We start from the raw sequence: 70,979 nt of genomic DNA, 5'->3' as shown, positions 1-70,979 counted from the left end.
CACAGTTGGCACTTGCAGTCTGGCTCTTGGCTTATACTAATTTCTGGAAAACTGTATCTAACTCTTCTCACTATGTAAATTATGGTAACATTAGGTTAATGAGGAGGCATACACCTAATGGCATTCTAACATATTTTCTAAATTGCATTGTGTTTTAGGGAGGCTCTACCAGGGAATAATCTGTCTCCCAGGCTTGAACCTGTACAGTTTATCCTGGTTTCCTGAAGAATAAAAGTTTGCAGGAGTGTATCTCTACCATTCTTTCCTTCTGTTTGAATTTCTTTGACACAGTAGAAGTTTCAAAGACCTCAAATTCCCATACATTTTGCAAAAATAAGAAAAGATCAGAGAGACTCTATTAGTGCTTTGACCCAGAATAAAGAGTGGAGCATAAACTCATCCTTGATTACACATCAAAGCATATACTTGGGAGGGCAGCTGGAAGACATAAGTCCACAGAATCACCATCTCCTTTTGATGTGCTACTCACAAAATGACATGTTATTCTTCCCTATAAATGCAAAGACAAAGGGACAGAAAGTGAACATCACAGGTGGTTCTCACACTGGTGTAATTTCCTAACTTGAGTCATTTTTTGAGTCATTGAGGGTCATGGCAATACCCTCAAATTGTTAGAATGGAATCTTGGAAGAATCTGTGCTGCTTTTTAGATCTAGATGATTCTGTTATCATTTTCTGTTTTACAGTTCATTTTAACGAGAAATTACAGACCTTTTAGAATTAGAAATTAGAATACCTATGATTCTGTATTTATATTGTTATAAATATCCACAGAAAGAACTCTTCAGGATAATTAATTTGTTTGTGTAAGGCCAAATAATGATCTCCATGTTCCTAATGAAAAATAGCCTACCTAGTGAGTGGTTACAGTCAAGCCAGCTAGATAATTTTGGAACAAAATTGCCTATCACCTATAAGTAATAGAGAAATCTTAAAATCAATTCATCAAAAAATGTATCCAAACAAAGAGCACGAGAAAAGCCATGTACCAGAAATAGATGTGATAGGCTACCAGAAGACTGGAAAAGGGGCCACCTGTATCAAATCATTCTTAGTTTTGATTCGTTTTTATTAGTATTCAGATCTTTTCAATCATAGGTTTGTGAGTCATGAAATAACAGGATGAACATGCCCACACTATATGCAAGCCAAAATAGGTTATTTCTCTATAGCCATACATGTTCTTCTTAGCTCATTTCACCTCTTCTTCCTACACTAATTGTCTTTATCAAGTCTTTCTTAAAGTCTCTGTTCTTTGGCATTTTTTTCAAGTAATAAGAGTCCAGGGTTTCCATACCAATTAGCAATTCAGTCAAATCCATCTAACTTCTTTTCACTTTTGGTTTTCTTTCTCTTCTCAATTTCATCTGCTTTTGATTACCTGAAACAACCCAGTTTAACTTGAAGATCTTTTTTCTTACTATTAATGCAATGGCTCATTAAATTAATCTCTGCTTAAAATTCATGTCCTTCTCTCTCACCTCTCAGAGACAACCACTGACAAGGAGACACTCTGATGTGTATTTGCTAGCTGCTGAAGGTCATATTCTGAAAAACCCATTTCCTTCCACAAAAGTCAAAAGACTCAGGTTGAATGGATTATCCATTCCCCTTCATTTATAGTTTGTTGATTCAGGTTTAAGGTGGTTTTTTTTTGGTTTTGTTTGTTTTGTTTTGTTTTTAATCAATAGAGACTTAGAAATGCTTGCTGGAGTTCAGTGTTTGTTATTCAAACTGTGCACGCCAATGTGTCATGACAAAGCAGCTGTGCTCTGAAAATGATGGCATTTCTACCCTCCTGGACTGGAAAAGGAAACTCCTGTCCAGGCTCTAAAGATCTCCAGTGACATTAAAAGAGATTTTCATGAAGTGGAAGGCAAACACTATTAAAAGCTGTAATTTTTGCTCTTAAGAAATTATGCATATTTAACAGGATGTCTTTGAACTCATGCCACCTAAGTAGAAAAACAAACAGCTTTTTTGAGAATTTGAGGATTATTTTACACGAGAATTTAATTTGTTTAAATGGAAATGAATATGGATGAGGATATTTGAATAGGTTCCGTGTGTTCCTCAGTCACAATTGCCAAGCAGGGACTAATCTTGGTGATTAGTAAGGGTAGTGATAAAAATATGCTTGTACCCTGTATGCCTCCTGATTGGCAGTTTATCGCTCTTAGAGGACCAGATGTCAAAAGCCATATGCTAATATTCAGCACAGAACAATTCTTTGGTTTATGCTCTGAAATGCACCAACGGCAGCACTGTTGAACAGTGAGCTAACAACAGTCCTGAAAAACAATAGCACGTTCAGGAGACAGGAGCATTTGCTGCAGCAGTTGGCAGAGAGGGAGCGAGGGATTGAGGGGATGCTCTGGGCTCTGCTGCCAACTCCCATGATCCTATGACAATGATCAGGGAAGGGCAGATGCAGTATTTTACCTAAACTGCGCTTTATATTATTTAGACTAGAAACTATTTTCCCTTTGTAGAGTACCTGGCACAATGTGGTGCCCACCACATTACTGGAGATGCAGCAATGAAGTTATTAAATCAGAATACAAGAGAAAAGTGCATTGTGCACAAAGTGCATTAAAAAAAAAAAAAAAAAAAGAAAAAGAAAAACTGCAGATATCATCTACTTTAATTTTCTTGTGTTTATATAGGATTTCAGTCCATGATCTTCTTGAGATGAGAAAGTTTATTTTTTACTGAAATGGTGAGTTTAGAATACAAAATTAACAGGGGAAATTTTTTCTATTAACAGGAGCCTTTAAAGATAGTGCAAGTGATGACCCGGGGGAGGGGGGGGGAATGGGGGGAGGGGAAATACAACCTTGAATAAGTTAATTTATACAGAGGCAAAGCCAGTTTCTGCCTTCAGTTAAACCTGGCCAAAGTCAAAGTAACACAAGGTATGGCTGAAGGCAGTATTAGGCTCTGTTTATTCCAGTACCATTCCAGTGGTACCTCTCCAGCACCATGTGCCCAAGATATTTATTATAACAGTTAGTGGTAATGTTTAGCCATAAGGCCAAGGAGAAAAGTGCCAAAGCCATCAGCTTTCCACCTGATCAGAAAAATGGGGTAGCCAAGGGGGCTTCTCTTCCTACAAGAGAGGCAGTAGCAACCCAGAGAAGTAATGAGATTTCTTGTCTGCAGCCCCATCAGCCATTACCAACAATAAGCAAACCCATCAAGATGTTATTGAAGGCATTGGTGTTCTGCAACATGCCGCTACAGTTTCCTTAGGGTTATCCTAATGTTTCAAGTCCTGGTTTCTGAAGAAAAAACTTTTCCCTTTCAAAGATCAGCTGGGCTGAACTGCATTCACTGTGGCTGTTCTTAAAGGCTGTTATCCTAATTTTATATCCCATTTTCTTGTACAGAGACTAAGATGAGCACAATTTTGTGCCTGCATAATTTCATCTGCAATTGCATCTACTGCTATATCATAAATGAGAATTATCTCTTTGATTTGTCTCCATTCCAGGCTCTCTTTGATGCAAGGCAAGAATAAAAGCCCTACACAAAAGATCACTGGAGTTCTTTTAAGGCAAATACATGGATTTCTGTTATCTTGGAAGAAGCTTCAATTTCAAACTTGTTTTGGGCACTTGCTTTTGGGGAGTTGGTCTGGAACACATTTAAATTGCAAGAGAAGATACAGAGTTATTGTCCTGCTCTTGTACCAGTGTTGTACATCTGGAGTGAGCTTTCCCTTCACACTAGGACTTTACAGCGTTCTCTGCTTCATTCTTCTTCCTTCTACTAGGTACCCCTGCACTGAAGAAAACTGTTAACATGCTCTGGGGGAAGGGGTTATTAATCCAGTTCTTTTGCTATCTCCCTCCCTCTTGCTTTTTTCAAAGCAGAAATACGGTGAGATCATATGTTTCTCTATAACATTCCTCTCATTTGTACCATTTTATTAAATTACTTTGATGGCTTGTGTAATCCCACACTAATTAAGGACGGCTTAATAGACCATCACATCTCCATTAGCTTCACCTTGTGTTACTCTTGGAGGGTGTGTCACACACAGGGAAGACTTAAAGGAAGAAGCTTGATGAGGGAAAACAAGCTCTAGGAGGAAAATGGTCCTGTACTTCTGTCAGAGACAGTAGCATTAGAGGACTTGGATGTACTTGGATGATCGCAGTCCTTAGTATGTGGATTTTGCCTTTTTGATTATTATTTTTGGTTTTGTTTTAGTTATGTTGGGAGATGATGTAGGAAGAATGTGTTGGAAGGATGTGGGCAAGAAGTATCGATCAGTATGGTGGTGCTTTTTGTGTTGTGGTGCTTGGGAAAAATACAAAGAATGAAACGTTGAAATATCTTTCAGGACTTTGAACCTGGGCTGGTTTGGGGCCTGACAGCTGAGAAATGCAGGCAGAGTTAGAATCCAGATCTTGTGCTAGACTATTGATGTGTACCCTGTAACACTTCAGCTTTAATGTACATGTTGAGAGCTTGTTTAATATTCTACTAAAAGCTTTGAGAAGGTGAATCTTCAGTAAGCATGAAAAGATTTGCTTACTGTCTCAGGCTGGTGAGCAGGATGTGCTCTCACTTGGTCCAGCATGTTTGTAGGGACTGTTTCTGTTCTGCTTGAATCCTCCCAGTGTTTTTCAGCCTAGTAGTCTTATTAACTGCTTTTCTAATACTATAACTCCACCAATTGTTTTGGTTCTGGCTGTAATATTGACTCAATGAGTGGTGTTCCACAGTCCTGGTTTTTAAGGATAGTAGTTAAAGAGTTGATTGAAAATACTAACATAATTGGTTTGTTTATGGACAACGAGACTTCAAAATGATTCAGTCTAAAAGTTTTCTTCCATGAAGTAGAACTACTCGCAGTTTGCTCTTGTTTTATGAGAGGGGAAAAAATAATTGTCCCACGTCAAAACTTCATAATGCTTTCTCTGTGATATAGACAAGAAACATTGAAGCTTTCTCCTAATGTGTTACTACTAGTCCCTTAAAATTATTTATGTTTATGAGAAGCTCTGTATAGCTAGTAAAAGTCAGACTCTTTACAATGCTGTCTGGGTCAATAACCCTAATTCAGGCTGGTACAAGAACAAAGGTAACTTTGTCAAAGATGCAGTACATGAAAGCTCTGACTTGTGAATGGAGCCACTTGGGTTTTGTCCTGGAAATGGTTACCACAGCATGACTTCATCGCTCATTATGCATTAATATCACAAGAATACAAGTGCTGTTAACTTTTCTTCTGAGCAGTCTTCAAAACCAGAACCCTAGTTATATCCCTTAATGCAGTTCTGTGGGGTGTAATTGTCATGGCCTGTGCAAAAGATACGGGGAAATGAGTTATTAAACAAAAAGAAAAAATATAGCAAATTCTCTTTAACTAGGGTAGTTATAGAAAGTAAACACCCCGTGAGTTTTAATTCATGCAACAAATACTTATTTTAAAAATCAAGGTAATTTTTGAGAAATTCTCTTATTCAAGGCAATTTGCTCAGTGCTTACTCTCACCACCATCCACATGTTCCAGTATTTCACTATGGAAAGGCTCTTCTGAAAACTTGGCATGCCTGGAATCTGATCAAGTGATCAAAAATCAATAACTTAAAAGGTCCAAATGCATTGCATCTCATTTGGCCTGGTCCCTGTGTGTTATGTGAAAAGTTGCTTAAAATCTTGCTGCAAATCATAACTGATTTGCCCTTCTAAGCACATGGATATCTATAAGAATCTAGTTGAAAATCATGAGCTGGCAAGCATCTAAATGTTTGAAGGATTCCTGAATTTATCCTACTACTAGGTTGGATGAAGCTTTTTAAAGATGTAGGAATATAGTTATGATTATAACTTTACACAGAGCTAATTATCTCTAGAGATGTTAATTAATTTCTGCCTGCTAAAAATCACTTGACTTTGAACTTAACAAGGATGAAACTTCCCTTTCATTTGTCACAAGGGTATATGTTCTGCAGCGTTAACACTAGTATAATAGATATGTTTTATGTTTTTATACTCTAAGAGGTTATCTAATTTTAAAACATCTAGTGCCTCCAAACATGATGATTCTTGGGAAAGAGTCTCTCAGGTTTGGGTCACTGAATGTTACCAAGCAATGCAGACACAAGAAGTCATGTCCCAGTAAGCCCTTAGTTTGCAAATCTTTCAAGTCCCTTTCTTATGTCTGAGTTACCTTGTTAGCAAGTGCATTTGGTTGAGGGAGGATAGTACTTTCTAAGGGGTTATCCAGGGTCCATTTGTTAAGCTGACTTAGAATGACCCTGGCTGAGACTTTCTATATTTACTTGAAACCCCATTCTTTATCCTGGCTCAACTCCCAGCTAAACTCAAAGCCTACTTCACAATCAGAGAAAGGCTGGCTTGCATCACTTTGGGGGACCCAAAAGAGATTATTATTTGGGAGCTGGGGAAGCTGTGTGTGCTACAAGAGTCATGGGTTGGAACACCTCCAGCTGCTCCAGAGACGCATTGGGCTGTAGTGAGCTGCCCAGGCTTCTGGCTATGTAAAGTGGCAGCAAATGAAGTCAAATGATTGGGGCAGGAGAAAACTGAGATTTGTGTGATTTCATAAACACAGCTTTTGCTGTTGGAAACAGTATGCTGGTATTTTGAGTGATGCCTACTCAGGGTAAAACTGAGAACATGGCTGGATATTGCTGGACTTGCTTTCCAAAGAGATTGTTCTGAAAAAATCAACATTGGCCAGACAAGTTGTGGTCTCATCTTTCTCCTGACATCCTGCTGACATCTCTACCTTAAGGCCTTGTTTCCTGATCTCACCTTGGCCTACTTTTTCCTGTCACAGGGGACAGGCAGGTGGAAGTTCAGAGTTTATTTTCTTTTTAAATACAGTACATGAAGAAACTGATGGCTTCTGTGGCCAAGAGTGGCTTCTCTCCAGGCCAGAGGCCTAAATCTCTGTTTGCACTGTACGTGGCCCAAGTCCTAACCTTTAAGAAATGGCCAACAGCTCAAAATATGGACACAGAAATAGCTTGTTTGTGCTCTGTGAGAAAGGTTTGGTGGGATGCTCAGGTGCAGGCAGGAGCTATGTGTGACAGGTAGAGAGCTGGCTTTTGTGGATGTCTTCTAGGTGTTTTCTTCTCACCAAGTATTCTGTAGGGAGCCTTGGCAAACCTGGACAGTACTTCAGTCCCTATCTTCTTCTACATATTTAGCTTTAAATGTGTCAGAGACCCAAATCTTTTCTAATTTTCTTGGTTTATTTTGCTGAATTTATTCTTGTAATCTGTGTATCCTAATTATAATAGTAATTTAAATTAAAAAAAAAAAAATGAGGAAAGGGGAGTCAGTTTATCTATTGGCTCACTTATTCTGATTTCCTCACATTGTCAGCAGGGGCAATAATTTTGCAAGCATAGCTCTTACAAGGCTAGAGGAAAGTTAGAAACATAGCTGTATCACCAGAGCTCAGCTGAATTGCTTGTGTTAAAACTGAGCTTTTCTAAGTGGACTCTGGAAATTAGCCCAATGCTCTTGCAAGGTGTTGTGAATCATCACACTATGGCCTTAATTTACTAGTGTAAGTACTTCTCATCTCTCAAGTCCTGCAGAGCTGCCTCTATGGCAATTCCTGCAGCTTTTGGGGAGTCAGAGTTGACACTGGAGCCAGAGCAGTCTTCTCTTCCCGAGTTCTTCTTCCCTCATAAGGGCAGAGTCAGAAGCCAGCTAGACGAGGGTTTAAATTTTGTTGCTTACTGATGCCAGATGATTCTCTAGCTCCAGCTAGGCTGTTTCCTTCTTCCCTGCAGTGGGAAGTGCTTGAAGTTGAAGCACTCGCACATTAGGTGGTGCTAAACTCTAATAAATGCATGCTAAGTGATTACTATTAAAGTGATTTTTTTCCTATCCTACCTGGTGTACGTGGCAAGGCCCTCACTCATCTTCAGGTTGCTTGTACTGCTCTGATGCACTGATAGCCAGTTCAGAGGCTTGCCAGTTTGCAGTTGAGCTTGCCATCAGATACTGCTTCATTAAAAAAGTTTCCTCTCTAGGTATTCTTCTAAAATTACAGCCAATATTACCAAAATTAGAAAACTGATTTTCATGTTTTGGAACATGCCTACCCTCAGGGCTGCTCACAGGGTTGGGAATAGTTAGTTATATGGGGTAGGGGATGTCATCTTCAATTTGTCAGAGCCTGACATTGGTCTTCTCCTTTCCTAGAAAAGGTGGTCCTTCTGGCTGCTTCACTTACTAAACTGTCACGAGTTGTAACTAGAATTGACCTTGAACTTAAGCCCCAGCCAGGCAAAGTTTTCCTAACCCAGATACAGGATTGAGGGGTTAGTCTTACAGATGGCTCCTATAATTTCCGAAGTAGAATGTAATTACAACCTTCTTGTGCCTATTTAAGTCATTACAAGGTTGAAAAAGTAGACTTGGTTCCTAATTAAAAGTTTGGAATGGATAAGGGTGGTGGGGTGTGAAACCCTATTTAATGAACAGGAATATGAAGATTGTTGAGTTGTTGGTCACAGGGAATTCTAGTTCAAAAAGCTGCTACTGAGCAAAATTTGCAACTTTCATCCACAAAACTATTCTGTATTGACAGTTTCAAACAATCTACTTAGCTATCAGAGATGACTTAGAACTGCAATGGGGGCAGGTAACTCTCAGAAACTACCTTCCACTTTTAAGTAATTTCTCCGCTACTTCTCTTATAGGCATTGAATGGGACCTGAAAGTAATGCTGTCGTGTCCCTTGAGTAACAAAATCCTGTGTCTTCTTACTTTAAACTTCCCCTAGACATTATTTGAATAAACCACCATTCCACACGTAACAGAGTCTAACGGTAAGTTTTCTACCTCCTGCATAAGCAAAATGGATGTTCTGTCTGGCTCTGAAAGTAGCAAGAAAAAGTCCAAAGGCAATGTCTCTTGTTTGGCTCAAGCATGGCACTCATAGAAGATCTATTCTAATATCTGTGCTAGATGAGGAAGACTTTTGGAAGAGGTTGTAGTTGCTGTCATGTTTACATGACTAAGGGGTACATGCTTGAACTCTCCTAAGTAAAACAACAGTGAACTGCCAGGAGGAGACCTGGTAGAGATAGAGACCATTCTGCAGAGCCTGAAGAGGGGAAGATATCCATGAGTCTCCCCACATTGAGCACCGTTTTTTCATGCTTCATGCAAACCTGAACAAGATCATGAGTGCATGACAGGTAGTGGGACACAGTGATGGCTGGCATGGAGCACACTGTACTTGCAGCCACCACTGTTTTAACAGCAAACTCTGACAGAGTTTGTTTCTGATAGAAGATTCACAGAAAGACTCCTTTGAGTTCTGTTGCATGCTTTGAGTTAGGAGATCAAGACCTTACAGGATAATCGTAGAGAGCATTAGAAATGAAGGCACATAAAATAGCTGAAGAGACACTTTGAAACAAGCTGCCAAATAATGAATAATCACAGGGAATTTAAATGAGACCCATAGTACAGCCTTTTGTTTCTCAGGCAAGCTACCTCTTGGACTTTTTTCTTCCTCTGAGAACAAAAGGCAGAATCAATAAGCCAGTCAATGAGACTACTGGAAACCACTTTGAAGTTTGTGATGAAAGAGAATTTTTCTTCCTGTTTGAATTGCAGATTCCTTAGCACAAAACATGGCTGGTTCACTTCCACCTCACCAAATCCAACTGACGCATCTAAGCTCCCATCCCACCCTACTGCCCAACCCTTCAGAGTGCCGTTCCACTGAGCAAGTTCAATCAGTTGTAGTCTATATTGCAGACATTGCTTTTAAAATAGGAATTGGATCTGTTTCACTGTCCTAGCTCTCACAAAGCTTTGCTGTGGCCATTTTAAAAGCTTTATATTTTATCAGGGGAGAGGGGAAGGAAGGGGTGGATAAAGCTCTTCAGCTTTTAGGTCTTTGATTTTAGTTTTTGTCAGGCATCAAGAAAGGCGCAATAGCATTATAATCATTAGTGGTAAAGTAAATGTAAAGCCACATGTAAATTATAGCTTGATAGCCTCAAATAGCCAATGAGTTATCAGTTAGAAACTGCTAGGGGTAGAAAAAGCATGATTCCTAAATACGAAAAAGTCTGCTGGGAACCGTACCAGTCTTATATTTAGCTTTTTAACTATATAACAGGATAGGGATGGATCTCTTTTGGCTTTATAGCTCATACCTGGGTGAAAGTACCACTTTGCATCTGCTAGCAAGGGAAAGTTTGCCCCCTGCTTCATGGTGCAGTTTCTCTTCAGCAATTTCAGAACTGTTCAGTGGCATAGCATCAGTGAAATACCTAGTTTATGGTTATCTATGACAGATTATATTTTAATTTACAAAGGGCAACTTTTTTCCTTCTTTGCTGTCATTAAGAGATATTACCAGAGATATGGGTCTTTACTAGTGTGGAGTTACAGAATATGAGATTGTCCCTGACCAGGGCAGCTCTCACTCCAAGTAGTCAAGACAGGGATATCTTCTGTGCTCAGCATGTTTGCAGTAGCTGCCTGTTTAATTCATGGTGAGGCTCTTTCATATAGTCACTAATTCATATTTTCAAATATGAAAATCACCCATTCAAAGATGGGTGCCTGAGACATTAGGATATTAAGCTTCTGGTTAGAGTAGAAATTGGTGGAGCACAATTTAGGTAAACTTTCTTACCCTCAAAAAAATATCTTGCTAACACTGGGTAGTCTATAACAACTTCTTGCATCTTGCTGCACAATCATTCACCCCTCAACCCGACAGGGTCTGCTTTCTATCTGCAATGGTTTGTGTGCTGATTTAGTGGGGCCTGGGAGACCCAGCCACATTCCACCTGGCAATTCTCTGAGGAAAGGAAGAATGACGAGCCTTGGTGCTTTATCCTACTTATGGTAAGTAAAATAGACCCAGGATGAACAGCACTTCAGAAAGACCTAAGAGAAGACATCTCCACCTTTCATCAGCCTCTCCCAGATGGACATCAAATGAACCAGGTATGCTCCAGGCTTCAATAGAAGACCCTTAGTGTCCCTTGCATTGCTTCATTGTTCATGGATATCTAATATCAACATTTGTGAAAGAAGTTCATCCAACAGAAGTGCTATGCTACTGTAAGGTGCCTTAAATACTCAGGTTCCCTCTCAACTGGGTAAAGCAGCAGAAATTCATCTTCAAGTGGGGGGTGATGAAGAAAAGGTTAACCAGCTGACTGCAAAACAATTCACTTAACTGAAGGCAGAGAGGCACACTGCATTTTTTATGGTCTGGGAGAGAAAAGTGTACAGTATGTGACATTAATGCAGAATAAATGTTTCATGAGTTGGCCTTCTAATGGATACATCCCTGAGAAGGGATTGGCGTGGCAGTGACAGCCCCAGTGCCTGCAGGAACATGCCATGAAGTCTCTGATAGCTGGCACAGTTCTGTCAGAACCTAGTTTTTTATTTTCGTTTTTTCATTGAACTTCCATAGATATTTGATAAATAAAACTGTGGCCTCTTCATAGCAGAAAGGTGGAGTGCATCTGGCAGACAATGCATTGACAGATATTTCTCCTGTGAAGAAAGATTGAGAGAGCTGGGCTGTTCAGCTTGAAGAGAAGGCTCTGGAGTGACCTTATTGCAGCTTTTCTATACTTTAAGGGGGCTTATAAAAAAGATGGAGAGCAACTTTTTGCTAGTGCAGACAAGGACAGGACAAGTGGTAATGGTTTGAAACTAAAAGAGGTGAGATTTAGGTTAGACATTAGGGAGAAATTCTTCACTTGGAGGGTGGTGAGGCACTGGAACAGGTTGCCCACAGGAGTTGTGGATGCCCCATCCCTGAAAGTGTTCAAGGCCAGGTTGGATGAGGCTTTCAACAACCTGGTCTAGTGGAAGGTGTCCCTGCCCAAGAAAAGTGGGGGTTGGAATTAAGGTCCCAAACTGTTCTGTGATTCTATGATATTGGAGCTTGACAGTACTGGTGATGGAACCTCTGAAGTCTCTGAGCCTGCCTGTCCTGTATTTGTGAACACATGAATAATTGAATGTGTTCAGACTATGGTTTTATTTCTAGTAGCATTGCAGCAAATGCCCTATGTGCTACAGAGATTTCCCTCTGAAAACCATTGTTTGCAACCTAATTTTAAAATGGTTAGCAGAGTTTGAAAACATGATAATAGCATTGGGAAAACTCTTTGTGGCAGAGAGGAGAAAAATCTTTGTTTTCATCAGACTTATTATTCTACCTCTTATGCTATCTCAGATATGTTGCAGCAACAAGGGTGAGAGAAAGGTTCTTGTCACAGCTTGCTGTGAAAACAGCCGGTGTGGTGAAGGAATGGGGGAAAAAACAGGGATTAAATATATATATATTTTTTCTGTCGGATACTTTCCAAGTATTTAAAACTATTGGACGTCAGGGTATTGTTTCAGCTTCCTGTTATCTAATATGGATGTCTTTTATCTAAATATCTTTTTAGAGTAACAAAGCCAATTACTCCATGTTCTTCTCCCAGAAAATCACTTTTCTGCAGCTTAGCAGTGAAGGATGAGGCATCTTTTCCTCCAGCTGATGCTGATGGAAAGGTCCTTTCAGAGTCCCACCACCAGAAGGTGCTAGAAGATCTTTTTGCTAACAATAGCGTAGTCACTACTTCTAAGATGTACAAGTCAACGCTTATAATGATGTCACATTGGGGTGACTCAGTGAATTAAGCTGGCCAGAGCACTGAGTTACCATGAAGAAACCAGGCTTGAAGCATGGAAGGACGGTGCTTTTACCATGTGGCAGGGGTATCAAATTTTGTTATTTATTTTGTACAAAGCTTGAGCAGGATCTTGGTGTGCTCATCTGGAGGTCAGCAGTGCTACTGCTGCACTTGTGAATACTTGCGCAACTGTTTCGCTATTTGGTCTCGTCCTTGGCGGCTCCAATGACTGCTAAAATCAAGGTATTTCTTCCTGGCTTCTTACTGCTTAGGGAAGCTGCCTCGGGCAGGCGGGTGTTATTATACAACTCTCCACTTAGTGTCCTCACTTGCTTGGTTTTTGCACCAGCTAGGGAAAGCGAGCAATCTCGTTTCAGGAAGAACAGGCCTAAGTACACGAAGCCTAAATATCCACAGGCTTTCAGTAACGATTTAAGCTTCAAAAACCTTGGGGTTGGCAGCATCTGCCTTGATGCCCGAAATCTGTCCAGTTTGGCTTCAGGATGCAAGCCAAACTTAGTAGGCAGTGTAATGCACATTCTAGGGCTTGGCCTAGCTCCTCTGAAGCCTGCAGAGTGCTGCAAAGTAATTGGCAGGACCTGATAGAGAGCTGGGAATCCTTCCTGACCCACCAGCCCTCGTGAGCCTGAGCATGGCTGACCCATTGTGGATTTCCACACCATATCGGCTAATGAATTACTGAACAGACTGTAGTAGTCTCATTTTGGGCCCTGGTTCTGTAAAATATGTGTGCTCCTCACACTAAAGGCAATTCCTCCTTCCACGTTTCCTGTAACTAAATAGCCAGTTGGGAAACCTCATGTAGTTTTGTTTTTATTTCAAGCTGAAATAAAGGAGAGCTACTTGTCTTTTTTTTTTTCTTGATTGTCCTTGTTAAGCTAATAATAGAGCATCTACCTTTAAGCTTCATATAACACATTAATAAGATCTAATTTCCTAGATGCCTAAAGCTGGAAAGAATAAGGTCTGTGGCCACTAGGCCATGTAATGGAGGCACATCACAGGCCTGTTGACACCATGTAGAACTGCAGAGGAAACTCCTCACACTTCACGGTCACCCAACTCCTCAAAACTGAAATGGGTCTCTTTGTAATGGACATTATTTTAATAAACCCAATCAATGAATTTGTTACTATTTAATAACTTCAGTGTAATAACTATTGCCTTAAAGAAACTTCTTTGCAGCATTTATATTATGCAAACAAGGACGGCACAGAACAATGGGGCCTGGTCCAAATGTTTTCACCAGCTTGGACAGAGAAGGGATTGAACCAGGGCCCCATGTTGCAGATCAGCCCCAGGCTTTGGCCTACTAATTGTTGTGAGGAATCTTTCTTTTCTGTCCTTGGGACTGTGGAGTCCTGAAAGCTTTACTTCTGTAGCTGGGACGAAACAAAAACCTATTTCAAAGCTGAAGCCTTTCATGAAGGAACAACATTGTATTACAGATGATCCTAATTTTACCAAGTTCCCCTATTTTAAGGTCAAAAACTGTGGGATTTTTTTGAGATCTTATACAAAGGCATCTTGTCTCCATACAAAAGCACAAATGGGAGAAAATCCAGCCTTTCCATCAGGGATTTGTTCCAATGATAAACACTGACTTTGGTTTAGAATACTTTGCCTTATTTCTTCTTTGAAACTTATCTAGCTTCAGTTTGCAGCAAGTCACTCAAGTACTGCCATTCCCTGCCAGGATAAACCCCGGAGAGATAAAATTTCCTGTTAATGGCGAATATTTGGACACGCCAATTCATGAGTCAGACTTTCACCCAATAATTCTACCAACAGTTTAGTAGCTTGATAAGATGATTGCCTCCTTCGTTCCCATTTCTGCTTCCTTAACTCAATGCCCATCAGTAAAAATTCTTCCAATTATTTTCTAGGGCTTCCAACCTTTGTTCAATTGATCATTGACTTGTCCACTTATATGTTACAACAATTTAAACATATTTAAATCCAGCTTAATTTGATCTTGCTCCTTTGCTATAAAATTCTTGATTTCTTTGTCCAGCCAAATCTCAGGACGTGGACCTCTAATTTGGTCATTTTTCTTATGAATACTCAGGATCCAGCAGGCCATTGTGGCTATTGGGATCCAGTTGGCAGAGCTGTTTTTGTGTGGAAGGACAGGAGAAAATCTGAAAAAACCAAGCATCTCCAGGATGTACTCTGAGAGCAGCTGGAAGGTTTGATGTGTCACTTGTGTATTAAGTGTTGGATGACTGCTATCTTTAACTAGGTGAATCTCTGACAGCAGAGCCTGTTATTGATGGTACCAGCAATAGGACTGCATCAATGGGCCAATTTTCACTGTAACTGTAAATCACACTGCATTTCTTTGTGGAAGAGAAAACCCACTGAGAGAACCAATTCTATTTAGGTGAGTTGTACTGAAGCAATACTGCTATTTTAGAAATAACCATTATTGGTTTTGATTTGATGTGGAATACAATAAAGCCCAAGCTGAATTATGCAGGGTTACTATAATTATTTTGAAAGCTCAGCATGGAAAAATTGGTAACAGCTCATGTGCTCACATCAGGGATCATTTCAATTTTACCCTCATGAGCAGTTGTTCATTCATTGTTGATTGCAACAATCTTTTAATCAAGAAAACAGCGTGGATATTTTATTCCAGCTGGTAACAGGGGTTGGGGGAAATGGTGAGATTAATTTTACAAGCTGAATTTGAGAAATGAATTTCTTCATAGTAACAATACTTGCTAAAGAGAATGAAGTAGCTTTAAAGCTTCTTAAAAAGAATGATGGTGTCAAATTCAGTCTTTGAGCAGTGAGTTGCAAGTGTGCTCTGATCCTAGAAGCAGCAGTGGGAAGGTCTGTGGCACAGACAGTCTACAGAGGTGGCTTTTCCCATTGCTCTTCATGTGGCAGCAATGGACTGGAGCTCCTGTTTTCTTCCACCAGCAACAAATGATAAATCACTAAGTGAATGAGCCAGCACACAGCAAAACAGCTGGAAGCAAGGATCTCCCCATTCATTCTCCTCGCTGCCTGAGTTAGCTCATTTAGTGCTTGATTTCTCTTCAGTGCCAAACCCAGCATCTTACTGAGTACCTTAAAGGCTGACATGCCAACAGAAAAGGTGGATGGATGCTGCAGCTGGATTCCCAGACAGGTTGATATAGGGAGGGGATCAGATAAGTCTTTTCTGTGTTTTCAAAGTCCTGTTTCCTTTGCAAGTTACTTGCTATCACAGCTGTCTGGGAAGCATCTTTCATTATTTTCCCACTCCTAATGTGACAGGTAGGAGAAAGGCAGCCAGGTGGATCTCCTTAGCTGTTGTTAAAATGTTGGAGGGAAAAAGTATTGAAGGTGTGTAGTGAAAGCATGAGAATTCTTGGTGAAACCTATTGCATGTTTTTTTCCGTTGGGAAAATGGTATTTCTGTGTGAAAGAAACACAGCTTTTCTGATCACTCTTTGACCAGCTCCAGGACTACAGCAAGTCCTTCAAGTCTTGTTTAAAGTCTGAGAGTGTTTTCCATCATCATTTTTAAGCAGGGTTCGTCCTGGTATGAATGACACAAGCAACAGTACTTGTGTTGGAGAATTGTCTTGAAGAAGCACCCATATGGGAGTCAGCAGTGCCAAATGAGTGTTCAGCCTTGGATTGTTGCATGGCTCAGTTGCCTGCTCACGGCTAATCTGGCTCTGACATGGACCAGATTGGGTCCGTGCTTCCTCATGGGGACATGGAGACACCATCCTGAGAGTAGTATGCTAGTTAGATTTCTAATCATGCAGCCCATCTGAGGAGACACAAGAGCAAATGAGAGTTTACCCCATAGACTTCACAACTGGTTTCACTTACCAAGTTTGGGAACATGTGAAGGAAACACCCAACCTGCAAGAATCTGGTCTTATTCAGACTACTGCAAATAGGCAGGTATGGAATAGGACCAAAGCCCTGCCAAGGTATGCAAATAACTATCTGACACTCAGGAGATGATTAAGTAGTCTATGCTGAAATTGGGTGCTTTGCCTTTATAAGGGTTTCTTTAATCTACTTAGCAGAGGGAAAAACTGCATCAAAGATAAACTTTTAACGGTGAAGTGGCACAATTAAGTTATGTACAGTTTAGGAGCTTTTCCTTCAAGTATAAAAGGGCACGGGCCAGACATTCTTGTCCTTTCTAGGCACAAGTGGAGTGACTCCAGATATCCAAGGTACAATTTTTTTTACAAGTTTTCCCACCTTCCTGCCCCAGAATTCTCTTAGTGGTTTCTCTGGGAATCTTGCATACCTGAAGAATTCAGGTTGGAGCGAGATTCTGCTAGTGCAAGAAGAATCAGATGGGAAAACCCTATTTAGGTATGCCATTACTACCTGTTTTCGTACCTTACTCTTCAGATATATAGGGCATCGGGGGCTGGTTTTTTCATGTGTGTTGGTTGGTTGGTTGGTGTTTGTTGTTTTGTTTTTTAATATTGCAGCTGGTGGTTAATGCCTAACGTCATTCTCCAGGAATGTTTGTAGGGAGATGGAGACATGACCCTATTCAGACTGATCCCTAGCAATTTCTCATACATTTGTATATTCAGATCATTCCATAATCAGAAAACATTTGGATTTGTTACATAAAATCAAGCCACTTTGATATGGCATGCTTTCCCCTTCCCCTTGCATTCTATATGGAGGGAGTATAAATTTACCTCTGTCATCATCATATTTTCTTTATCATTTTAGTGGCATAAACACAGGCAAGTAAATCTTCTGTGGAAGCTCCTAGCACAAAAATGAAACAGAAATGTTTAATCCCCATGGAAACAGCTTATCCTGGAAGGAGGATTTCCCCCAAAATCAGATTTTGAGCTTCCAAGAACACATCCTGGAAACAGTGATTTCACATCAAAGCTGAAAAAGAGAGTGGGAGGAGGAAAGAGGAGCTTTTGGGGCGGGGGGGTGCCCAACTGCTGGCCTTCACCCAGCCTGTGCAGTCTCAACCTATGAGAGATAAATCCTGTGGATTTAGTGTACATGTGAGCACTTCCACAGATTTTAAGCACTCCAGGCAGAAGTGCCATTGTTAGGTATTTAATCTGAAAGCAAAGAGGATCGCCTTTCTTCCTTTCAAATCAAAATCCCTTGTTAGCTTAATTTCTTAGGAGAAAAACACAATCAGATCTTTCTCCCCTGAACACAACTGAGAGTCAGTCTTTTTTCTTCTTTTATTTCTTTTTAACTCCCAAAGAAAAAATACAGGTCACAGAAGAATGCTTACTTTTTCTTGAAGATTTTTTTCTGATCAAGTGCATGGGATGTGTCATCTCCTTAAATCCCTTTATTCTGTGTCTGAGTCTGTATTCTTCCAAGTATTTTATTTTCAGTCAGCTGTCACTTTCTGCTTTTCTCAGAGGTTCTTCTTTTAATTACAACATTTTAAAACTTGACACCTGCATATTATCATGTTCAGACCATCTTCTCTGGTCTTAGATTTCCCACTCCCGTTACTGGATCTCTACTTCCATGAGTGAACTAGGACCCCCTGCCCACGTGACCCAGCATTTATTTTCTTCCTCCAAATGACTGATTTTTTTCTCACACTTTGTTATGATATGTCCCCAAATGTCACTTGGACTTCATTTTTCTATACTTACCTGCTTGAAGAATGCTGCTTAGGCTCACAAATTGTGTAATTCCTCATGATCTTTGCATAACTGAGGGTGACTGCATAGGTCCTGGTTAATAGCCCACTTCAGAGCCTTTTATTTCTGATCTTCCTGGTTTGGATCTTGTCTGGGTTCTGAAGGAAAAAAAATAATTGTTTGACAGCAAACAATTTGTTTTCTAAAGGTGCATAGATAATATGGCGTACTGGAAATTTTGGTGACATATGAGTAGAAAAGAGTCCAGGGACTGAATTAGCATGCAATCTGATTTACAGGAACATGCTAAAGCATCTGTTCAGATCAAATAAACTTATCAGTGCAAGCAGCCTCCATGGATTCATTCAGGACACCTTTAGGTTGTTCCTTGGAACCCAGACTGTCACACAATTCAAAAGATTATGTTCTCGGATATCAAGACCCATGCAAGCAACATGCTTTATCCAAATGGATTTCAGAGTATCAGTATGCTGAAGGTGGAACCTTGATGCTACAAGCAACTTTTCATGCATCTCTGCAACTATATACAAGCAGAGATTCCTAGAGCATTGGGAGCCTTCATCAGGAGACTACCACCAAAGTCCCATGCCCCTCAGCATTATTTCTTGCGAACAGATTTGTAAAAATAAACAGCCTTCCATAACCTCCACCCAGCCTGGTGAGTGAGGCACTCGGGGGAGAAGGATTGAGTCCTTGTTCACTCAGGCAACATATCATTGATTTTCCTCTGAAAAGAAATAATTTACTTTTATCAGAACTTGGCAGCAAGAAGAAACAGGAGGAGTGGCAAAACCCAAGCAGCATCCCCATAAGATCTCCACGTGGTTTCTGGATGTGAGCAGTGACTCCTCAGGCTGAAACGATTAGTCTGTCTCTGAAACTATTCCAAATTTGACTCCCTTCGGGAAGCACCAAAAAAAAAAAAAAAAAAAAAAAGGAGCTAACTCGTACCAACCACAATGCAATTTTAGTGACTTTCCATTTCAAGGCAGTCCTGTTTTGAATAAAGAGCCTATGTTTGTTTGTGACCTGACCCTAATGCCTAGCAGACGCACTGAGCAGTGAGTAGGTTGTCTCCTCCTAAAATTTGCTGTGTGTTAAGGTTTTCTATCAACCACCTTCAAAACTGCAGGGCAGAGCGCCTTTGTTTTCCTATTTCCCATACGTGAAATGAGGTAATAATTCCTGCGAGGCATCATTTACTGATGTTAGTAAAGCTCATGGTAGTTTCAGCTTGGGGATTTCAAAGGGCTGAATTTCTGTTTAGTGTAAGTACCCTGAGTTCAGCAAAGCTATGAACTAGATGAATATCTCCATCTTGTGCTAGTAACTCCTAACTAATCTTATTAAAACCTTTCCAGACCCAGATCAATATCTGAAATGCACTCTGTCCTGTAATTAATCTGATGAGACATGCTATCCATGTTTACAGGTCCCTTCAAATTTTTCTTTAGAGTTTTTTATTTAAAATTAAACCGGTTAAGTAGAAGCAGGGTCATGATCTCTGTTTCTCGGTAGCTTTTTCATGCACTTATTAAATATCCTGTACTGAGTGCACTCAGTAATTCAATGATCCTGCCCTGGTGAATACAGTTAGATACCAAGGTCTTAAAGACCCTACATGGAGGCAAGTCTGTCAGTTTGATGTTTTGCATGTGAAAGGCACCAGTCAGAGCAGCCTGACAGATGCATGGATATGCACCTCAGAGACACAAATGTGTGATGAAGTGTGTGGAATGGCACGAGTTAGGGCAGCACCATGTCAGCAGTCCTGGCTCCCACCTTGTACTCTCACACCTCCTCTGCTATGTTCGGTCTGCTTCACCTCCTGAGGCCAGGGGCAATCTCTTAGGACAGTCTTCTGACACCTGGCTCTTTTGGAGTGAAGGACTATCCAACAACAGCACTGTTGATTAGTGATGGACAAAGGTACTACTGATTTGTGAGGGCATGAAAGCACCAGCCTTAAGTTTTATACATCTTCCAAAAAATGGGCATGTGATCTTAATTAGGATTCAGCTTAGAGAAAAGGAAGCTGAGGGGAGGCCTCATGGCGGCCTGCAGCTCCCTCATGAGGGGAGCGGAGGGGCAGGCGCTGAGCTCTGCTCTCTGGGGACAGCGACAGGACCGGAGGGCACGGCATGGAGCTGGGACAGGGGAGGGTCGGGCTGGGTGTTAGGGAAAGGGTCTTCACCCAGAGGGTGGTCGGGCACTGGGACAGGCCCCCCAGGGAAGTGGTCACAGCACCGAGCCTGCCCGCGTGCAAGAAGCATTTGGACAACACCCTCAGAAACATGGTTTCATTTTTGGATGGTCCTGTGTGGAGCCAAGAGTTGGATTTGATGATTCTTGTGGGTCCCTTCCAGCTCAGGATATTCTGTGATCCCTGAATTCATTAATTGTATAGGTGGCAACAAGACTTGGATTGAAGTAAGCTGTAGGAAAAGAAGGAATTAATGGAATAATATTGTGACTCAATTTTCTTGCCACTGACAAATAGTCTCAGAGCTCACATGTGGGAGAAACCCTCCTCCTTCTCTTCCTTCTGCTCTGGGTTGGGATCCTGGGCTCAGTTTGGCCATACTTGTGAGCCTCGTAAGGGGGTGACCCATGCACCCCCATTCCTGCAACTGAATTTTAGGCGAGGGCTCTACAAAGCTGGAATATCCCAGTGTGAAGTGGGGGAAAGGAGGTAGCTCTGGGTCTCCTCTCTCCCTTCCTGCTCATGGGAATTAAACATGAGAGCTAAGTGCTTGCTTTTCTGAAGCTATTATTGGCAACCAATGCAAAATGTCCCTTTTCATGACAAGTAAATGACCTGCTAAGTACAAGCTATAAAAATTCAGGTCATGTTTTCTGTTTCATTAATATGCTGCCTGACAAAGCCGTTGCCTGCTGGGGCTCTCTGCTGGGGAATGGGAGATAGAAAACCCTTAAGGATTTCTCACTGTCATTATGAGATAGAAAGGCAAACAGGCTTCTAAAGGAAAGAGGGCTCCCAAAAGACAGGCTGCCTTTGTGTCCTGATCTCATGAGCAACCACAGGAGGAGGGAAGTAATGCCATTTACACACACAGTCCCAGTAGTGTGGGGTCTGAATGCTTTTATGTTTCACTAATAGCTGGGCCTAACTGTCCCAGAAGTCAATAGAAAGGTTTTCCTTGATTGCAACAGGCAGTGGACCAAAAATGTTATTCAGCCAGAGAAATGTTTGTAAAGTTAGAAAGCAGGGGGAGAAGAGCAATATGAATCAGAATGAGAATCCAAGGGAGAATCTCTTTGAAATGCTTTTCTACAAAAATATTTGCTACTGTAGTGTTTGTCCCAGTTGCATCGAGAAGTTACTGAAGACTGTTGTTCTTTGCACATAAATCTGCCTTTCAGAAATCCAAGAAGCGTCTCCCTGCAGGGGACATCCAAAGTGAGATCAGAGGGTGCATCACTTCTAGGTGTAACTATACGGCTTCCCCATAAAAAATGCAGGGAGGATGGGCTTGGCTAAGGCTGAATTCTGCCGTCATATAATTCTGCAGACGTTTGAATCCATGGCACTTTTCCCTATGTAGGAAGTTTGGGCTTGAAGGAGTTTGAAAAGCACTGGCTTTTGCTCTTGGCAGCTTTCAGTAGGATGCATCCTGCCCCCCCAATTGCGTTCTCTGGGCTTGTGTTCTCTGACGTGCTGGCAGTGAGGACATGCTGCCCTGCCTAGGGCTGAGGTTTGGCTTTCCATCTCCGGATCAGCTCCCATTCCTCTCACCTGTCCTGCTTCTTCAGCTATGTGCTGATAAGGTGAGTTTCACATGGAGGCTAAGATGCAGCAGAGAGATCTGGGATGTGACCTGACAGGTCAGTGCCGTTCAGAGGGTTATAAATATTTCTTCAAGCCAACAGGTATTTCCAGGTTTGGCATCCAGGTGTTCTGCTGAATTGCTTCCTACCAGAAGTGGGTTTTAGGGATCAGGCTGCTTCATTCCCCCTTCTGTGCTTTTCACCACCATGTACGTCGTTCTCAACAATGCTCTCACCGGCAATGCCAACGTTTTGGAGCAGCACCATCAGGCTCATTCCAGGGATACTCAGCCTGCAATGAATGCATTGATTCATAGCTTATTTTTAAAGCCAGAAGGAATTATTATGCTCATCTGCTCTGACCTCGAGTATGCAATGGGCACAGGAGTATTTATAGCTCTGTTTACAGCATTCTGCTCTGTATACAAGCCAATAAGGCCAAATAAAGAGCAGGGTCCCTGCCCCACTGTAGGTCTGACAGCCATTACAAGCTCAACTGCTTTATTAAGGTATTGCCCTCAGTAAGTGGCAGGTCAGACTAGCCCTGCCAATTCCTGAGTGCATGGGCAGAGGGTTGCCTATGCACACGGCTTGCTGCACATACATCTGTGGCCTGTTTGCTGCAGGAGCAGAAATAAACTCCAGGTGCAAGGACAGCTATCTGGGAAATCCCAGGTTTGTGCTTTAGTGTTTCTTGGGCTCCATGCTGAGCCCGTCTCACATCTCTTGGGGGATCATCTCCCCTGTGTTCAAACCATACTGAGGCAGGCAAAAAGATGCATAAGGTCATCAAATGAGATGGTTGAAATGAGACAGGGAAATAATAAATAACTTGTAGTGAGGTGCCCGAGAAGAGCAGGACAGAGTCACCACCAACTGCATGCAGCTGCTACAGCTCTTCCAGCAGAACACTGCTCAGTGCGTGTTCCCTGCTTGGTACTTCAAGTTGGAGGCAAAGACACGGTGTGTTCCTGAGTGCCTGCCATGGTGCTGCACCTCAGGTGTGATGCTTGAACTGCCCTTCTTAAGGCTCAAGCACTCCAAGAAGATAAGCTCTCTTGTATGTATGCAATTGAGATCACTAAAACTGAAGTAATGTTAATAGATAACCCCACTTCCCACGTGCCATGCTCTGTGTTCAGCACGCAGCCCGTGTCCAGGCCACTTGTCTTTCTCCTATGCTTAATTCTGTTGCCTCGGCTCTTGACATGCGGTGAGTGTCTGACCAGAAACTTGAGCACTAACTAGACAAATTAACTACAGATTAGCCGCTTTTGCTTCCTGTTTGATGTTAGATCTCTGCAGGGTAGCACACTGCGACTGCTTTTGCGCTGCCAGAAAAATGTAAGAAGCCCTTGTCATTCTCTTTCCAGTTAAATGGCAACTGCAATGTTTCTTAGAATAAGTTTTTAATAGCTAAGTTTTGTTAGTGTTCTGGTTGACATGTGTTCGTTCAGGTTCAAATTCCCCTGAGAGCCTGCCTTTTTCATGAGACTGTGTTTGTGAGTGAACACCCAACTGACTGTAACATTGCATATTGCTTGAAATTACTAAAAGGGAAAGTAATTGCCTTTTTACATGCTGAAACGGTAAAGTCAGCCGGAGCTAATTCTTTGATAGCTAAAGGAATTGGTTATTAATGTTTCTGTCTGAAGACAGCACAGCCACAGAGGCCCTTGCAACTGTAAATGTCTCGGTCTTGCTCTTGGGCAAAGTGTATGCAGTCATCTCTAATCTGTTCCATCTCTCCACAAGCAGCTCACCCAGCAGTGTGAACAAATTGCCTGGAAATGTCGTCATCGGGCTTCATCTGGCACTATCTCCCCTTCTGTCTGGGTCATTGATTTCCTCATCTCCTCTGCCTTAAAACTCACATCATACATTAATTTGCGACTCTCCAGTGCTGAAGCAGCTGCACTGTGCCTTCCCTGCTCAACACCAGCAGCTTTCAGCCTCTGAAGTGTCCTTTACTGCTGCTCATCTGAAGACCTCCTGAATGTGTCTCAAGTGGCCTCCCTGCCTGCTACATAACAGCATGTGCTCTGCCAGCTTTTGTTTCATCACAAGAGAGCTTAGAGCTGTTCTGCTCTCGGAAATTGGGTAAGATTCGGTCTCCTTCCTACAATGACTCAGTGTGCTGGAGAAATGACTCTTGCCTTGTGCGAGCAGCTATCGCAGTGCACAGAGCTGTGCCAGCCTCTGCTAGCCACCAGCCCCCTCGGGAGCGCCCCTGAGCCAGCAAGGAGCCGGGGCTGCTCTGCACTCTGCTCTTATGATTGCTAAATATAGAGTCCATTGATAAATAAAACAAATCCATGAAGGGTGCAAGAACCAGCAGTTTTTACAGTGTTGTCTTAGCTAATACAGCCTTTTCTTCTGTTCTCTTTGTGGCCTTTCCTTTGCAATCTGAGTACATATCTGCACTCCCAATTAATAATCCGTTCTGATTGAAAGGGCTTCCAGGGTTAGGTTTACAATGTGCAGTTCAACTCTGAAAAATGATTCTGTAAGAGAAATAAACTCTTGTCTTACTACTCACTGAGGCTGTGGTTGCTCTGTGCTTGCACTGGTCAGAGCTTCTTCCCAGTCCTGGTCTGCTGCCATCGTTTGATAGCCAGGTACCACCCACCTCCTGCATCAGACCTGTTTGCTGAGCTGAAGCAAAGCAAGGCAGCTAAACTGCGAACCTTTGCCTATTGTAGGTTTGCACGGCTATTCCCAAGCATCTAATCTGGCCTGCAGAAACTTACTTGAGCTTTATTAGGAATAACAAGGTCCCACCTCTCCTCAGCACTTGTAAACTGGGTGCATCTGACATGGAAGTAAGTGCAAGATGGTAAAGCCTCAAATGTGAATCCCTTACTCCTAAATTAATGGTAATCTTAATGTGAATAATTCCATTCACAGGAAGTGTCAGATGAAATGAGTCTATTTCCGTAGGGAAGTGTGTTCTTCTATAAAGCACTGCTGATCCTTGTCTCTCTAGAAACCAAATTGTCAGTCTCTTTGTTTTGCAGCCAAATTCCTCATCCCAGGTCTGGAATAAGTATGGAAAAATATTTCCAGAGAATCCCCTGTTATAAATAAACTGGGTGGGGGAAAGGATTCTGCAGATCCTTCCTAAAAAAAAAAAAAGAGCAGCAGGCTGAAAAAGGGTATGGAGAAAGGTTTCACCTCTTGTACTAGGAGAGAAGAAAAAATCTTGATCGGGAGGCTGATGTTTTCAGTGTGTGTTCAGGGTGAGTCACATGAAAGGCAAATTGAGATAAGAGCAGAGTCCTGAAAGAAAACTACTGATTTTAATCTCTGTATCCCAGCTTGCAGGGTCTTTGCTGCAGAAATTAAAGAGCTGTTTCCCTGTGATGTCTTCTTGCTAAAAGGTGCAGCATCACCATCTCCCCAGTGCTTTCTGCTCTCTGTATGGCATATGTGCACATATATTTATATATATTTACATGGTATATTATAAATATATATACATATAAAGCCTTTCTGGGACTTTTCCCTCGTGACCCGTTTATATTGGGTGCTCCATGGTCAGCTTGTCACAGCCCTCTTGCAGCTGTTACAGCCGTACTGTATCCTATCTTTAGCCAAGGCATCTTTTAAGCAGTCACACATGAACTTTTACCGGGTTTATGTAGTTACATCTGAATATCACTAGATGTCCTCTACTGCTAAGTAGCTTTACCTCAGTCCATGCCAACAGCCACAGAGAAGTTTATTGAAACAAATCTCAGCTGTTTAAGCTATGTTTTTTTATAGTTCAGTTGTTCCAAGTCCATAGATGCACAGTGATATTCCTTGTCCATAGCCTGAAGGAGTGCTCCAATACCTCTTACCCACTGGATTTACAGTGAGAGCAAAGGTATCGTTTTGGTTTCATGCAGATTTGGAGCCATCTGGCATGTCATAGGAGCACCACAACCTCCTTTGCTTCTCATTTGAGACTGGACCATCAGGCAGGCCTCAGGCTTTGGCCTCCTCGTGCCCATCTCCACATTTAATCCCCAAGGCCAGGCCCATGGGGCTCTGTTGTAGCCCCATCTGATCCACTGTAGGATGCCACAGGAGTCTCTGCGGGGTGTAGTTGGGAACAGCTCCCTGCTCTGGCACAACCCAGCTGGCCTCCAGGCAGCGATGCCTTGGGTTAGCTCATGAGAGTACCACCGCTAGCCCCAGACCCCATCTCCATCCTCTGCCTTCTCTGCAGTGACCGCTTATCATAGTGTCATAGAATGGTTTGGGTTGGAAGGGACCTTAAAGACCATCTAATTCCAACCCCCCCGCCACAGGCAGGGACACCTCCCACCAGATCAGGTTGCTCAAAGCCCCATCCAACCTGGCCTTGAACACCTCCAGGGATGGGGCACTATCCCTGGCTGTGTGACAGTAAGGGCAGCACTACACTGGCAGGAACTTTTACAGACAAAATTTTACCCTTGCAGAGAAAACATCGCTTATTTTGTGCAAACAGCCCTGCCATGCTGTGAAAGCCTGTGTGCCTGCAGCCACCCGCTGCAGATTTCCGCTCAACATACAGCATGCCAGGGGCAGGCAAGGGAAGTGTCCCCCGCCAGCCTGCAGGGCAGCCACTAGCAGAAGAAGCCGAGAGGCCATGTGTGGTTTGCACGGCATTAACCCGCTCAGCTGTAACGTGGGGCAGGAAAGAGCCACGCCATCTAGCCCTAAGAGTGAAATGTTATGCTGTACAGATAATACGTCCTCTTAGAGACGGTTTGCCTGAGGTACAGGCTGACCCGAGCAGTTCAGAGACTGTACGATCACTTTAATCTATTAAGGGATGTTGAACCAGACTGGAAATGTCATGTGCTTAAAGCTGCACGGGGTAAAACGCTGGCTGAAATGTGAAGGCGCTTTTTTCTTTTAGCTTTGCATAAAGTTCCCAAGTTTGAAGTTTTGCCCATTCTGCACTCATGTCCTGACGGGGAGGGCTGGTGCAGGAGAGCTCTTCGTGACAGCGCGTCTGCTGTCAAACCGAAGGCAACCCTTTGTTTGAGGGCTCCTTGGGGTGACTCAGCAGGATGCGAAAACGCACTTAAATAGGAGCTGTATTGTGTAAGCGCCCAACCACAGCAGCAATTCCCCTGTAGCAAAGTTGTTAACTAATACACGCTACAAGACATTTAATACCGCTCCAGATACTGGCAGGAATTGAAAGAAAGATGAAATAGGAGTTTTTGGCTTTCCTCCTTACATAATTTCAGCATTTCACATGGGCAGGAAGACTACTGAGAACTGAGGGATACCCAGGAGACCTAAGTGCGGGAGCCAGGCCACGGGGCTTTTTTCTCAAATGCTACTGAAGTTGGTATGAAACACAGCCAAGATTTTCAGATCTGGGTGTCTGAATATTGGGCTACTCTTGGTTAGGAAATGCAGGTACCTCCACATTAGCAGAAGTTTGTCTGCTCTGAATAGAAATCTGTTTAAGATGCCAGATTACTAAACTGGATGCTCAGATTTAAAGATCTAAGTTGGAAACCTCTGGCCTACTGGTCCCAGGACTGCAGTGTCCCCAGCACTTAGTGACTTTTGTGACTTGCCAACAGGCACCGCTCACCTGCGGAGGGCACCGCTCACAGGCAGGTTTGCCAGTGCTGCCCTCGTTCATGGCAAGATGTGCTAAGGGCAACAAAAAGTTTGCTCAAAGCTGGACACCTCCGTCACCGTACTGCATGCATAAAAGGTCTGACAGAAGTCTGCCCTGAGGAAACTGAGACATTTTGTCCAGGAAGGAAAATTTGTGGCCAAAAAGAGGAGCTGGGTTTTGCACCAAATTCACATTCAAACCTGAGAGCGCTGTTGACAAACCCTTGCCTTGCAAGCCAAGCTGTTGATTCATGTGAACAAAATGTCTCAGTCCTGCGGTTCAGTCAGAAAAGCCTACAGGGGGTTCTTCTGGACTCGTTTTCCGTGCCTTGAGATGGAGCGAGATTAGTGAAGAATTTACAGGTGAAGGAGGCAGCTCGCTGCAGTATGTGTGCGCGGCTGCTCCACTTCGTAACAAAAGCCAACCAGTTCAGGCCCTCTTTCAGCGAAATGAGCGGGGCTCACCCAGCTCACCTAGCACTGACGGACTCGAAGAGCTGAGGCTTTGTGCCTTGGGGAGCACCAGCAAGGCCAGGGCACAACAGCGCTGAGGCTACCCCGAGCCCTCGCCATCTCCCATACGTGGAGGGCAGGGCCCAGAGCTGCCAGGTGCTGGACCGCAGCCCCCCGAGATGCTCTGGGGGTGTCTGAGGATCGTGCCCAAGCTGCTCTGACACAGGGGCAGAGCTGTCGGGCTCACACGGATCGCTTTCACACCACTGTTGCCCACATCCCGGGTGTGAGCAGCGCGTGCACGAGGGCGAGTGCTTGTGCAGAAGCAGGACTTCAGCTCCCTTCGGCCACCAGCAGGAAGGTGCGAGGTGGCAAAGGGACCTGCAGGCGAGGCGCGGGCGCGAAGCTTTTGTCTCCCAGAGTCGAGGGCACGAAGAGGAGGTCAGAAAAGCAAACGGCAGCCCCGCGTTGCCTTCAAGCCTCATCTGAGACAAATTCTGTGAACTGCAACAGGACTCGGCGAGGCCTCCTGCCTCGGGCACCACCGTGCACGAAGCCCCTCCGGCGACCCCGCGCCTACCCGGCGGCGCCGGGGCAATGTCAGTCACGACCCGCCCTCCCCAAAACCCCCCTAATTTACCCCCAAACCCCTCTTCCCGCACCCTCCCGGCCTCTTTAAGGTCCCTCCGCCGCGATCCACCTTAAGGCGGGCGGGCCCACAGCGGGGCCGGGGGCCTGGGCACGGCCGCCCGGTGCCCCCGATCCCCAAGCGGAGCAGCCGCCCCAAACCAAACCACCCCCTCATCCCCCCCTTTCACTCCCCGGGAGCCGATGCCGGGGCCCCGCCGCTACCCCGGAGCCCTCCCTCCGGTGTCGGCCGGCCCGGCTCGGCTCGGCCCGGCCCCCGGCGGCGGGGCCGCTCTATTTATAGCAGGCGCCGCGGCGATATAAGCCATGGCCGGCCGCGGGCTCCCCCGCCGCGGCAGCCGGGGCGGGAGCGGGCGGCGCTGCCCGGCCGCCTCCCGGCGGGCATGGGCGGGCTCTGAGGGCGCGGCGCGGCCCCGGTGAGCAGCGGGGAGGGGGATTGGGGGTTTTGGGGGGAACGGGACGGGCAGCCGGGGCGGTAGGGGGGGTCCCCGGGGGGGTGGGGGGTGTCGCTCCCCACCGGGTCCTTCTTCTTGCCGGGTGGAGCCGGGTGTTGGGGGAAAGGGGCGGCGGTGGCGGGGCCGCTTCGTGCCCCGGGGGTCTGCGTGCCCCGGGGGGCGAGGTTTGGAGAGCGGTGCCCGTGGGGTTGGGTGCTGGGGGTCGGTGCTTCTCCTCCTCCCGAGCGTGTGGCGGCAGGGACGGGGCTCTGTGCAGTGAAACCTCTCTGTCGGTTCAGGGTTTGTTGCGTTTTGTTGGGTTTCTCCCTCCCCCCCCCCCCCCAGCGGTTTCAGATGCAAGCTTATCTTTTACTTTCCTACCCTTCGCATGCTCTAATCTGGGGATTGCGAGATCTCTTATCTTGCGTTAAAAGTGCTTTTGGACCACTAAGTACTTTGTGAAAGCTTCCAGATTCATTTGTTCGAGCGTTTGCTAGGCTTCTCGGAGGAAGATGTAGATGCTATCTCTCCTTACAAAGAAGGAGGGAGAGGAGGAGGTGTTTTCTCTTTCTTTCTTCTTTTTTTTTTTTCGTCTTATATTTCTTTGCTTTAAGAAAACCAGCTGAAACGCAGCTGAAGGACTAGGCGTTTTCAGCTCATGTGTTTGGGATTGCAGGGGATTAGAAAGAAAGCTTGCAACTTTTTTTTCTTTTTCAATCCGACGGCTCAAGATCTCTGGAAGCGGTGTTTGGAAACCCTGGTTCCCAGGCAGAGAAACTAAAAGCCAGGCTGGCCGAAAGTTGAGGAGCAAGCTAGAGTTAGGCTCTGGGCGGACCAGGCTCAGCATCCTGCACCTCGGCTCCCTGGGACCCTTCTCTGCGGATCTGATGACTTTACGCAGCGCATCGGGACCTTACCCCGTGGCGGCTCGGGGTGGAGGCTGGGGTTTTGATAGAAGAGCAAAGCAGTGAGGATCTGACCCCCGAGCAAGGCTCTCCCAGCACAGGTAAATGCAGCGCTTCTGCGCGCATCAGCTGGCGCTTTTCTGCATTGGTTGCTTAGTGTTATGAAAGTGTGAAAGCCTAAGCCATCAGCTCCTTAGTTATCGTGTGAGTCATCTAAAGTTAGGATTTTGGTGGCAGGCTTAAAGGGATGCTACTGACTACAGGTATGTATGCCTCATCTGGAAACTGTCGTTCATGCAGTAGTTGGCACTAATGCATCAACTTGGTAGTCATACCTGGGTATAGATGTGCTTTCTGTGTTTGTTTAGCTCAGGCCCTTTCTGCAGAAGAGAGATAAATTTCAAAGGCCTAAGTTTGCTTGGGTAAGCTGTCATGTTATTTTCCTTTATGAAGGTGCTTCTGTGTTGCTCAGAATCTGTTAGGGTCATTGTAAAAATGGGGTCCCGTTAGCTTAAGAAAAGCTACGGGAAGGTAAAAGAAACGACAGGGGTTTGTCAGGGAGATGAGGGAGTAATAGCTTTTTTTTTTTTTTTCAAAAAAAAAACAAAACCCTCTCAATAGTATGGCTTTGGACTGCCTAATAGAGATGGGAATTCTTTGTGTATACTGCAGCCTGGAAACACAAAGGTAACAGCATCTCTTTAAAAATAATTGTGTAGCCAAAGAATGGGCGTGCTTCATATCATAGGTCTGCATCAGTTCGTTTGACTTGCTTTTATGTTGTTCCTCCATCCCAGGAGATACCTCATACAGTGCAGAGTGTAGCCCGGGTTGCAGAGGGCCAAGCACCCCACTAGCATGACTCCCAAATCAGAGCAGCTGCAGCAGGATCGGAGCTGGCCCAGCATTTGTTTTCAGAACTGATGCGAAAGGCGGTTTCTGTTTACTGAAGTTTTCGGTGGGTGTTTTTACCAGCTCGAGATTCTTTGTAGAGGAACTAAGAATTACAGAAACAAAGCTTGCATTTTTCATGGGGAGAGTTCTTTGAGGTTTGTGTGTGTGTGTTTGTGTGTTGGGTTGGGTGGTGGCTTTTCTTTTTTTGTCCTTTGTTGGTTGCTTTTATTTTTTTTATTTTTTTCTTAAACTGAGGCTACCAAGAAGGAGGAATAAAACTGCGTATTCTGGCAGGTAGAGAGGACTTCTTTCCTTCTCCCCACACCACCTTTGGCACATGATAGAGACCTGCTGGTATTTCAGGACTGGAAGCAGCAGCAGGAGGAGGAGGAGCAGCCCTGTACCTGCGCTCGTGTTGTCATTGGCAAAGCAGTACGTGAGGGCACTGTGAGGATAAGTGAGTATAGGACAAATGATGAGCCATTATCATCGCTGCCATCGTGCTGTGGTTCCTTAGTGCTCTTCTTTAGCTGGGGACTGGCATGGTGTCCTGTACCTAGACCTGCGTGGCCCTTCAGCTTGCATCATGTGCTGTCGGTGGCTGCCTGGGGGTGTTTCACTGTTGGGACCATCAGAGCACAAGCTCTGCTCTGTTCTGCTCTTACGTTTGCACGGCTCCTTGAGGAAAGCTGTTTGACTTTGTTTCTGCCCTTTATTTTTTTTTTATCTTCCCTCTTTGGGTGTGAAATTTCTCTGTATGGTTGGATTCAAGCCAGGAGTCTCTACGCACCTCTTCTGCTTACAAAGCCACGTTCCCCTGTTGCGTGCAGGTCAGGCAATTCATTAGGATGAGTTAGTCTGCTCTATGAAAGCTTTAGGATATAGACTTCAACTGGACTGGTCTTTATTTGGTTTTGGCTCGTTTATTTGCTCTGCAATGCTGTCACTCCTGTCGGATCCTCACTCCTGTCTTGCTCGGTCTCTGTGTCCGTGCTGGGGCTGTGGTGTGGTGTGTTGCCACTGTGTGTGGGAGCTGCTCTTGTCCTTGCCTCAGTGTTGTAACTTCTGTGCAACTGCACCTCCCTTTACATCCCTTACCTGTGTAGGTTGGAGGAGGGAGGGATTGCACCTCAGTGTGGCAATGTGCAGCCCTCAGCGCAGAGGGGACTCCAGCTCTGGCTAGTAACATGGATCCACAAGAACAAAGAGGCACAAGAGACTAGTATTTGCATAAGCCTCGCTGCCATAAATAAGTAGATCAGGGCTGAGGGGACAGATTGAATTATGGAAAATATGGAATTCATTTTCAGGCTTTCAAGATACTGCCATAGACAGGGCTGAGGAAGAGAAGTGGTCTTAACAGATATGGAAATGTGCCTTGAAAGTGACCTTTCAAAAATCAATGATATTATTCTTGGTGTGTGAGACATCCAAATTTAATAAAATGTAAAGCAGAAGGGGCTGGGGGGATTTTGTCCAAGTGAAAACAGAACAAGCGTGGGACTGGCAGATGGGAGGAACATTAGCCCACTCCTTGATGGAGTTGTTGCATCTTCCTGTTGTCTACAGAAGGGACTTGATAGAAGATAGTGGGGAGAAACGTACAGGCTGTTTGCTCTATTTGAATGTCACTGGATGTAGTTTTTTGCATAGGGAAGTGAAAGTCCAACAGTGCAGTGGGTCATATCCTGAGTGTTCCTAATGTAAATCCAGAGCAAGTCCATCAACTTCAGTGACATCTGCAGTAAGCCACGACTGGCTCTTTCTGAATAGAGGGGAGAAATGAGCAGCTGTAGCTTAGGAGGCTGGATTTCTTGGCTTGGATTATTTTTTTTTGAGATTTATGACTCTTTTATTTTCTGTTTGAAAATGTAGCGGAGCAATTGCTGATCCATGCATGTATGTATGAGAAAATGTCAGCGGAGGAGTAATACATATGGAAATCTTGCATAGAGGGATGGCAAACTGGCCACCTGCTCCTAGATGATGAAATAATTATACAAAAATATATCTACTGAAGTAGTCATTGAGGGAAGAGGGGGGGGTGGGTAGGTCTGGGGAAAGTTAACAGTTGTTTTTTGTTGTATTTTTTTTAAGTAGTTGTCGTATTTACTGCTGACCCTCCAACCAGCTTTACCGCTTCAGACACTAGTTCTTCAGTAAGTGATGGCTAATGCTGTACAGGTTTCATCACAGAGAGCAGTCCCTTGGTTCAGAGCTAGGTGGAGAGATGGGAAGCCTGCCTCCAGATGCATTCTCTGTCACAGACTGCCTGTGGGCAGGTAGGCTGAGATCTCTAACCCTTATACGTGGATATCTGGAACTGTGAATCTGCCTCTCATTGAACCCACTCTTCTTTCTAATGCAGTAGTTTTGTTTTTTGTGGGGTGTTTTGGGAGCGTGAATATAGCAAATGCTGAGATACTAAAGAAGGCATCTCTGTATCTGAGATACTCTGGGACTGAATTCTCCATTCTGCTGCTTATATTCCGGCCAGAAATGGCCAGCAGAATTGCTTCTACAAATAAGGCTGCTTATTAATTTTTGGCTAAATACTGACCTTCCTTGTTTGTGTCTGTCTCTGAGAATTTGCTGTTGATGGGCTTGAGATTGAAATCTCAAACTACTTTTTTACTTTTTTCTACAACTACTATAGAGCAACTTGAAAAGTGTGCTGACTCTCCTTCACCTTCTCCCAGATAACATACTGCTTGTTTTGCCATGCCTGTTTTTTTTCTGAAGGTCTGCTTCTGGAAAGAATGTTGTACCAAGTACATAAAGTTATGTGGTGTGGTGGAAATGGTTTTATCTTTCTTCACCATCTCACCCTCCCCCACTATCTAACCCTTCTTTGTGGCTCCAAATTCCACATAATTTCATAAAAAGCTAATCTTTTGAATGTACAACAGTTCCTGTATTGATTTGCTAAGCTTAAGAAAGTTGTAAAAAAAAAAAAAAAAAAAGTGGGCATCTTATTTTGTGGAGGGGAAAACTGATGTGTTTTCCCAAATATGGGGGGAATACCCCCAACTGGCTTGCTGAGCTGTTCTCTCCATGTTTGGTTATTGCTCTGTCTCCCAGCCAGCTCCTGAATGCATCTGCCTAGCTCAGGGTCCAGAGATGAGCGTCGCTGAGGACTTGCTGGGGACTATTTCACATCTGAATGGTAACTAGTAATGATTAGACATGCTGGACCAGCTTTCTGGTTGATGTAGTGACTGGTGTTAGGCCACTGAAGGCTAGACAACTACTGCAAGCTTCCATCATCTACAGCAAAAAAAAAAAATGAGTAAAAACTGCATCAGCTCAGAACCAGTTTGCCATAAACCTGCTCCCTGGGTGTGGGTCAACCTCACTGTGTCCTGGAGTCAAGTCTCCCGTTAAAATAAGTCTTGGTTTGCTTTCTGATTTACTGGAGTGTAAATAAAGCAAGAAGGTCTTTCACATACAAGCTCACTCATCGGCATATATTAGTAACGCTCATCAGCTTTTGACTGGAACTTTGATAGCATAATTACTCTAAAAGGGTAACATATTCAAAACTACCTGTGTGACTTTGGGAGTTGGATTCCTGAGAGTCTTAGTCATTATTTTAAATAGGAATCAGCTTTCTAAGCCATACATACTCCTGAAAGTTTAAGAAAGGGCTTCTGTTATCATGTCTTTAAAAATGTCAGTTTCTGGGACAAGTGTGGCAGCTCTGCCACTCTACTTATTTCAGTTATTAACTAAGGAGCTCGAAGAAAGGATTAGATTACTGAGGAAAATAGATTCTCATGGGTAATCTTACATTTTTGCAACTTGGACTTCTCTCGTATGTTCTGTCACCTGACAGCAGGATGAAGGTATATATTTTCTGCTGCATCTGTAGGACAGCTAGAAGGATGGCAGATATCTTGGCTATCGCTGTAGACAGAGTAAAACATGCATTTCTTCAGATGCTCCTTGGTGCACTGAATTCAAACAGCATGCGATCGAAACAGTCCAAGTCACCGGGATAAACACGGTTATCAGAGCAACAGATAAACTGAGAAAACAGTCTTCCGTACTCTAGTACTTATGTTTGCGTTGTTAAGACTTAATTTGCTTTCAGTCTTAGGTTTCTTTTTCAGCAGTGATGGATTACTTTTGGTACTTGTGGTGCAGTTTTTAAAGCATTCCTGGAACACTAGTAACACAAAATCTATTTATTTTGCAACATACCTGTGAGATAGAGACCTGCTATTTATCGCACTTCTACAGCTGGGGAACTGGAGCACTTGCTGAAGCTAAACACAGCACAAAGGATCGTACAGAGAAGTCAGCAGGAGGACAGGCAGGAGAGTGTTGAGACTGGGTCTCAATTCCACTGAAAACCACCAAGCTTCGGTCCATACTCTACCCGTTAGATTCTTCCTTGATGCTTCTGAGGCAGTCTGGGATGTTTCCTCAGCTGGACAAGGTGGGATTTGTCTCCTCTAAGGAGGAAAGGTCAAGCCTGGGCAGGCAGGGAGGGAGAAGATGTGTGTCTGGGGCAAGATGGGGAGTGGGGAACATTCCCTAGCTTGAGGTGTCACCTCTGCTGCTTCAGTGAGCCCAGCTTCTCTGATGCTGGCACAAGCTGCCTCACAGCTATCAAAACTCTGTTCCTCTGGACAAATCCATTTTTCCTGTGCTCAGGGCCAATTCTGCTGGTGTCCCCTTTTGGATAGAGTTGATGGAAGCGGTTGGGCTGGCTTTGAAGCCTTCTGCCCACCTGCTGCCACTGTGCCGTGTCCCTGAGCTGCCTGGGCTCCTGGGCAGAGGACATCTGCATTCGCTCTATCTTGGCCTCACAAGGAGCCCCAAAGTGTTTTGTAGGGGGGAAGGAAACTGATGTAAAGCTGGAATCTTCTGTTTTGGTTCCGTGGTGAACAGTAACAATATGAGTTTTATTTCTCTGAATGCATCCACATTTATAGGATGCTATATTTAAAAAGGAGAAAAAAAATGAGTCATGGAGAGCTATGCTGATGCTCAGTATTTGTTGTCTGCTTGTGAGGCTGAAGGCAGCAGGCGTTGAGTAACAGTCTTGTGAAGTACCTAGAGGATTTAAGGATCAAGCTGTAGCCTGATGAAGTCAGCCGTAAGTCATGCAGTGCCTTGTTCTGGGCCCCTATCACGTACCCAGTGCTGCTTGCAGTGAAGTACTCTCCTTGAAAACCCTGGAAGCACTCGGTGCTGTCAGCTTCCCTGGACTTGGGTGAGAGTCGCAGGGCTGGGGCAGGAGCTGCTGAGCAGAGGTTGCTGCTCCTCTGCTAGAAAGTCATGGTTGTGGGCAGCAGTGGGATGTCCCTGTGTGTCTCAGGCCATGCCTACGGCACAAGCTGGAACCTGGACTCTGAGTGGGAGCAGGCAGAGCCCTGGGCACGTCTTGGCCACTGCCTGCTCCTTTACAAGAGCTGGAATGCCAAAGCAATAAGGCTGGGTTCTGCTGCAGCACAGGCTGCTCTCCTTTCAGAGCCTGCTGGGGGCACCGGGGTGCCAGGGCTCAGATGCTTTCCTTTATGCATGCATGTCATGACACTAATTCAGTTAGCTTACATTTAATTATGAAGTGCATGAGTTCTTTCTTTTTTAACAACAACAAAAAAAAGCTTCTTAATCTTAATGAAATACTGGTCTGTTTGAGACTGCCACTAAATTCAGCTTTCGAAGAGTGTGCCTGCCAGTGTGGCTCAGCTCCAGCTGCAGGTAGAGGAGGCTCAGATACTGAGACTTCTCTTCTGGGTAGGCCGAGAACAGACAAGAGGGTTACTCGCTGCACCAAACAGTGTGAACAAACCCAGGCAGCACGGTGTGCGTAGAAAATGCAGATTTGATAACAAGGTGCTCTGCAGCTCCTCTGGTTTGCTTGCTTTTTTGAGAGGAAGAGTTGCAGAACTGAGCAGAAAATAACAATTAAAGTGAAATCTTTTTGGATTTAGTGAGCTTTTTGTTTGCTTTTTAAAAATCTGTTATATCACTGTCAAAATGTTTAAGCTTCCTTTGGTACGTTTTTGAGGGTTATGTTGGAAAAGAGAGAAGGCTGTAATGGTGTAAGGCTGGTTCTGGTTTGCGGAAAAATCCTTGCTCATCCTGCAATGGAAAAAAAGGTTAAACAGCTTTTGAGTAGGGATCTGTCACTTGCACGGCTGGAAGCAATAGTGAATGTGATATACAGTGGCTGGAACGCAGACCCACCCAACTCACTTCAAAAGGATGGTGATGGACGCTGGTGCAGTGGGAACCCCATCCATTTTTTCTTGAACTGGCCTCCCCACTCCAAGGGCTACTAAAGCATCCGTTGTAGTGTGTCTCAAGGCACCCAGTCACACCAAAAGAGCATTTAGAGAATTTTCTTCTGCAAGTTGTGAACCTGTGATAAAAGCTCCTTTAACGGTTGTTGTGACGCAGACTCAAAAAAGGTATGAAATGAGGAAAAAGTACGTAAAATTGAAAAAGCACATAGAATTTGATCTTTTAGGCACATCCAGGCACTGTTATCAGATCTGTCATCTGTACTTAATGTATCCAGATAACTCGTGAGTAGTCTGCACAGGCAGCTGGTAACTTGGTAGAGATTGTGATCTTCAGAAAACATGTAACTGATGTCTTGTATAATACTTGGTATGGAAGTAGTAGTGCCCCCAGTGTAAGTGCAAGACTGGCTGGGTGGGGGACATCTACTGTGAAGGGGGACTTGTGGGAAAAGTTATTCAGTGCCCAGTGCTCAATCCCAGAAAGAGTCCTTGAGGGCACTCAGAGCCACTGATAAACCAGGAAGGGGAAAATCGCTGAAGGAATCCTTTTGGTTCAGGGTTGGTCACTGCTGATATGCAGACTGGAGCTTGGTTTGATGTCTTCTGGCTTCTGGTGGGAGCAAGAATCTATGGTGAACCTCAGAAGAGGAGGAGGAGACATGCCCCAGTGCTCTGGAAAACCCCAAACTGTTGAAAACTGTTTTTGTGAAACAGCAATGCAACATCAACAATTGACATCCTAGCTCTCAGAGTAGCATATGATCTCACAGGTACCCCTCTAACTGTAAGTCTGTATCAGGTGTAATCATCCTTGGAAAAAAGTCAGGTATCACCTGAGCCCATCCTTTGCACACCGTGCTTCTTTTCTACCTGAAGAGACCTTGCTGGTAGCTGGTGAAGGATTGTAGCTCTAGGTGAAAGGTCTGAAGATTATGTTGAGCCATAGTGATGAGGTGGACTTGAATGAGCGCTTGCAGCTCTTCCCTCAGAAAATACTTTGTAGCTCAAGGGCAGAATACTGGGAGAGACTTCTGTCTTCTCCACGTGCTTAAAGGCTGTGAATGTTTTTAAATTTGATCTGCAAGCAGGAACAAATGCAGGCATAAGTTGCTGAATGGACCACTTGCTTTTCTGGAGTTTGATCCAGTCTGAAAAGATCTGTAACACTGTGTCAGAGCGTTCTGCTGAGCATTGTTTCCTCTGCACGATCTGCAAAATGGCTTAGTGTGGCACCGAGATGCTGATAGGATGCTGCATCGCCTCTCTTCTGTGAGTATTTTGTTACGAGATTTACCTATGGAGTGTTAAGACCATTTTCAAAAGTCTGACTTGCACTGAATATATGTGGGACATAGCAAACTTCACTGATGAACGTGAAAGACTTTGTAAGGGAATATGTAATTTCTTATTCTTTTTGCAGGTCTGTCTAATTAAGCAACTGGGATTTGAATAACTAAATAACAGAAGCTTCAATCCGCTTCTGTGTTAGTAAAGATCTCCAGCAAGACATTTTCATTCCTTGGATTTTTAAATTAGGGACCTCAAACTGTCTGAACCACCTCAGGAGGACGACTTACTGGGTCCAGGCGGGCAGAGAAATACAACTCTTTTTCCAAGGCCTCCTGAGCACAGCGAGTCACTCCCTGTTGTTTACATACCAGCCTCGAAAGAATATGGGAATCAATGCTGGGCTGGCGAAGCGGCGGAGAAAAGCTGTGTTTTCGGGTGTACGCTGCATTGAAGAGTCTGTTTTGTGCTGTGTCAGAAGAAATCCTTTCGCCGCACAAAGCGCTGGGAGCAATCCTCTGGTGTGGAGGTCAGATTGCCTCATCCATTTCCGGTGGTGGAGGGGAAAAAAAAAAAGGAGGGAAAATAACAGTAGTTACAGTTCGTGTGGGCTCGGGAAGGCTTGTGAAGAGGCAGACAGATCTAGCTGAGAGGTGGGAAGGGGCCAGGCTAAGCCAAAGTGGTGAAGGGCTTCTAAAGGCAGGCGGTGGGTGGAGGAAGGAGGAGCTGGGCTGGCAGGTGTGGAAATGGCTGAGGTGGTGTGGGGACAGCAGCAGGCGGCCCTGCACAGGGTGCCCCTGCTTGCAGCGGCAGGGGGAGCTTGCTGACAAAACCTCATGGCCCCAGTAAGCTCCCTAAATGCCCCTGACCTCGTGCCCCGCAGGCTGTCCTGACCCCAGACTGGTGTGCCCTCAGTCCTGTGTCAGACCCATGCTCTTCGAAAGCTCTGTCATTCGGGGTGGGTGGAGCTGATGACCCAAAATATCGTTTCCCCTTCCTAAGGCTGGGTGTGTACCAAGCTTGTGTCTCTGTGTGGTAAAAGGATACGAACCAAAAGTGCTGAGAGATGCAGTGGTTAAATTGAAACATGCTGTGGCAGGATGAAAGTAATCTTGTCCCTTACCAGCCCTTAATGCTTTGGGGCTTTTTTTTTTTCCCCTCCAAGTGGCTGTGATCCATGCTGTCTCTATCTGTGCTTATGTGTAGAGATAATTTTATATGCAGGAACATGTCAAGGCACCGTCAGGGTAACCCATCTCGTGTTATGTTATAGCTCACAAGGTCAAGATAAGACATAAGGATATCTACGGTTATCTTTCTGATCAAGTTTTTTTTTTTTCCCCTCTCCAGTGTCCTTGAATGTACCGGAGCATATGAAAAAGACCCCTTTGTGGAGTGAATGTCCCCTAGGGAGAATCCAGCCCTTCAAGGAAAGGCTAAACCCCAATTTCTTGCTCTTTCTTCGAGCTTGGTATTTAAAATGCGGTGCGCAAGAGCTGTGCTTGAGTTGCCAAGACTAAGGCTGTCAATCTCTTGTCTTGGTGTTTACAAATAGTGCCACTATGCAGGCACAGGAATGTCACATGAGACTTTACCTTGCGTCTAGACTCAAACTTTGTCCAGTTACTTTGCTTTGTTCAGGTTTGTTCATGGTTTTACTCATGAAATGACTCTTCCCATTGCGTGGGTAAAGCAGAAATCCTCTATGCTTGTGGGAGTTAGTGCTCTGGATGTTGCACATAGAGCTGCACATAGTGCCACTTTAAAGAAAAATGAGTGTGTCCAACCCCGGTAAATGATGAGAAATGTGACGGTATCAGTTTTATCCTCTTGTCCCATCTCAGGTCCTTATCTTCCCCTTTGCCAACACTGAATGGTGTATTTGCTCTCTGGGTCCCTGTGGGGAGGGAGTGTAGCCCTGCACATTTCATCCCTCCAGGACAGCGGCCCCGTCGGGGGTCTGACTGAAGTTTCTGGAAATCTGCTATTTCTGACTAGACAGAAGACATCATCTTTGGCGTGGGGCACTGGCAGGGCTGAGTACCCTGGAGGCTGACTTCTGAAATGGGCCTGACCACGTGTGCTGTGTTTCCTTGATGCAAGTGCTAGAACCCAAACCCGTTTGTAGTGCAGAAGCAAAAGATGTTATTGTTTGTGTGTGAAAGAAGCTTTGTGGCGATGGCAGCAGAGGGTGCGTCTCTCCCTTTTCCTTTAGCTGGGGAGAGATTCTGCTCTTGCTTTTTGGTTTTATTTTTTTCACATCCAAATGGCAATTGATTTTTGAGCAGAGTTATCTTTTCCTTAAGTTGCAAGAGAGTTTCTGATGTGATTGCACTGAGGTGGTGGTGGAGCCCTGCTGTTGCCTTGCTCATCTGAGGAGCTTCAAGAGAGTACAGAACACTTTTGAGGTATAAGGTTCCATAGCATGCTAATCCAGTGAAGTGCTGTAGACTTGCTTACTGGCACAGTTTAAATCCATAATGCAGCACCACCTGCCAAACCACGGGGCATAATGGAAGTGTTAATGAATGTACATATAAACCCTCCCACACTGCAGCAAATTGAATAACTTAAAACTCGAGGCAGAGACTTTAGGTTGAGCATAGAAGGAACAGGCTTAATGTGCCCTGACGCAGGTCTTCGCTGGAACTGGGGGTGGCCCACAGGAGTCTGAAGTTGGGTCAGCTGCCCCATAGGGTGTTCTCAAAGCTATGTTGGTTCTTGGCTACTGCTCTCCAACATGCGGAATTGTCCGCTCAATGATACTTGAAAAGAAACTCGAACACCCAACAGCAAAGTGCAGACACTGAGCAGCACAGGCTGTGACCACGGCATTTCTTTTCCAAAGGGCTGGTGGTGCTGCTGCCCCGCATCCCTACGTTTGCACCCACAGCATGGGAGGCCAGTCCCAAGCTCAGCCCACACCCCTCCAAACAAGCCCATTGGGTTTGTGAAGTACAGAGTTGCCTCCTAAGCATATTGTACGTAAATAAGAGGCACCTGCTCTGGGTGCACATTATAATGGGCCTGGAAGAAAAATATTGTAATGGGTTATGGTCCAGAGATGAGATCCCAAAGTTTTTATGAGTGGCAGAGTAATGACACAGACCTGGGAAATGCCTAGCAAATAGCCTTGCATGTAGTTCTGGGATCTATAGTCATTAAAATATGTCTTAAATCTGCCAACTGCCTATTTGTATAAACCTGGGAGGTGATAGGAGGTGGCTGCTCCTTCTTCTTCTGAAGTCTGTGTTGACAAAGCCCTTCTCAGCCTCCCGCGTCACAGACTAACACATGCCGTGCTCTTCTCTACCTATAAATGAGTGTTAAATGAGCTGTGGGGAACCAGGAGGACCGTCCTCAATCCAGGAGCTTGAGACAATGGATGGAGCCCTACACAGCCTGCCCTGTTCTATAGAAGTGGTGCAGCCAAATCTGCACTGCTCTGTAGCTCACAGCTAGTTCTGAGGAGCACCGGGATGCAGAGGGAGGACAGGCCATCTGTCTGTCCATACCTGTTTTTTCCACAGGATACAGACAACAGTCTTTTTGTCTAGAAAGGACGTAGTTATGAGTTAAGTTTTGGAGAAGACTTGAGGTGAGTACAAGTCTTGGAAATAGTCTGAGTTCCCCACTCTTCTCACTTTCCTCCATCTCGCCCAAAAGGCTGGCAGCATCAGCCTGGGACTTTGCAGGATCCACCCATCCCCATGTGGAAATGTCATTACCCAGGGACTTTCATAGCCTTCAGCTCTTAACAGCTGTCTGAAGAGATGCAAAGGTTGTTTTCCAGGAGGGAAGGGAGTCTTTTTAAAACCAGTTACCTCCTGAAAGACATCCAGTAGCAACACCAGAGACGAATAAAGCATTAAATACCTAACTGAGCCTGACTGGAAGACAGACTTGGAGCCAGATTCATTGATCAAGTTGCAGAAGGGTGACTGGAGTAAGACGGCCTCCACAAACCACATCTGAGACAACCATAGGTGCTGTAAAGCCTGTGTGTTGGCCTAGCCATGTCTGCCCTGTGACGGAGCTGGCTGGGGCTCGGTGCACGGCACGGTGAGGTTACCATCAAGCACCCCTTGTTTTGGCAGAGGGCTGCAGGACCGTGGTGAGGAAGGCAGGGTGGAGCAGTGAGGACTGTCCATGCTGGGCAGTTTCTGGCACTGCTCAGGATCCCTACGCAGCTCTAGTCCTGATGTATGAATTTTTGGCACCAGAGCTGTTTCCGCCTGCCTGGGTCGCGCGCCTCTGCCTGCATCACCTGGTTCGCTGCAAGCCGCGTGTGGGCAGCAGAGAAGCCGAGAGCTGCCGTGCTGCACGGGCTATTGCTTGGGAAACCTCACTGAGCAGTACAGCAAGAGCAGTGAAACCACCCAGGGCAGTGGATTTGGGGTCTTTTTATTGGTGTGTCAGCAGGCTGGGATGTGTAAGAGGGAAGCTGCCCATTTCCAGGGATTGTGCTAGCAGGAAGGGCAGCTATTGGAATTTGAAGCCGCTTCCTCCACTGCAAATTTGTTCTTTTGTGTTATCTCTAGCTGGGCAGGGCAGGGTAACATCTTGGCTATCTGATTCTTTTTGCTACAGTATGTTTAGGTCAGCTTCATCGTTTCCATGATAACATAGGAGAGGCATTCCTGGCCTCACTAGCAAAGAATTTTCAAGAGTAGTACAGGAATCTGTCATCCCTCGATGTCTCCCGAGAGCTTTGGAAATAAGAGGAAGGAAAGGGATGTTGGGTTTAAATACCCAAGAAGTGATGGAAGTAAAAGCAGCTGAGCCATCCGCTTTGTCAGGCCCCAGCCTGATGGGCAGGGATGCTCTCATTTTGCATCTTAGCCAAAGGGTTGGAACAGCCTCAGCTGGACACCCCTAGACTGGAAACTGTATAGTGCTAATCCTGGTCTGAGAGAAATGGGAATGGCTTGCACATCACGTATCTGGACTCTCCTACGGAACTGGTGGCGGCAGTGCTGCAACTGTAGAGTTGACCCAAATCTGACTCGTGGTTTTATTTATTTGGAATATGAATCTGGCGTCTTCATCTGACTGCTGACTTGTCAGAGTGACAGGAATCTTCTTACGTGCTTTGAAAAGGGCACTAAATCACCAAGAGGAACACGCTGAAGGGTAATGGAGTTGTTGTGGGAGGTGGAGGAGGAGCTGGGGGAGGGAAGTGGAGCTGTTTAGGATGACATTCGTCAGTGTGACTGACGTGTGCCATGCGGCATTTGCATACAGAACAGCAGCAAGCACATGCTTAAAGGTAAATATGAGTGAGCCCAGCCTGGCCAAGGGAAAGCTGCTGCCATTTGTCAGAGCTCAGCATTACTGCAAGGGCTCCTTCTTATTGCTCAAGAATTTCTGGAGGGGGGGGGAACAGAGGGGGCCGCCTACGACCCAAGCAATTTCCAGTGACGTGGCTTTTTATTATTATTATTTGTTCAGGCTATAATTCCATGTTTCCTGAAATAACTACCAAGTATTCATCAGACAGCTACTGCCTTTAGCTGCCTTTTGTGTGAATCTCAAGTGCTTCATTACTCCCCCGGTGAGTTTTCTTTCTCTTACAGTAAATCTGAGCAGCATCTGTGCAGTGGGGGAGGCGATGCGATCTTGGGTTGAAAAAGAGAAAAGGTCTAGTTGGCAGGGAAAGCCAGCGAGGAGTTCTGGGAGTGCAGCCCTCGGGGTACAACATCGTTTTTGCACTGGAGGAGAATTCAGGAGGCCACTTGCAGGGCTGCAGCTACATCCCCCAAATCAAAATTCAACCCATGACGTGACTGGGTGGGTTGAGGATTTTATTTTTAAACAACAGTTGGTTTATGACTTTTTTTCACCCTCTTTAATGGCAATCCGATAATGCTTTGATCACTGATCCAAAAGGAAATGCCTGTAGTTTCCTGTGCAGGTCTTGCCAGGTGCTGGGCTCCATCCGATCTCCTGGAAGCTGATAGGAGTTGAGAGCGCTCTTACCTGGCATGATCCTTCTTAGAAAACCTCCAAGAGTTGAAATTTCACTTGGGCTTTGATCAACTTGATGCTAAAGGGTTTCAAGCTTTGGCTTCCCACACAGTTGGTCTGTTCTGTAGTAACTTCCCACTGAAGACTTATCCTTTTGGAGGCATTGACTGGGCAGGAAATCTATAAGGCTGGAGGAAACCTGGCTAGGAGTTACGCATCTTTATTTAATAATGATCGGTGGTGGTTGTTCATACACCTGAAACTCCTTTGGCTCTTGAAGGTTTGGGTTAATGCCAATTTGAGGGAGCGTTTCCTAAAACTCACTCGGTCCTGATCAGTATGACTCTAGGGAGACATCTACCTCCAAAAAGGACATGTCCCGTGTTTCAAGGGTTGTCAGTAGCTTCCAGTCCAGGGGATTGCATCCAACATGCAAAGCTGAACTATTTTGGTACCTGGCTAGCGTCTCTGGGTGTGTCACGGTGGTTGTGCGGCTGCAGCCTGTGAGAGGAACAGAGAGGGAAGTGTTCAGATCTTGCAGAGTTTCAGCCCTGGAGGCATTCCATGGAGCTGCTACTGCTTGCAAATTGACTGGGTAAAAGGGTGTAAGCAAGTTAGCTGTGGCTAGAGGAAGAGTTATTAATTGCAACCGTAGGAGTAGTTGGCTGCATCAGTGGCTGATAGCCTTCCTCGGCCCCAGGTGAGGTTGGTGTCTTCAGGTACGCCGAGCTCTGGCAGGGCCTATGTGAAAAGTTACCCATGGACCAAAGCAAACCAGTGACAGACAAATTCCTTTGGCCACGGGCTGGCTGCATTGGTCAGCAAATATATACACATCAGTGAAATCTCAGCCTATTGCTATAGCAGCACCAAGCCCCCTGAAGTTGTTCTGGGGGAGCTGCAGCGAGGAGGAGGGAGCTGGCCGTTCCCACACAGCCCCTGCTGCAGCTTTCTTGAGGTTTCATAACAGAATTAAGTAATTTGTCGCGTGTTGCCGTGGAGACCATAAATCAATGTCATGCTGGGCTTCTCTGTCAGGGAGCTGATGTCTTTAATTGCACCAACCTCCGCTGCAAAGCCAGGGCCTGATTCTGAGCTCGTTGACCTGGTGTCACGGCTTTGCCCCGGGAGCTCTGCCTCCGGGAGAGCAGAGCTGGAGCCGGGGACAGGAGTGCTTGCACATTGACTGTCAAACATCTGGGGTAAATTTCACTGTTGTGGTACGTGGCCACACCTCTGCTCCAATGAGCAGGAAATTATGATGATTTATACAAGCTGAGATCTGCCCCGCTTGCATTCAGGGTAAGTCTCCCCGTGGGGATGGGGGTTAGGTGTGCTGCATCCATGAGCTGGTGACCCAGTGGGGCTGGGTGGCCCAGCTGCACAAGCTATGCTGAATCTCTGTTATCAGTATTCACGTATCCCTTGGCTGCTCCAAGACATCCAGACAGGTAAATGGGCTTTTACACCATTCACTCTGCCTCTGTACCTGACAAGAAATCCTTCCTGCAAAGGAGACCACCATCAACCTCAGTGGCACTCTGGGGTCACCATTTCTCCTTCTCCTTGCCATCCACCCCAGCAGGGGCCACGTTTCCAACTCCCTCAGCGTTATGGGCTCGTGCTGTCAGGACACGGATCTTGCTGATGCGTGTGAGGGCAGCCATGAAAATCGGCCTCCTTCCAGTGACTTGCACAGAGCCCTGCCAGCGTTTGTCTGCGTGGGGTATGGATCGTTCTCCTGGCTCCTTCAAAATAAACAACTGTAGAAATTGTAAGATGATTATCATCAGAGCTTATTAGTGTATTACCACATGCTGCTTTGTATTCAGACAATAGATAAAAACGTCTGCGCTTCATTTTTCTCAATCAGATCTATAGCAAACGCGTTTATCCTTGCTCCCTTCTGAGGAGGACTGTGTCAGTACTCCTGCCAAAAATGCATGAAAATCAGCCCAAGCCTTGTACACTTGCCTGTAGCCATGTAACCAGCCAGCATGAAGCTCTGTGCACCTTTGAGTGTTTAATGCTTTCCAGGAGCATTAACATGACATATGTTGTTTTCAAGGTTTGATTTATTGGATGGCTGAGATTATAATCTCGTCAAGGCGTGAGCTGTCTTCTTGCTTTGATTTTTTCAGGGCAGATGGAGGTGCAGAGGGGTGGAAGTACTTGGATTTTGGAGGTTTTGTGTTACGTACTTGTATGTACTTAAGTACTTATGAGTATGGGTCTTTTATGTCCTTGTTGCGTTACGTACTTAGGAGCATGGTACATGCTATCTCAGTAGAAAGAAGAGTATTTTCGTGAGCATTGCTGGTGTCTGGTGAAACGTGACTGTCTGGCTTTGGACATGAGTGTGTCTTTTGGGTTCAGAGTGTATGAGGACACTCCATAGCAAATACTTGAGGGATTAGGGCAGTTTGGTGGCTCTCATCACCTCAGGGGACCTTCAGCAGTGCGCTGAGGATGGCATGTCTGCGCAGCATGTGATGGGGCCCTGCTGCGCTACTGGATGCTGATGCAGTAGAAACAGCTATGTGGAAACATTCACTCTTGCTGCCTTTTGACATTACGATAGAAGTTTTTGTCTGTTTATGCTGACATCACCTAAAATGTGTCTTTTGTGCTCGACAAACTAGTTTGCAGTGTCTGATTTTATTTTTCTAGTTCAATTCTTGCTTGTTCTCCACAGGCTACCTTCTACTCAGTCAGGTAACTTAGACATGCTTTAACTTAGACAAAATAACTTAGACAAAACTTCTGGAAACAACTGGAAGCAAATGCCCTGATTCGACCCCTTTGAGTGTTGGTCAGAGTCCAACACTGGGGCTACAGTGGACTAAATATTATCATGGTACTTTGGGAAGTGTTTCATGCAAGATAAGCTCAAGGCTTCTTAGGAGGGAGTTAAAGGGGCTGGTACTGAATGTCAGTGGAAAAGTAATGCTTGTCCGCTGAGCAGTAGCTTGTGGTTTTGTGATGAGGTCAAAATTGTGCACAAACTGAGTATGGTTTTCACATCTGTGGCCTGTCCTCTGCCATGTGAGTAACAATTGGTCTTTCATACAGCCCATCCGGAGACGCGCAGGGTGACTGACTCCTAGGCACTCCAGTGTAAATAAAGAAGGGGTGAAGTCTTGGCCACAGGCAAAGCAAAAACATTGTTGTAAAATGTGAGGGGGAAGGGGATGGACAGTTATTAGACAAGGTCTCAGTCCTAAGGATTGTCTGACCCTAGCAGGATGATGCTAAAAGAAAGCTTAGTCTTCCAAGCCAAAATGAGAGACCTATTTGAAATTCGTAGGTTCCTGCAAATACGCAGCCAAGCATACTGCTTGTTGGTGGTGTGATCTTGTAAACATGAGAAAAATCATTTGCTCTTTCTAAAACAGGGGTAAGAAACTTTCACTTTAAGAGTATGTTGAGGAGCTGAAATTAGAGTGGGTGAGGGCTCAGCTGGTGCTTGATGTCCTTCTCCCTGTCCAGCTGCTGTTGCTCGTGGCAGAAATGCTATTCTCAAGAATTTTTCCAAAGATAGTTTAGAAACAAGCTGACTTGGTCATGTTTCTTCTTGCTCTGAAAATGTTGGCTTGTCTTAACTTGGACAAGAGGTCTTTGTACTTCCTTCTAGCCTCAGCAATCTCACCTCTGTGATAACCCTCTTTGTCCCTCTGACAGGGTTTCTTTTTAGAGGAGAAACTAAGATGGTTCTTACGCATTTGATTCAAGGAGAAATGTCCAGTACATGACCTTAATTAGAGGCCAAGGCATTCTACTTGCACAACATACAGCTTATGCGTATGGCAAGTTATTCTTGTATTTGCAGAAGCCACCCAAGCATAAGAGGTACCTATCATACATAACATGGTGCTGGGGAGGAAGGAGGAGGGAATTTTGGCTCACTTAAAAAATGGAGGGGTTTTTCTCTTTTGGCACTGAGCTGTGACTGTAGTTGGTAATGCAACTCCCAGAACTGTGTCCTGCTGGCAGTAGTTGGATTATAGTGTGGTAGTCAGAGGCAAGAAATAGCAAAGAAACCTTGCTCTCATGTCTACTTTGCAGACAAAAAATGCATACGTGTACAGCACAGTGAATCATTGATGTTTCATTGTGTTTGGACACTGCTATGATTTGAACAGTGGTATCACTGCATGCTTCAGGGTTGCCTACTGATGCTGTTATGTTTTTGGAGATATATTTTAGATTACAGCTTGAATTTCACAGGCCTGAGAATCTCTTTCCCATAAGTAAAACGAACTCAGACTTGAATGTTCACAACTGTTTTTATTTTGCCTCCTTTCCTGTGATTGACCACATGCATGTGAAGTTGGATATGTAATGGAGGGAAAAGCTCGCTAGCAGGTCTATGAAATGGCTGTGAAAAGCCCTTTGTTAAAGGGTAGGGTCTCCAGTATACAATAAGGAATATGGGGACCCCCAAGTACTCTAGATGAAAAGTGCCTTTACTGTCCAATAACTTGGATTAAACTGAAATAGCGCTTTGGGAGAACAGGACTAGAGAAACCAAAAACTAAACTTGAAGGTTAGATACCTTTTGAAGTGTGAAATCGAACCATTTGGGGATTATGTTCTTACCTGTGTGAAAAATGGTCCAAGTTGGCTTTTGACCCTCTTTGGAAATGAAGAATCAGTGTTTTGTTTGAAAAATATCAAATTGAAAGGACTTCTAGAAGTTTCTTTTCCTACACTATAGGCTGAAATAAAACATTACTGGTTGGTGGCTCAGCTTGTACCGTGCAGTCTCAGCTCCTGAGCATGAGCCAGGCCAGCCTGCAGCAACGAGTGCTTCGGCACCGCTCAGTGCTCTCAGAGAATGAAAAAGCTGGGCAGTGCTGCTCTTAATTCAGAAAACCCCCTGCAGTTATTGAGACACAAGCTTTTGGATCTGTATCCCTGATCTGTATCCCCACTGACAGTTTATGGGGGTGTGAAGCACTCCATCCAGCACAGCCAATTCTGATGGTTATTATTTTTTCTCCATTATCCAGTTTAACATGTTAATGAGTTGCACACTCCTTCAAAGAGCAGTGAGGGCCAGGGCCTGGGCAGCTCGCTCTAAGCAAGCACTTGCTCTCGCAGCACACCCAGAGAGGCTGAGTTTTGCAGCCTGACGCTGCTATGTTCAGGCACGCCATGTCACGAGGGCTGGGTGTCTGAAATAGTCCTTGTCCACCCCCCCCCCCCAGTCATCCCTGACCCATGTGAGAGCCGGCAGCGCAAAGCCAAGGGTGACAAAGCAAGGCCAAATGGATCGGAGCAGGTGCCGGCGGTTGGCTTCATCTTGCAGACGCCTCATCCAAAGCGGCTGCCGCGCTGTACGAGTGTTACAGCAGGCAGTGCAGCAGGTGGCTGCCTCTTCTCCTTTCTCCGCACAGTTGCGCACACATGAGTGTGCTGTTGTCCAGTTGCACCCGGTGAATTTGCCTTCTGTCTTTAAGAATCAGTTCCTCTGCGGTCGCCCCAGGGGACAGGAGCGGTGCGGCCGCACAGCAGGGGAAGCTGATCTCCTGACTCCCATGGCTGTGTCATAGCCACAAAACCAGCCTTCCTGCCAGGGCAGTTTTTTTAAAAACAGCAAAACAAAAAACACCTGTAGCTCCTGGCCTGCTGCCCTCTGTGTGTGTTTCTTGTTTTTATTTCTCAGACTTGAGGCTGAGAGAGAAGAGAGCAGCTAAGTGCGTTTTTCTGTCAGCGGGGCCAGGCCTCTAACCCTGGCCTCCTTCACCGCCACAGCTCTGTGAGCTCTGGCTGGTGGCTGCTGTGCCATGGGTTAAGCAGTGAAGAACAGCACAGCCCTAGCTTCTCGGTGGGATTCGGTCACTGGCAACTGGACATTATCTGGAACTTGACAGTTGCATTGACCCAGGGTGATTTTGGCACAGCTGTGTGGGCCTGGGCCCTATAGGAAAAGTGCTCAGATGATAAAACTTGCACACAGGCATTTGGTGGCAATTAGTCATCCCTTTAGACAGGAGTAGGAGTAAACGAGCCACAGCAGTGGGGCTGTCTGCATGTCTGGGGTACGACAGAGCTGTTGGGGGGGGCAGGTGCCCTACTCAGGGCCAAAAGGACTTCGAATTCAGGTATGGAGGGGATAATGCTGAGGGAAACCCCCTGGTGCCCTGCTGTGGAGTTCATCCTCACTTTGCAGGTACCAGGTAAAAGTTGCGTTGTGCATGCTTCCCTCTTTGTTGCTAATGAGTGATCAGAGGTGGTCTCTTTCTCCTGCAGGTTTAGCACACTGGAAGCATGGCTACAAGTGCCGTTCCCAGCGAAAACCTCCCCACGTACAAGCTGGTGGTGGTTGGAGATGGTGGCGTGGGGAAGAGTGCTCTCACCATTCAATTTTTCCAGAAGATTTTTGTGCCAGACTACGACCCAACTATTGAAGACTCCTACCTGAAGCACACGGAAATAGATGGCCAGTGGGCAATCCTTGATGGTGAGCAAGCCACTCTCACAGCTCCCTTTCCATTCTAGCTGAATATGGGCACAGGTAGACCTCAGTGTCTTCCACAGCAGATTGTACTTTTGTGTCCCTCCCATGCTGTGGGCCGCCAGGAATCTTATTGCCAGCTCTCCTGTGAGCAGCAGCAACTGACCTTCAGTAAAGCTTCTGGTTCCAGTTGTGTGCAAAAATCTTTTTTGAAGAGCATGAAAACCTTGCATGTTTCTTGCATGTGTGTAGATCATCTTGTATGGTGGTTTTCAGGCTACTTGGATTTGTGGTATATTGTCAGCCTTCAAAATGACAAAGCGGTGCCTATTTCAATCCTCTGCATTTAGCAAGGAGTGTTTAATAGGGTTGTGTGGACAGGCTGTGAGCCACTGTGGCAATCTCCTAGTATAGTTGGCCTACATAGTCTTTAAGGAGGATGCTATGCTTCAACAGCACTAGGAAGAAGAAAAGTAGCATATCATTTCTAGTTAAATCTGTTTCCTCTTGAGTAATGCTGAACTGCTGCACCTGTCTGCTGAGAAACTCCCCCCTTTCCTGTTAACATAGTGTCTACTCTGCTGTTTGCATGAGGATGTGCTGTAGCTGGCTATGCCTCTCAAAGACAACCTCCCGATAGTTCTGCCAACTGTGAACTCTACAACATGGAGCTGTAAGGTGCCTGTGCATGATTACACCATGCTGCAAATGGCATTTGGGGGTTGGCATCCCTGGTGGCAGAATTATACCACAGTGATATTGATGTTTCATTGTGGTTAGGCTCGTCCCCTGGGAAATACCAGTAAGAGGGTAGCTGAATGAGGGTTATAACCAGAAGGAACACTTAATCAAAACTGTCATCTGTTGACAGTGAAGAATTGTAGCACCTCTCAATTCCCATCATTCAGGCATGACGTCTTCATATCCAGTTACCTGTTTTATTTAAATACACGTTGGGTAGCAGATAGCAGAGCAGATGTAACCAAGATTTTTTAGTTCTCTGAAGAGAAAGGGTGGGAAAGACAAAACAAAATACTTGATTTTGCAGGTGAGGAAGAAGCCAAGTATTACCTAAAACTGCAACTTTTCAGTTTGTGGTGCAAGAGACAGACCGACCAGAGCTCTAAGGCAAATCTTAATGCTACAGGTTTTGTTTGGTTTAATATGATGATTAAGTTGTACATAAAGCAAGCAAATATTTTGTACATTAGTTTCCCAAGCTCATGTATATGGCCACTGACATAACTGAACTAAATTCAGTCTGACTTGCAGTAAGCTCCTACCTCCACCCTCTTGTCATGAAAGCATTCAAGATCTCTGGTGTCTCAGCGTTTGCAAAATTGGTGTGCAGGGTCAAAAAACCGGAAGTTGGCATCAGTGATGGAACATGGAGGGTTTCAGGATTTACCGTGAAGGCCATAAGCTTGGTCTGACTGAGGTCTTAGTTGTACTCTAAGGAAATGTCAGATGCATTTTAGTGAGTACAGATGGCCCCCAAGGTCTTAAAAAAAAAAAAAAAAAAGCCTTAACTCAGTATTTCTAAAAATACTGTAATCTTGCCAACGTTTGTCATGGTGTCACCTGTATCAGAGATACGTGCTTTCAGTTAACTGTCCCATAATGTACCTGCGTAACTTTGTCTTAAATACCAGTGTTACATTAAAAAAACGTTAAAGATCCTGTTGTAAATGAAATTCATTCTCCCCCGTATATTGCTTGTTAGTCCATAGTCCAACCCTCTAAAATCAGCAACCTTTATCTTTGCTGGTATTTGCCATGTTCTGATATAATAGTATCAGCCGTTGTGCACATTGATGTCGTCTGAAACAGTCTGTTTTTTTGTAAATTATTTGGAAGAAAAAGCATCTTTCACTGAACACTTGATATTGTTGTTTATTCAAAAAGAAAATCAAAATCTGACATGGGGAAATAGGTGGTTTTTCAACAAGTAGGAACTTAACCATTTGTTTTCATGTAAAAGCCTTTTTTATTTGCTCAGATGAAGTTCAGTGGCGGTACTTGGGCTGAACCAAAATCATTTGTGGCTTTTGATGGCATGCAGGGAATCCCTGAATTTCAGTACTCTTGCACTCACGGAGGTGAAGCTGCAGCTTCTCTCTCTTTCCTACCTCTTGAGATTTTTGAACAGTCAGAATTTTAGAAGAAAGGCAATATTCTTGTATGGAAACACGTGAGCCTTTACCATCTTCGCAGTAGAAATGGGGCATAAAGACTGACTATCACATGTCTTATGCCACAGCTTTGTGTCATGGGCTTTTTGGATCTAGGACATTCTCAGAGATTGCCATATACTTGAACAGCTGCTCTTGTTGTGGTAACACATGGTTGCATGAATCACTTAAGGCGTGAAATTAGGGACAAACATGATAGGAAGGGTAGAGATGCATCATGATAAATTCTGGATTTCCAGTTGTCTTTTACGGCTAAATTCTTTACAAGCTGTTGTGTGGGGCAACTTTTTTTTTCCCAGTGCTTGTTGGTGGGGGGAGGAAGGGAATAAACAAAAGCCTATTTGCCTCACCCTGCCTACCTCCAAAATAGGAGCTAGTTTTAGAAGTTGAGACTACCAACTGTGTGAGGGGCTTCATAAGTTTAAGTGCGCAGAAATAGTTTAAAAATAAAATATATGTTGGCACCCAACAACTTAATAAAAATAAAGCCCACCCTCTTCCAGGCTGTTGCCTGAGCAGTTCTGTACAAAGCATCTCTAGCATGTAATATCCGCACCAGCATTATGTTTAGGAAAAAAAAACACTTGTGCTAGCCAGCTTGCATAAAGCATTTGGCTTCCCTCCATGAAGACCTCCACCCACATTTATTTGATAGCACTAACTGGCAGTGTGATGAAGTGCTTGACTGTTTTTTTGTTGTTTTTGTTTTCCCTTTGCCGAAATCTCTCACTGAAAGTAGACCTAAATGCTTTTATTTCAGATCTTAGACCTTGGAGACAAGCCCGAGTCCAAACTCTTCCTTTACATATTTGCTCTCTGGCATGGGCAGGTCTCTGTATGTATGTTCTTATTAAAGAAGAGTCAATGACTGTGTGATGTATACTTGATGTGTTCAAGTCCAACAGTACCCTGGGTGCTGTGTGCCAAAATACTTTATTGGCGGCCTTATGCCAGTTTTCTGAGATCCAGTGTTTGGAGGACAAGTGTCATGGAGCAGAAGAGGGTAGTTAACTTGGATAAGGGGTGCACAGGCAGTTTGTGGCTAGCCCCTGTTTTTAGGTTGCTGCCTCCCCAATGAGGCTTTCAGATCAGCCTCCAATTTTCTCTGCATGTGTTATCTTCATTTACTCCCTGCTGTTCATACTGAAATCAGCGCAGTGATGTGCTTGATTAAATGCATTCACACGCAGGTGCTGTGTAGACACATCAGGTTAAAATTAAGTGGGGACCAGGGTTAATCTGCTTTGATTAACTGTTGCTCCAATCGAGTTGCTGTCATTAATTTTGTACGCTTCTTTCTGCATGCAGGCTAACTTGGCAATTAGCAGAGGTTTCTTTTGACGTGGCTGTAAAGTGCCAGTCTGGAATTATTAATCTGGATGTGAAACCAAAAGTGGAGTATCTCAGTACAGCAAAATTTCCCTAGTGGTTGAAGATTCCTCGTAGCTCATAAACCAAACACAGATTTAAAAAATGGTGGTGAAGAGGAGAGGAAGAGATGACCGCAAACACATGGCTTAGGCATGCTGATGAATTGGGCTAACCCCTTAGCTGTCAGTAGCCCATTGATACCAGTGAAGGAAGGAATTGTGCCCATGTACTGGGCAAAATGAGGTTGTGGTCTCTTCTGTCCTTCCAACAGCATCATCGAGATGAATCTCCCACTGCCCGTAAGTTGTATTCCTACTACTGAGCATTTGTTTTCCTTTTTATTTCTCAGTTTTATTTCTCCTCCTTCACACAGTTCTCCATCTCAACCCCTGGATGTTCTTGCATCAAGCTGGGCTTGTCCAGTCCTGGTGCATCGCTGTGGAATAGCAGCACTCGGGCTCCTGCTGGGCTCTCACTCCCTGCCCAGCATGGGGAGAGCCACGTCTCCCATGCATTTCTTTCTGCAGAGGGTTTTTGCTGCTAGTCGTCTCAAGACAGGCTGTCTGCTTTTCTCTTCAGGAAGCTTGGGAACAATTCAGCCAGGAGGCCAGAGGGAGATCAAAGGTCACTTGAGACTTGCAGGCAGAATGGTTGCTTTGCAGCTCTTTCTTCTTTTTTGTTTTTGTTTTGTTTTTTAAACTTTGGGTAGTGTCATTGAAATAAATTAAGTTTATACTTTCATTCTTTTTAATTCTTCATGTGTACAGCATTTTCCCTCCCTTAATAGCTTGGATTTTGCAACCTTGAAAGAGTTTTTTTTGTTGTTTTTTTTTTTGTCTTGGGTTGTGGGGGTTTTTTTCCTGCCAGGAAAATTTTGATGTTGCAACACAGAACACAGAAGGCTTTGAATAATTGCCCTTTGTTAGAAAAAGAGCTCCTTTAAGAGTTCACATCTTTATTTTGTGTATTGATGTGGAAGCCTGTCATCTGAAGGCTCTTCTTTTCTTCTTCCTTAAAGAGAGGGCAAGAATTCAAGTACTCGGGTTTTCCGTGTTATAACATCTATGTATTTAGTTAGGGCACAGAAGGGCTTGTAAAGCCCCATTGTTTCCCCATCATGTGTTTTTTCCCTGTGAAAAGCTCTCATGCCAGGGGCAGCATGGCCATATCTGAGCAGGCCAGTGACAGTCAGAGTGACCAAGCAAAGCACTTGCCTCTCCTTGCTCACAGCATGGGCACCTCCCATATCTCTGCAGGGTGATTTAGGGTGTAGGAATACAAAATGCAAGCTGGTCCCTGTGCTCCATCTGCTCAACACCCAAAATACCAGTTCCTCAGCTGAAGTAAATGGGGTCATGGGGGCTGCCCATGTGCTGCTGGTGGAGGGAGGATGAAGACTGGACATGGTTTTCCTTAGCCTGAGACTGTTTGGTTTGCCTTGTCAATTCAAGTTAGGCTTTCCCTTGACCTTAACTACGAAGCCACGGGGTAGCTGGGAATGGAGGCTCTCTCTGGCCCCACCTTTGAAGCAGAGCCGCTGTACAGAGAAAAAAGCAAGACTCAGAAGTGCCAAGAGGAGTCTGGCTCCGTAGCCCATAATGACAGCGCTCCCCTGACAGTGCCACGTTCCTACTTCTGCTCTTTGCTCCAGGGACTCTTTCTGTATTTCGCATTAAGAAGCTGAAGAGGCACAAAATGCCTGGAGTCAGGCTTCTTGTTGTTGCTTCTCTCCCTGGCGCTGTGCACTCAGGTTCCTGTCTGCCTGCAGACCCGTTCAGCCTCTTGAAGGCTTGCACACGTGCTGCATGTAGGTAGCCGAAGGGATGTCATTGCAGACTGCTTGCAAAAATCAGGTCATACACATTGGGCTCGCCTTTCTGGGCGAGAGATCAGTGTGAACACAAAGAAAGGTGTCCCGTCCCTGAGCTTAGTGGTGCCTTCCTCTGGGAAGGCAGGGTGCTCTGAGAGCTGTTCTCAGGTCTGGCTGCAGCAATGTGCAGGTGCCATTGGTGTCTGATTCGGGATGAAGGATAGAAAAGGGTTTTAACCTGCTTGTCTGGTCATCTTACGGTCCCTGAGATGCTATAGAGAGTGGAGAAACTCTTGTGTTGATCTGTCTACCTAACTGCCCAGTAATATACAGGTAAGACATGGGAGGCAGTTTTGCTTAGGCATGGAGAAAGAGGAACTCTCCTGCACAACCAGGTCTGAGCTTCCTCAAGGCTGGGAATGCTGGTTTTGAGTCTGCACTGAATCCAGCCTAGGCTCTAGAAGAAGCAGGGTCATATCTTGGATTTCATAGTCCGTGTCTCTGCCCTTGGCTTAGGTTTACATGCCTGTGTCTCCGGATGGGCACTCAGAGCACACCTAGTTATAGAGGTGCTGCCACACAGAAGACACCTGGACGCAATGAATGCTTCTATTTTGGGCCACAGAGCTTCCCAGGCTCCCAAGTCTGCTCAGAAGTGCTTTCTCTGAGCAGCCACACTCCTGCCTAATCCATCAGGACTCACAGGAAAATGGTGTGTAAAGCTCTAAGGACCCCATTAACGCAGAGCTCATCCTAAAGGTTGTGGTCACATCCACTGGAAGGCAGAAAAGGCCACCTCTTTGCTTAGCAACCTCATCCTCAAAGCAAGAGACCTCATGCTGGGCTCTCACAGCCTAATTGCTCTTATTCTCCAGCTGATTTGCATGATAGGTCTGTGAAATGCCTCTTGCACAGCCGCCTTTGGATGTCCCTTCCTACTTCCGACACAGTTGTTGGCTTCTCCTCACTGCTCACCCAGAGGCTTTCGTTAGTGCTCCTCCTTGCTTCCTCTTTGGTCAAGTTTGTGGGAACTACACCAAGTTTGTGCAGTGCAGGGAGAGGGACTTCCGACAGCAATCTATGAATTTGACTTCAGTTCTTGGAAGAATGAGGTAGGGGAAACCCGCTGAGCTTTCTTCCAGCCTGATTTCCACATTGGCTTTTATGTGCTGCCAGGGTGGCAACTGCCAGTAAGAGGCAACTGCTGGTTTTAAAGAGTACCAGGGGAAGAGAGCTCACAGTTCTCCTCTGTTCATGATTATTTCTGGGTCTTCTGGGCATCCTGTCTGCAGAAACTGGGATTATAAGAACGTGAATGCTCCTCACCCAGCTGGGAAGCTGCCAAATCACCTTCCCAGTTTCATCTTTCCAAGACTTCTGCTTGTTTCTCATTTCTGTATGCAGCGGTCCTGCTGAAGCTTTTGTGCCAAGGCATTGCACTAGAGGCAAAGCTGCTTGCATCTGGCCTTTTTTTGGAACTGGTGCTTTCCAGGATGTGGCCCAGTTCTGCCTACAAAAGGATGCCAATCACACCCTCGCTCTGTTTTTTTCACAATTTGTGCAGCACAGAACCATTAGGATAGGGTGGCTGTCTCTAAGAAGAGCACATTTTAAGTTAAAACAAGGACTTCTGGCCAACCATGGGACCCTTGACTTTGTACGAATAACCCATTGGACATAATTTTCACTGCTGCGTGTCTTCTTGCTTGGATTTCTGAAGTGCCATTTTAAATGCTGCCTGGACTTGCTCTTTCTATGAACGCTGCGAGTGAATTCCCTGTAAATAGTAGCTGCTGACGCAGCAGCCCTGCCTATGTTTAGCGTGATGCCATGGCCAAGATCCAGGAGAGGTAGGAGTGGCAGGAGCGTAACCCCCGGCTGCTCGCTGGGGATCCCCACAGCCCCCAGGACTCCATCCTTGCCCTCTCCCAGGGGACAGCAAGGCTTTGGAGGGGCCTGCAGCTGGGCATGGCTTGGTGGGTACAACAGCAAGAGGGGGGCTGGATGCTACTCACAGGAGGTTTGCAAATGTGTCAGGGCGAGGGGAAGTCTCTGAGCAAATTGCCGTGCAGGATGCGGCACATCCCTCTCCACCTTCTTGCCCTCGGCTTGTGCTTGGGCACCTGCCCCATGCCAGGGGGAGGACGGGCAGGAGAGCCCAGCCCGCTGCACCACAGGTTGGGTGTGCGGGAGGGGAAGGGAGTGTGTGTGTTTGTGCGTACGTACACGGGCTGTCAGCTCTCAGCCTTGCCCTGACATCGCTTCCAGCTGGTGCAGGAGTCAGCTGAGGGCAGCCCAACCTCTCCTTACAGGTCGGGTGGATAGGAAGGATTAATTTCCTCTTCCATCCCAGCCACACGGTCCTGGCCTTATTCCATGGTAGGTCTTCTGCCTAGGGCATAGAAATTCACCAGTGCATGCAGTGTCATTGGCTTGTTTTTCTTCTTTTCCTTTTATCTTTATTTTCCTTCTTTCTTGTTCTTCCGTTTTTGTATGGTCCTTACGAATAGCCTGGACGCCTTTGAGCTGAGACCCTTGTTTCCTAGGCTCAGGGGAGTGAAATGGGATAAAAGGCTATGAAAGGACACCCGTGACTTTCTAGCAAGTTCCACCTTCTCAGCAAACAAGCCTAAATCTCGGGGTCTTTGCAAGAGCCTGGAAGCTCTTTTCATCATACAGGTTTCTGGAAACAGCCAGTCAAGACTGGTGAGAGGAGGCAAATGGAAGTGGCTGGGGATTTTTAAGGGGTCTGCCATCACCAAATGCCTCCTCCAGCACAGCTGCCTTTCCTCCAGCCGCAGAAGAAAGGTGCAGGCAGGTCTTGGGGCATGCTGCGATGTGCAGCGTGTTGAGCATGTCCCTGTGTGGCCACCCGTGCTGATTCAGCAAGTAACGCTGGCAGTGAAGTGGGCTTTATCCTAGCTTCATCTGGAAATCGGGACAGCTGGAGTACTTAGCCTGCAGGGAGCATCTTACTAGGACTGTGGGCCTGCTTGGACTAGAAAAACCCGTATCGAGCCCTGTTGCTCTGTCAGCAATGTGAACCTGCCGCTGTCTCCATCCACCAGTGCCCAGGGCTTTCCCTGTCACTTGTGGGCAGCAGATGCTAACGCTGTGGCTGTACAGCGGAGGTGGAAACAGTTTTCCCACCCTGCACGGTTGGCTGGGACGTGAAAACATTCCTAATCTTCACAAAGGTCCTGCGTTCGCCTGTAGGGTACAGCGATGCACGTGGACAATGACTTCAGAGCAGCCAGTGCGTTTTGAACTCACCCCTTGTTTGTGTTGGTAGCCTAAACTGCTGGACTCCTTTCATATCCTCCTCCTGCCGGCCAAAATCGTGGCAGCGTGCTGAGCTGGAGCCTGAGAACTGGCAGTGCTAACGTGCATCAGTATGGGGTGTTTACGCAGAAGGCAGGTGTAGCAGCTTCTAGATGTGGTTCAAGAAGTAGCTGATGGGACGGCCTGGGAGGTGAAGTGCCAGAGAGCCAGGAGGTTCTGGCCGCACGGGAGAGGAGGTTAGTCTGTTGGGGAGCAGCAGCTGGTTGCTGCCACAGCCAGAGATGTTTTAGGGGATTTGAGCATAGATCTAAGCGTTGTCACGGGCTGTCCTGGAATGCAAGCCCACACACAGAAAGATGACTGCTGTATATGATATGCAAGTCACTTAAAGCTTTTCTGCTTGTTTTAACTCTCTTCTGAATATCAAAACATGACTTGCGACGACGTCTGTAGGGGAGTTCTTGAAGGCTGTACCATCTTGCTCTGAAAGCGCATAATTGTGTACAAATAATATCCAGGCACTGAGAGAGGGAAGACACTTACAGCTATCGTTCTGGGTTATCTCTCAGCTCTGCTGCACCACAGTCTGCAGATTGTCCCTGACATTTAAATTGCCATTTACTTGCTCTTCCAGTCTTGGGTTTTTCCATGCAGGGAGCTGAGAGATCTGGAAGAGGAGGAGGAGATGGAGGGCTTCAAAATATGTTGAGCCATATCTTGGCAGAGGACAATCTCCCTAGGTTCAACGGTATTTGATATTCTGAAGGAAAGTAAAATCCCTATAGTCTTCTGCATCCCCTTGTCCCTCCAACTTGCTTTCATGAAATCTTGCAGCCTTTGAGAGGACCAAGCCCAGCAGAGGTGGAAGGGCTGTGCTGGACACACAGCAGTGATAGTAGCTGCAGTTTCACACAGTAACTAAAAACCTTCACCTCTTTTGTCCTAGTTCTGGATACTGCAGGCCAAGAGGAGTTCAGCGCGATGCGGGAGCAGTACATGAGGACTGGAGATGGCTTCCTTATAGTCTACTCTGTGACAGACAAGGCCAGCTTCGAGCACGTGGACCGCTTCCACCAGCTGATCCTCAGAGTCAAAGACAGGTGGGTGCTGGTGCTCCCCGACCCCACTGCAGGCTGTGCCAGGGGTGGTTGTGTGTCCCCCCCGCCTGTGACCTCTTGTATGTCCCAGAGCGATTCCTTGTGTGCTCTGTGTAGGTTTGTAGATATGCATGTGGGGAATGAGAAATAATTTACCTGTTCTGATAAGCACGCAGTTAGTGTTTTCGATGTGGAAAAGCTCAGTGAGTCCTATGATGAAGTGAAAATGGTTTTGGAAGGGAGAAGCTCCAGCCAGAATGGAGCTAACAAACCCTAAAAGGTCCTACATGATAAGGGCCTGGGAGCAAGTGTCTTGAAGGGGAAAACACCTCGGGTCGGGAGGAACTCTATTCCTTAAAAAGGCTTTAATGCAGTTAACTCATAATACTATGCAGCAATGAATAAAACATCTCTGTGTGAGTGGGTAAAAGCAAGACAGGTTGCCTGCTCCTCTCCTTATGCGCGCGTGGGAGAAGGTAGCGCTGAGGGCTTAATCGTGGTGAGCGATTGCGTCCTGGCAGACTTAAAGGAAGCTGCCAGGGCTTTATCTTGCAGATAACTCCCTCTTCCCATCCCGCTTCGAGAGATGATGAGTCCTTTCGCACTGGGTGGGGTGTGAATTAAGCTCTTATATGTCTGCAGCTTTGAAACACTTAGTTTTTTCCATTCATAATGGCTTTTAATTATGGAAGTCATCAAGAAAAGCCACCAGAGGGTTCAGGCCTCGTTGCTGGCTTCCTTTTGCAGTTCTGAATAACTTCCCCACAGGAAGGGTGGACGCGTATCATGTGAGGTTCACAGCTGACAGCTCTTCCAGTAAAGCATCCAAAGCAGAGCCCATGAGAGTGGAAAGTAAAGGAAAATCCGCCCTTTGATTTCATCTAAATGAACAAAAATGTCAGTCACTCAGCCTGCCTCCCGGATAACAACGGCGTTTCCTTCCCTGCCAACTTAGCTTAGGGCAAATTCAGCCTGTTTCAGAGAGCTGAGGAAGAGAGGACAGTGTTTCCTCTAACCTGCTACAAACAGACGTTGGTTTTATTTAATTTAGCTTCACGAAAATAAGATGTGGCGCTCATTGTTTTGCTCTGGACTGAAACTTCTACCCCTCCTTGTGCCGTACGAACACAACGGCGGCGTGTGAGAACCAGGAAGTGAAACTGCTTTTGTTTCCCTGCGCTGGAGTGCATAACACCAGGAGTAACACTTCATCCAGAGCCTGAGATTGTTCATATTGCTGTGATTTTCTAAACAGCACAAAAAAAAAAAAGAAACTGTCCTGCCAGGCCTGTGCTCAGCTAGGAGCAGGACATCGCCCAATTTTCAAGCTAGCAGCCAGTTTTGAGGGCTTAAAATCCAAAGGAATTGCAGGCTGCTGCTTTAGTAGAGCTGCTCAAAGCCTCTGTCCCCTTTCTTTCCATAACCTTAATTACAGTAAAACTTCCAACTACAGTAGCTTTGTCCAACTAGCAATTGTACAGCTCACAACAGGGAACAAAGTCCCCACAGAGTTTTATGCCTGATGTAAACAAAGCAAATGAGAAGCTGTCCAAACGTAATCCCTTTCTTATCAATGTGCCACAAGCTAAAAGGAATCAAATAATTCAGACAAGCAAGCGTTTTGCTCCAGAATAATCAGAGTGAAGATGTATCAGTGCTCAGGTATTAACGTTAAATCAAATCCACATTATCAGAATGAGTAACTGTAAGAACCATTTAAAATGCAGAGTGCAGTACAGTGTATTTCTAGCCAGAGCAACAGGGCAACGTGCCAGGGAGAAGATGGAGCCCTTATCGTCTCGATGAAAAATGACACAAACTCTGTTTGAAAATCCAGGAAAGTCTTTTATGCAGCAGTGAGTGCGGCCAGCTGCTCCTTACCCCAGTAAAATCAGCTCTGTTACAGCAGAGAACATTGGAATCATTTTAAGAGGGTTTAAAGCTAAATACAAGAAAATAATGCTGCAATAAACATCAGTGATCAGAAGTTACCTCCTCCCTCCTAGCTGTGGGTAAAAGCCACACAGCACAGCTTTGCTCTGTGTAATGCAGCTGGGGGAGAGGCTCTTGTGTGGAAGGTGGAGTGGGATGGAACTGCACTGCCAGCACCTCCCAAAGCATGAACTGGCTGAGTTCAATCACCAGAGCTACGAGGACTCTGCCGGGGCAGAGGATGAGCCACACACCTCATCAGGAAACCCTCACATGGGGCATGCTGCGGATGAACGGGTCTCTTCACTTGTGGTGTCTGAAGACAGTCACTTAGATGCCTGGCAAAGTTCAAGAAATAACAAGCAGTATTACAGAGTCAGATGTTCTTGGTACAAAAGGACAGTTGTTCACCAGGCTTTTGCTCTGGGATTAGGAGCAGGAGATGGTAGGTAACAGCATCTGGAAACACAGCAAAAGGCTTTGTTTCACTCCAGCCTCCTCCCAGCTACCCTTGCCAGTCTTTCAGCTGGTGTTGGGGTAACAGGAGTCATTTGGCCTCAGTCATTTTCTTCCCAATATGTCTCCCCTAGTGCCACCTCCACAAGTCTGTCTTTTCTTCCCCATAGATGCTTTCAGTGAATGAGCATTGTTCTGTCCACCACCAGGACATGAACTAGTTCCTCCAATCTCTTTACCTTGCAGCGACTAGAAGCTGTTAAGATATGCAGTTATGAGATGCCTTAACTGTTATAAAAGAGCCCCATTTTCCTGTTCACGATCTGCTTCCATGCCTTAGTTAATTTCCTTTTATAGCAGCAGACTAATTCTGTAGTTCTTCAGCTAGTTGGATCTTCAGTCTATTATCAAGTATTGCAGAAATAATGGCACTTAAGTCCCTGAAGTGCCTGCAATAAGGGTGGATGTGTGCAAGATGTCAAGGTAAATTTTTATGGTATGAACATGCATCGTATGCGTAGCTCAGTCTGGTGGCTGATGCCTGTATGATCTTTCTTTATGTTATGTGGTATGTCTGTAGCCAAAAATGATCGATGATATCAGCATTACAAAGTGAAACTTATATTCAGCATTTTGTATTGTAGTCTGCTATTGTTTTTGTTGTTTGTTTGTTTTTCCCCAGAGAGTCCTTTCCAATGATCTTGGTGGCGAACAAAGTTGATCTAATGCATTTACGGAAAATTACAAGAGAACAGGGAAGAGAAATGGCAACAAAACATAATGTAAGTTTGCAGGATTGTTTAATTGCTCATTGTAAGTCCCATTACAGGCAAATGGAATTCTCTGCTCATTTGGAGCTGAATTAAAGTATTTTTCTTACAATCGAACATTTACAATTGCACTTTCGACTACCACAAAGCAGTAGCTATAGAGTTCCCTTTGGGTAGAGTCAGTTCATCATTGAAACTAGAAGCTCTGCTGCACACCAGGCTATAGCTGATCTGTGGCCATCATGAAACCATGTGCACAAGCTGTCTGCAAGTGATGAGAAACGTGAATGTTCAAAATGAAGGAAGAAAGCACACCCTCTTGGGGTGAAAAAGCAGTCAGGAATTAGGAATTATACCCAGGTGTCCATATGAAGTAGGCTTGTTAAAGATAATGAAGTTACAGGGCTGTAAAGCCTATATAAATCTGGCCTACCATCTTAAATTTGCATTATTCATACTGTAGTTTAGCCTGAGAAATTGGTCTTGGATTGGTGTAGATCACATGGTACTCCACTAATCACCTCTAAATGCCAGAGCATACCCAGGGGGAAGCAGCAACTCCCATAGGAGGAACTTAATGGAAAGGCAGAGGCAAACAAGCCTGAGACCTTTTGGCAGCTTGCTGTGCCTAGATGGCAAACTGTGCTGTGTTTCTAAACAAGGCACAATTGGGAGTTTGTCAGGGCAGGTCCATCCCATGCCCCCTCCCCAGGGAAGCTCACTTCTATAAGAACAAGTACACCTAGGCTACAGCACACAACACGTCGTACTCATCTGTAGGTACGCGCTTTGGAAAAGGATGTTTTTTGCAAATACTTTATCAGAAGGCAATTTTATAAATCTGCCAGAGTGCTGGACAAGCACTCTAGGAGACTCCATCTGTCTGTCAGACTTTGAAGGAGATCATTTTAAACTGAAGGGGAACTGTAGTCATGAAATATTCATGCACTAGTCCTAATAAAACATGGCAACCAAGACTTCTTGGCAAGTGCTCATCTTTCAACAACCCTTGTCTATTTTCAGGTCTGCAAGCACAACTTAGGGGGAGAGAACATCTGACTACACAAAGTCTATGATTACTCTTCCCCAAATCTGAGCTTTCTGTGAGCATGATTGTGTTGATAGCAGTGTCATGACAGCACTTCGTTTATTGGTATTTCTCCAGTCTCTTAGGCACCCAATTTCTCTAGCCTGGAGGGTTTTTCATTTTGAAACTAGTTTGCTCCCAACACATTAGCTGTTACAAATCTCTTTTGTCATGTATTTGTCTCCTTCAGATTCCGTATATAGAAACTAGTGCCAAGGACCCACCTCTAAATGTTGACAAGGCCTTCCACGATCTCGTTAGGGTAATAAGGTAAGCTGCAAACACTTGGCTCAATTAGTGCCTGTAGATGGGACATGCAGGAGTCCTGGTCTTGGGAGCCAGATGACTTTTGGGGGCAGGAGTGTAGTGGTTTGGTTGGGGGTGGGGGATTTCTGGGTTTTATTAAGCTTCCTTGTTCTGTATGTGCATATAGATGTTACTAACCAGAAGTTTGCCTTTGCAAAATATCATTATTAGGCAGTTTGACAACTAGTTGTGGCCATGACAAAAATATGTTAGTCACTCAGCAATGCAAAACTTGCTGTAATAATCAGCTTTAAAAGGCCAGCATTAAAAGCTTTGGGCTAGTAATGTGGGTTTTTGTAGTATTGTCATCTCAGGGTCTCGTGTTGCTCTAAGTTAAATAGACTGGCTCTAATTTTGTAGGTAACTTTTGCTCATTAAATGGAAAAAATTAAGCCATTTTATATGAGAAACAGCATGACCTAATGGCTAAGCCACAGGTTTCCTCCTCAGACAGCAGAGGTTTGTTCCCAGTTCTGGCATGAGCTGCCTTTGTTCGCTTTGGCAAATGCCTGCTCTCCGGGCGAACCCGGCTCCCGCTGCTGTCGGCAAGGTGCTGCCGTCCAAAATCCTGGCTGCCCCACAGGAAAAGAGCTGCACGCACATCTCAGCATCTCAGCTGATAACCTCACATTTCTGAGAAGATTTGTTTCTGACATGGGTTGTCTGCCAGATTTTTTGGGGCCTTCGTTTCTCATGTTTTGGGAGGGTGCTGAGCTGAGATAATGCTCCTCCCTGCCATGCAGTCAAAGTGCCTTGCTCGGCAATTAAACCATGAGGCATTTATTCACAACGTATCTGTACTTGTGAATATCTTAGCACAGCCTCGAGTCAGCCTCCATCAAAAGCAGATGGTACTGCCCACTCTTCCCACATATCTGAAAAGCAGGGGGCAGAAAATCTTTGGAGAGCTGCGGAGCTGAGTTGGAAATGTCCCAAGTTGTTTCCCAACTGTTCTGGAACTCAGCATTAGTTGGCCAGATACTCCTTTTTGTTACAGTGAGCTCTTACCACAATCTATTCTATTCTGGAAAAAAAAAAAAAAAAAAGAAAAAAGAAAAGGAAAAAGAAACACAGCAAAAATAAGATGGTAAGGCTGTTTGCTTTCTCTATATAATGTGGCTTCAGACAGGCACAGGCTGGATGGAGCATTTTAATGATCCAGCACTAATTTTTGCCCTGAAAATGCACTCCATAACATCACAAATAGGTGATGTTCCTCAGAACTATTCCTCAGTTCCCGAGTAGTTACAAAGAGCTGTTTCCAGCCACATGAGGCCCCTTCTGAACATAGATGTTCACAAGAGCTTGAACTGTGGTTGAGACTTATAAGGAGCAGTTGAGGTCCCTTGGTTTGCTCAGCCCAGAGCAGAGCAGGCCGAGGGGAGGCCTCATGGCGGCCTGCAGCTCCCTCACGAGGGGAGCGGAGGGGCAGGCGCTGAGCTCTGCTCTCTGGGGACAGCGACAGGACCCGAGGGAACGGCATGGAGCTGGGACAGGGGAGGGTCGGGCTGGGTGTTAGGGAAAGGTTCTGCACCCAGAGGTGGTCGGGCACTGGGACAGACCCCACAGGGCTGCGTTCAAGGCACCGACCCTGACAGAGTTCCAGAAGCGTTTGGACAACACTTTCAGACACATTGTTTGATTTTTGGGTGGTGCTGTGTGGAGCCAGGAGTTGGTCTCAATGATCCTTGTGGGTCCCTTCCAGCTCAAGATATTCCTTGATTCTATGGTTCTAAGTTGGAGAGCAGAGAGACATCGCGTGATCTGGTTATTTGCCACAATGCAACTTTGCCTGGTCTTTGGACATTGCAAACTGTCTGCAGCCATAGGATGGATGGTATCGCCCACCAAGCACGGCTTTTCTTTTCCTAAGTGAGCTTTACCAAATAAAATGTAAATTTACAACTCCCTAATAAATATGCTATTCCTGGAGTGCTTTACTATTTCACAGCTCCTGAGAGCCCATGTTAGTTTGCAGGGTGAGGACTCATTCAGGGTTGGTACACTTTGTGCTCCTTGCACTTCGCTGATGCCCACTTTATGTAGTTTTGTGTGTTGTTTTTTTTTTAAACAAGCTGTTGTCTGAAAGTAATCCAGAAAGGACTTGGTGACAGAGCTTGCCCAACAGATCTTTAAAAATTCCTGATACACCTCTTGTGCTGCAGTAGAGTATATGCAAGCACCATCACAGCAGAAATCTTGAATGGGTGCAGAACGTGGTTTTCTGGATCTCTAAAACCATTCAAGAATGCTTGTGGCTGCTCAGTGTTTATTCAAATTAAAGTATTTTTTTATTTCTGCTTTCTTACTCTGAGCTTTTAAGTTTCATGTTTTTCGTGCCAGCAGCCTTCATGCTTGCTGAAAACAAGTCTTGCTAGTCAAAGTTGAGTTGATTTTTTTCAGATTGTTGCAAACATTTGAGAGTTGAGGCTGTAAGAAAAACATCAAATAAAGCAACAATGATTTGTCTCCAAACTTTGTCTCATTCTGCTCCAGATAATGTGGTCTAAACACTCAGCTTAGTGCCTGACATATTACACAGCAAAAGAGGCTGGTGTTGAGCTATTCGTGCTCTTAGGTTTGTTATTTAGACTCAGTCTGTGGAAGCTGCCTATGTTCATATGGTTTATCTTGCTATGAAATCTAAGTCTACAGACTGCCTGTCAGGTGTTTGAACTACAAAGCCTTTTTCTGTTGAATTTGCAATGCTGGACTGACTTGAGTGGCTGGTGCGAACAGGTACAGCTCCCCTCAAGCCAGTGGACTTTTTGTCACTATTGCAGTGTGACAAGACTGGGTATAGCTGATGGTGCAGAAGTGTCTGTATAGCACCAGGTGAGGATCTGACTCATCATTTAACCATTAGGCCTCTTTTAAACAATATGACTGAGCAATATCTCATCTTAATGAAAAGGGAGAAGCCATCAGCAGAACATCAGATGAGATGGAAATAGTATTTTAGAGGTTGCTCACAACCCACCTGACTGATAGGGGCTGCTGCAGCGCAGTGCAGGAGGGCTGGCAGCTGAGCGTTTCTGATAGCTGACTTCAGGCAGCCAGGAGCATCTTCCTGGGGCCAGCCCCAGACAAAGGCTTAGGGCTTGCATCCTGCTCCCGGTGCACTGATGCTCATCACAACTTCCGGGAGAAGGCCAAAACCTTTTTGGCAGCAAACACTGTTTTTTATTACTGTTTTTTGGAGAGGAAAAAAAAAACACATTACCAAGTCTTCATCAGTGCAGTTGGCTGGGGGCAATGCCACGTGAAAGTAAATCTTTCCAGGAAGGTCTGTTTCTTTGTACACCCTGTATCAATTTTGCCGCCTTACCGTAATGAGCACTAGCAGCAGTGGGGTGGATGATCTGTTTCCCAGGTGAGCATCCCTGTTGATCCCTTGGAGCATCCCTACCTCCCAGGTGAGCTGAGCAGCACTCTGGCAGGGGAGGAGAAGCAGCAGTTCTCCCAGGACAGCTGGACTCATAGTCCCTGCCGTTAGCCTTGATGTTTGCTTATGGCTTCTTTCCTCACAAAGGGAGGTGGTTGCTGCTAACTGTGTGGTACGAGAAACCAGGTGGGGGTGGAAGGGTGTATGGAGATGTATATATGCCAATATATAGAATAATAGAATGTCCTGAGTTGGAAGGGACCCATAAGGATCATCGAGTCCAACTCCTGACTCCATACGGGTCTACTCAAAAATTCAGACTATATTGACTAAGTGCACAGTCCAAGCACTTACTGAACTCCGACAGGCTTGGGGCTGTGACTACGTCCCTGAGGAGCCTCTCCCAGTGCGCAACAACCCTCCCAGTGAAGAACCACAGCTATGTATATATGCACCCTAAGGTGCCTTTCTGCTGGCTGCCCAGGGTTCTGGATGCCAACACCTGAGCCAGCCTGGTGGCTGCTTGTGCCTCATCTTATTTTCTTTCCTCCCTCCCTCCCAAAACAGGCAACAAATCCCGGAGAAAAGTCAGAAGAAGAAGAAAAAGACCAAGTGGCGAGGGGACCGAGCCACAGGCTCCCACAAACTCCAGTGTGCCATTTTGTGACGGGAGCGCCCGGGAGCGCCTTGGACGTCTCCCTCCTCCCCCCGACCCATGGCGAGGCGCAGCGTGAGGCCCCGCTGGGCTCCCAGCGGCAGCTCTGGCTCGGAGGAGGCGGCTCGAGGGGTCCGGACCCCGGGGTGATCGGCCGGAGGGGGCTGCGCCTGGGGCGCCGCGGGAGCCACGCTAACAGGAGGTGGAAGGGAGCGGCAGGACCTCGACGCTCGAACATCCCCAGCTCCTTCCAGAGGCCTCCATGGTGTTTGTTTAAAAAAGAAAAAAAAAGAAAAAAAAAGTGTTGGTTTTATCTGCAAACATTTCTCCTTGTGACCCGCTTATGAACAGCCATGAATAGCCCCCTGTTTGGTACAGTCGTGAGTGTATGTGTGGGGGAAGGGAAAGGGCTTTTTTTTTTTTTTTTTTTTTTTTTTTCCCTTGTCCTCTTCTCCTTTTTCGTTGTTTGCTCAGCAAGCATTGGGTTGCAAAGAAACATGGCTGGGGTTAGATTTTTTGCACTGAACTCTCTCCTATGCGGCAGTGCCAGAACACGACTTCATATGAAAGTGCATAGATTTGAAGGAAGAAAATGAATTCCAGCTGCTCTGGGTGCTCCAGACATTGTGTCAGACTCTGGAGGGCAGCCAGCTCACAGACCATAAACTCCAGCTTAGGAAAGGAGGTTTGGGCTTGGATATTTTTTTTTCTTACCCTTTGTCAAGAGGTTTTGTTTCTGTTTTGTAACTTGGGGCATGTCAAAGTTAAGATGTTTTGTTAACCTGGAAGTATTTAAATTAAAGTAATTTACAAATGGAAGGGTATGTCATCTTTGGGGGAGAAGCAAAAATTGAACTGAATTTGTTTTCTGGGTGTTGAATTTCTCCCTCATAAATGTGTGTAAAGTGGTGCGATCTAAATCCCTCGTTAATATTCCTTAACCTTTCCCTGCAAAGCCACTCTTGGGTAGATGGATTGTTTTGCTTTTCCCAGGCTCATCTCGCGCAGAGACAAAAAAAAAAAATCTGTTTATGGGCTTTGGCTCAATGTTTCTTCATTTCTTCTCCCCTTCCTTGAGAGTTGATGACTTGAAAGGAAGAGGTGTTTTTAATATGGCTCAAGTGGGATGTGTCTCTTCATAAGCTTCGTATATCTAAAACCTTTCACTGAAAACAGCAGAGACTAAATATCTTTATGCTTTGTGAAGAGGCAAGGCAAAAAAAAAAAGAAAAATCTGCAGCAATTCAAGCTGCCAGAAATATGATTGTGCACATCCTGGAGGGAACACATCTTTTTTCACACCTTTACTGGCACCAAGAATTGTAATGGCAATTTTTTCTTTAATTTAATGGATTGTCATCCGCTGGACTGAAGCCATCAGTTCCATTCACGGGGTCACCAACCTCCTTTGAAAGTAACGACTTGCTTTTCATCAGCTTGAATCGTATTCAAATATGCTTTATGGGCATGACTTAAAATATTGGCAGAGCATAAATACTTGAGAGTTGAGTGTCTGAGCACAGAAAGTCATAGAACTGGATACTGAGGAGCCATACGAGATGGTGGATCATCACAAACTTAAT

The 70,979-nt window shown here is 45.3% G+C and overlaps 1 protein-coding gene across 7 annotated transcripts; it reads left to right on the top strand.

The window, feature by feature from the left end:
* Nucleotides 1–29,036: 29,036 nt before the first annotated feature.
* On the top strand, nt 29,037–70,215 carry MRAS (muscle RAS oncogene homolog). 7 transcript variants are annotated; one of them, XM_080599044.1, is made up of 8 exons: nt 29,044–29,262; nt 30,012–30,286; nt 44,078–44,180; nt 50,849–51,059; nt 60,655–60,808; nt 63,876–63,975; nt 65,241–65,320; nt 69,309–70,215. In XM_080599044.1, exons 4-8 carry the CDS (start codon nt 50,867–50,869, stop codon nt 69,406–69,408), a joined length of 627 nt encoding a protein of 208 aa, XP_080455170.1. In that variant the 5' UTR covers nt 29,044–29,262; nt 30,012–30,286; nt 44,078–44,180; nt 50,849–50,866; the 3' UTR covers nt 69,409–70,215. The 7 variants fall into 7 exon arrangements, with proteins under 7 accessions (XP_080455173.1, XP_080455170.1, XP_080455169.1 ...); XM_080599043.1 differs by lacking the exon at nt 44,078–44,180 and adding an exon at nt 31,374–31,536; XM_080599042.1 differs by lacking the exons at nt 29,044–29,262; nt 30,012–30,286; nt 44,078–44,180 and adding exons at nt 33,271–33,361; nt 34,161–34,245; nt 35,322–35,520.
* Nucleotides 70,216–70,979: the final 764 nt, after the last annotated feature.

The sequence above is a fragment of the Anser brachyrhynchus genome, assembly GCF_964034855.1.
Source record: "Anser brachyrhynchus genome assembly, chromosome: 7".
NCBI lineage: Eukaryota > Metazoa > Chordata > Aves > Anseriformes > Anatidae > Anser > Anser brachyrhynchus.
Note: the sequence above shows the minus strand (reverse complement) of the source record. Positions and strands in the feature narration are given on the sequence as shown.

Excerpts from the sequence above, each read along its gene's own strand:
- MRAS (XM_080599046.1), top strand. The coding sequence starts at position 50,867 with ATGGCTACAAGTGCCGTTCCCAGCGAAAACCTCCCCACGTACAAGCTG. Across the intron at positions 51,060-60,654 it reads CCAGTGGGCAATCCTTGATG|TTCTGGATACTGCAGGCCAA; the intron begins GTGAGCAAGCCA and ends CTTTTGTCCTAG. Across the intron at positions 63,976-65,240 it reads AAATGGCAACAAAACATAAT|ATTCCGTATATAGAAACTAG; the intron begins GTAAGTTTGCAG and ends TGTCTCCTTCAG.